The 72,089-nt window shown below is 34.3% G+C and overlaps 4 protein-coding genes and 1 long non-coding RNA gene across 6 annotated transcripts; 2 read left to right on the plus strand and 3 right to left on the minus strand.

Moving 5' to 3' along the window:
* Positions 1 to 5,753: 5,753 nt before the first annotated feature.
* LOC148208539 (uncharacterized) lies at positions 5,754 to 6,546 on the minus strand. The gene has a single exon (XM_088118945.1). The coding sequence runs from the start codon at positions 6,489 to 6,491 to the stop codon at positions 6,018 to 6,020; it is 474 nt and encodes a 157-aa protein (XP_087975071.1). The 5' UTR covers positions 6,492 to 6,546; the 3' UTR covers positions 5,754 to 6,017.
* Positions 6,547 to 13,384: 6,838 nt separating this feature from the next.
* Positions 13,385 to 14,068, plus strand: LOC111019269 (uncharacterized). Its single transcript, XM_022295613.2, has one exon. The coding sequence runs from the start codon at positions 13,441 to 13,443 to the stop codon at positions 13,909 to 13,911; it is 471 nt and encodes a 156-aa protein (XP_022151305.1). The 5' UTR covers positions 13,385 to 13,440; the 3' UTR covers positions 13,912 to 14,068.
* Positions 14,069 to 17,377: 3,309 nt separating this feature from the next.
* LOC111019271 (uncharacterized) lies at positions 17,378 to 20,462 on the minus strand. Of its 2 annotated transcripts, XR_015787692.1 has the most exons (4): positions 19,795 to 20,462; positions 19,590 to 19,633; positions 18,510 to 18,824; positions 17,378 to 17,555 (listed from the first exon to the last, which is right to left on the minus strand). It is a non-coding gene; the product is annotated as an uncharacterized LOC111019271 (long non-coding RNA). The 2 variants fall into 2 exon arrangements; XR_015787693.1 differs by lacking the exon at positions 19,590 to 19,633.
* A 15,237-nt stretch (positions 20,463 to 35,699) lies between these two features.
* On the minus strand, positions 35,700 to 40,548 carry LOC111019253 (aspartic proteinase). Its single transcript, XM_022295597.2, is given in 14 exon segments — positions 35,700 to 35,792; positions 36,593 to 36,712; positions 36,788 to 36,947; positions 37,066 to 37,130; positions 37,221 to 37,334; positions 37,646 to 37,710; positions 37,805 to 37,844; positions 37,950 to 37,997; positions 37,999 to 38,119; positions 38,230 to 38,342; positions 38,425 to 38,519; positions 38,720 to 38,780; positions 38,864 to 39,240; positions 40,389 to 40,548. Coding segments are annotated over 13 exon segments (1,464 nt in total). The 5' UTR covers positions 39,233 to 39,240; positions 40,389 to 40,548.
* Positions 40,549 to 59,630: 19,082 nt separating this feature from the next.
* Positions 59,631 to 60,486, plus strand: LOC111019254 (stigma-specific STIG1-like protein 3). Its single transcript, XM_022295598.2, has one exon. The coding sequence runs from the start codon at positions 59,745 to 59,747 to the stop codon at positions 60,219 to 60,221; it is 477 nt and encodes a 158-aa protein (XP_022151290.1). The 5' UTR covers positions 59,631 to 59,744; the 3' UTR covers positions 60,222 to 60,486.
* The last annotated feature ends 11,603 nt before the right edge of the window (positions 60,487 to 72,089 follow it).

Raw genomic sequence — 72,089 nt, forward strand, 5'->3', positions numbered from 1 at the left:
GTCAGTTTCCACCCCAACAGAGGTGATTATGTTATCTAGTGAGACAGTAAAAGGCTGTCAAGTGTTGGTATCAGATCACTTATTGGATGTGACACTAATAGTCTTGGATATGAGTGATTTTGATATTATCCTTGGTATAGAATGGTTGGCCGCAAACATGCAAACGTTGACTGTTATCATAAAGAAGTCATTTTTAAACAACCGTCGAGGACAAGCTTAAAATTTAAGGGATTTCATTCTAAGTCATTCTTACAATGGTCTAAGCGTTGAAAGCAAAGAAGTTGATCAATTAAGGAGCATGGGGCTTGCTGGCTAGTGTGGTTGACACTAGATGTACTACGGTTACAGTGGCTTTAGTATTCGTGGTTAGGGACTTCGTAGATGTGTTCCCTGAGGATCTTCCAGGATTACCACCAATTCGAAAGGTGGATTTCAGCATCGAACTTGAACTAGGGACAACTCTCATCTCTAAGGCTCCATAGAATGGCACTAATGGAGTTGAAAGAGCTCAAGGCAAAAATATAGGAATTATTGGATAAAGGCTTCATAATTCGTAGTGTTTCTCCGTGGGGTGCACCAATTTTGTTTGTGAAGAAGAAAGATAGGTCAATGCAACTATGTATCGACTATAGAGAACTGAACAAGGTGGCGATAAAGAATAAGTACCCTCTACCTCGGATCGATGATCTCTTTGATCAACTTCAAGGAGCAATTGTGTTTTCCAAGATCGACTTGCGATCAGGATATCACCAGTTGAAAATAAAAAAGGAAGATATCCCAAAAACGGCTTTCAGGTCTAGGTATGGGTATTATGAATTCATTGTAGTGTCTTTTGGACTGACAAATGCACCAGCAGTTTTCATGGATTTAATGAACTGAGTTTTTAAGGAGTTTCTCGATACCTTCGTGATTGTTTTCATTGACGATATTTTAGTTTATTCTAAAACGAACACAGAACATGAGGAACACCTTAGGCGAGTGTTGACAACTCTAAGAGTGAATAAGTTATATGCCAAAATCACTAAATGTGAGTTTTGGTCGCAGCAGGTGTCCTTCTGGACATATGGTGTTAAAAGACAAAGTTGCAGTAGATCGAGCAAAGGTGGGAGTAATGACCAATTGGTGTCGTCTATCTACTGTCAGTGAGGTACGTACTTTTTTGGGACTAGCAGGTTATTACCTTTGATTTGTGCAGGATTTATCAAGCATAGTCACACCTCTAACTCAATTAACTCGGAAGGGCAACTCGTTTGTTCGGAGTGAAGCTTGTGAGTCAAGTTTCCAACAAGTAGAAGCTGGTTTCAGTTCCAGTGCATAATGTGCCAGATGGAATAGAAGATTTCGTTATACAGCAATGCTTCTAAGAAGGGGCTAGGTTGTGTTTTGATGCAACGTGGTAAAGTTATTGCTTATGCCTCTCGTCAATTAAAGAACCATGAACGAAATTATCCTACCCACGATTTGGAGTTAGCAGCAGTGGTCTTTGGTTTGAAAATTTGGAGACTATTGCCTATATAGAAAGAATTTAAATCTTTACAGACCATAAAAGCTTAAAGTACTTTTTCACTAGAAGGAGTTAAATATGAGACAACGAAGGTGGCCTGAGTTAGTGAAAGATTATGACTATGAAATTTTGTACCATCCAAGTAAAGCAAACGTAGTTGTAGATGCCTTAAGTAGGAAGACAGCCCACACATCAGCCTTGATCACCACCCAGACCCATATACTTCATGATTTGGAATGTGCGGAGATAATAGTTGTAGTGGGTGAGGTTACTACACCGTTGGTGCAGTTGTTAGTTAAGCCAACTTTGAGACAAAAAATTATTGACGCTCAAAAGGGAGATCCAAATCTTGTGAATAATTTTCGTCAAGTAGAGTCAGGGCAAATAAATGAGTTCTCAATTTCTTCAGACTTTAAACTTCTATATCAAGGGCATCTGTGTGTGATTAAAGATGTCGACCTCAAGAATGAGTTTTTGATTGAAGCCCAAAGTTATCCATTCTTGATACATCCTGGAAGTACAAATTAAGAAGTATCAAGACTAAGGCAATATTATTGCTGGCATAACATGAAGAAAGATATAGCAGACTTTGTAAGTAAATGTTTGGTTTAGTAGTAGGTGAAGGTGCTAAGACGGAAACCAACAGGTTTGTTCCAACTATTGAGTGTGCCAGAGTGGAAATGAGAATACATATCTATGGATTTCATTACAGGGTTGCCTAGGATAGCTAAGGGCTACATCGTAATATGAGTCATTATTGTCAAACTCACGAAGTGAGCGCATTTCTTTCCTGGAAATTCTACTTACCATGTAGAAAGGTGGGTACAGTTGTATCTAGAGGAGATAGTGAGATTGCATGAGGTGCAAGTTTCGATTGTCTTTGATAGAGATCCTCGTTTCACATCCAACTTTAGGCGAAGTTTACAGAAAGCCTTAGGTACTCGTTTGGAACTCAGTATAGCCTTTCATGCACAAACGGATGATCAAACTGAGAGGTTGAACCAAACCTTAGAAGATATGTTGCGAGCTTCTATGTTGGATTTTGGAGGAAGCTGGGACACTCATTTGCATCTAATAGAGTTTACTTATAACAACAGTTAGCAAACAACTACATGCATGGCACCATATGAAGCTATTTATGGAAAGAAGTGGAGGTCTCCTATTTATTGGGATGAGGTAAGTGAGCACTGGTTGTTAGGACTCGAGTTGGTCCAGATCACAAACGAAGTTATTCAAAAAATTATAGCAAGAATGCAAACAGCGCATAGTAGATAGAAAAGTTATGTTGATACAAGACAAAAAGACCTAGAGTTTTTAGTAGGTGATCATGTATTTCTTAAGGTAGCTCCTGTGAGAAGAGTTTTGAGGTTTGGAAAAAAAGGGAAACTTAGTCCACGCTTTACTGGACCATTTGAAGTTTTGGAGTGGATTGGCCCTATAGCTTATCGATTGACTTTACTGTATTCTCTCTCAACAGTTCAGACTTTCTTTCATGTGTTCATGCTAAGGAAATACATAGGGGATCCATCTCACATAATTGACCACAAGCCATTGTATTTGAGTGAGAACTTCAATTAGGAAGAGAAACGAAGACAAATTTTTGAAATAGCTCTAGTAAAATTCTTTGGCAAAATCACCAGCTTGAGGAAGCAATGTGGGAACGGGAAGATGAAATGAATGCTAGGTATCCCGAACTTTTTCAAGACTAGCAACTTTCGAGGATGAAATTCCTTAAGGTAGGGAGATTGTAACACCTCGTATTCTTATAAGGTATTTTAATAGTTTAAATTGTATGATTAGTGTTGCAGAATTTGATAACCGCAAGTGTACGGATCAAGTTTTAATATAGTTGATAAGCAAATATCGATACCATCCTCAATATTGGGTCTCTAAATCACCTCAAATAACACAAATACTTTTGCCCAATTTTATTTAGAAATTCAAATTGGAATGTTGGAATATGATTAAAGTAAATCAACATAAACTATTAAAGAATGTAAAATCAATGGGAAGAACGATCTTAGAAAATAGATTTCACAGATTGAATTTATGAACTAATTATTTAATTAATCAAGATTGAACAGATTACCAATACTATAGGCCAAAAGCTCTCAAATCTCAAGTGCCTCTTCCGAACGCAAGCCAAGTCTCCTTATTAAATTACTAAACCAATATCCCTATCTAGTTTTGTAATAAGTACAGATTGTAACGAACAAATCTCTTAATGACCTCTAAAGGAATTGTAAATCTCCCGATCTTAAAACCATTTCAATTATGAATCTTAGTTCTCAACTCTCAGCTACCTCTCCCGAGCGTAAGATTTTAAGTCTAAGATCAATTAATCTGTGGCCAGTAGATTAAATGCATGAAGTAAAGAGAAACATAAATAGAATAATCAAATGCATTCAATCAAGAAAATCAATTAATCAATCCATAAATGTCAATGACTACATCAATCCTTAAACAAGTAGATTTAGCTAATCAGGTTCATGATTAATCTAACAAAATAAAGAAAATAGATACTAAGTAAATATGTCGTATTGATTGACTGTCCCCCGCTCAATACTCATATTTACCCCTCCAACCTAGAAATTTTAAATTTTAAAGGTTAGAAAAACTAGTAAATTTTAGAATCTACATTAACAAAATTTTAATATTTCTTTATTTATCTACTTTCAAATTTTGATTTCAAAATATAGAGCATCAATTTTTAAATAGATTTGAGTGTTTAAATTTTATTGTTCAATAAGTTACAATTGATTCTCTATAGTTAAGGTTTATTTTTTCTAATATAATTTTTAAATGAGATTTTAGTGGTTTGAAATCCTTAAAATTAAGTACATATACCTAATTTGTACGGAACGTATATTTGTCTAAAATATTATTCAGCGTTCCAAAAAAATCTTCACTTAGTCATTTATGCAATATGTAATACGTTTGACCATTTTTTAAAAGGTCGTATCTATTTTGGTCATTCCTACTGTTGCCCCTACTTAATATGGCTAACACGTAGTTCAATAATTTTCCTACCACACAAATTAAGGACTCAACTAATGCCCATACAAATCTGTCTCACACATAAAATCTCTCTCATACAAATCAGTCTCACACATAAAATCTCTCTTAGACTCGTATGATCTCTTCGTAGTCACCTAAGTGAAACAAGTGGGAGGATTTGGCACAAAAGTTTCATCTTGCCCTCAATGTGAAATAGTGGAAATTGTTGCTTCCTCTTCCTTGTGTTCCATCCAAAATCGATTATCATTTTAGTTCACCCAATATAATTTATTGTTGTTATTGCATGTTCTCAATTTTATGAATTTAAAATTCTTATCATTATTATTATGTCCATATAATTAATAATATTTTAATGATATATTTTTTATATTTTGTCAATTTTTTAACAGTATAATAAAAATTTCGATTCATCCCTTGTGTTGATGTCAAATCTAGACATATAAAAATATCGATGGAAATATCAATATGTGTCGATGAAAGTTCAGTACCTTAATTTCCCGGCCTAGTACCATGTTGGAAGTTTTAGTTAAACAATCCACAAGAACCAATGTCCTATCCTTGCCTTTTGAGCAAGAAAAACCTTCAATAAGATCACTAAAAGATTTTCAAAGAAATTTGAGAATAGGTAAAGGTTGATGAAGCCCAAAAATACTTATTATTACTCTAACGAAGTGAAGCTGAGTAATACAGGAGGGACAATTGATACGTCGTCTTAGTTTGTCATATTATTTAAAATATATATAAAATAGTTTAGACTTTGTTAGTACCCTCCTAATTTTTAAAATTGGAAAATTATATATATAAGAAAAATAAGGATCTAAAATTTTGGCCTCGTCCTCCGAATTTTTATTGCTCTAGCTTACATATCCAAGTAATTTTGTAAGTCTGATAATTCACAACAAAATTCAACAATAATAATAGTAGTAATAAAAGCAAGAAAAATAATTTAAAAATGTTATTATTGACGCCCCCTTAATAAGCTAACTTTTGCATCTTTTATTTATTGGAAGGATTTTTTTTTTTTTTTAATTCTGGACATAGGAGGGCTCGAAGTTGATTTTTGGATGTCAATCCCCAAATCTCAGAGTGCACGAACACCCTAGGTGCTATTATTTATTGGAGAGATTAAATTTATTATATTAATAAATATGCATGCGAATTTGACCATAGCCGAAAAGATATTAATTGCTATGTGGAGTCCTTAAATTTGAAACTAGGGTTTCATCATTGGTAATCCAATCAGAGTCAAGAGAATGATAAACTTTGAACACAACTGACATTTTGCCCTCTCTTTCTCCATAAATGAACTGTGAGAATCAAAATTCAAATTTTAAAATCTCACTTTTTTCTTCGGATGAAATTAAAATTAGAAATATGAGAAATAGTGGGTGAAAATAGAATACAATACTTAAGCATATGAAATTAACGTTTTTCAAACAACAAACACGATACAACTTAGAGGTCACTGTTTTCCTTTGTAGTAAAATTTTGTTCTTCAAGGAAGTATTCCACCTCCAAATCCACCTCCGGCACCGGCGCCTCCTCCGAACCCACTGCCACCCCCAAGTCCACCTCCGCTGCCGCCACCAAAACCTCCACCTCCTCCAGCTCCACCGCCACCACCAAGTCCTCCTCCTGCACCGGCCCCTCCTCCGAACCCGCCACCAGCTCCGCCACCAATGCCACCACCTCCTCCTAGTCCACCGCCACCTCCTCCTCCGAACCCACCTCCAGCACCACCACCGGCACCACCGCCAGCGCCTCCGCCAAATCCAGATCCTCCACCAAAACCACCGCCTAGCCCTCCACCGCCGCCTCCGCCGAACCCTCCACCGCCTCCACCACCGCCAAATCCGGGACGGTGGAAGAATTTCTGGTCGTGAAAAGAGGTAGTAGTGAGCTTTCGAGCCCAAGAAGTGGTGCAGAGAAAAGCAGAAAGAAGCACAAGAAAGAGAATCTTGGAAGCCATTGAGGAGTGGAGTAGAGGTAGAGTTGGGGTTTGGATGATTGGATGAGAAGTGAGGGACTCGTTTTATAGACAGAAAAAGCAAACGGTTGAGAGAGGGCTTTAAATTGGGTCATTTTCTCATCCATAAACCGTAGCACCCAAAGCCAGTGTCATTAATTAATGGCCACACCCAAATTGTTCAAGAAGAAGCAGTCCAATATTCATGCCAGCTTTGACTTTATTTTCATCAATTAATTAATATATATAGAAAATAGAAATAATAGTCAACCCATTCACACGCTATCTGATCATGAGATCAATATATATTGATTTGTATTTTCTGTCTTAAATTATTAATTTGGATGGACTTATCTCTACTTTTTCATCCCTCCCTCTCGAGACTTGTGGCTTTCATAGTATTGCTTTAACAGCTACCCTTTCAAACCATTCTACATTTTCACTTTTCTAATATAATGTTAAAAACAAATACATGTATGGGTTGCTGTAACCCTCATAAGTTTTTTCTTTTGGTTTTGTCCTCAAAATAGGAATGGAGATAATTTTCTTCACCTATATATAATAGATTGTCCCTTTCCTTAACCAAATATACGACACTTTCCTATTCTCACTGAGCCATAATCACCTGTAGTAAGAGATGAGAACCAACGTCTGTCTGAAGCAACATGCAGTGATGCTGTAGTGTCAACAACCCAATGGTCTACAGATATATTCCTCTGAACACAAGCCAGAAATTCTTCAATTCGTTCTTCTCCTATTTCAACGTTTGTAGAATTATTCCCCTTCTCAAAATCTTCTTTGAACTTTCTACAAAAGTGTTTAACGTGTCCCTTCTTATGGCAGTAATAACACTCCACTTCCTCACTGGAACTCCCACTATCCTATTATATTTTTGCTGCTGCTTCCCATTGTAATTCATCTTTGCCTCCCCTTTGTTCTGCAAACCCTACAACTCTTATACCACTTGTTGGGAAATTAACGGTCCTATATAATTCTCTCTTCCACAAAAAATATCCAAACACAACCACTATATGCAAATAGAAAGAAAAATTATAAAGCACAAGATAAACGACACATCAGATTATATATACTGGTTCAGTACTCGCCCTTGTGTCTTTGTTAATCCCTAGAAAAGGAGGAAAGTGGTGAGTATTAAAAATACCAAGAAAGTTTCCTAACTAACGGGGTCAGATATACATACACATACATAAGGTAACATGAATACGTGGGACCTAAATCTTTATCAGTCAAATTATTTTCCTTTTGACCAATGTGAGCAATTAACCCAACCTTACACAGACGATACCAACTCCATTATGGTACATAGTTGGGTTTACTGAGAGACTCTACCCAACTGATGGTAGTTGGCACCTAGTCAGTAGAGCCAAGTCTCACTCAGCTAAGTCCTCGATTTCAGTCTTGTCTGTGTATTACAGTAGGATAGTTTTCCACAAACTTTTAATATTAAAAAAAAACATTTTCACATTCATGATCATGCATGAGGTCCCATAATTGAACATTATGTAATGCAGCACAATAATTTTCACATAATATTTCATTCACAAACAACATCTATCGTATAGTCATTACAAACATCATATAAAATTTCGAACCTAGCCCTAAGCATTTCGAAAGAAGAACCACTTACTTCAATAGCAAAACCAAAAATGATTATTGGATCAATCTACCAAAGCTTTTTGGCTCAACCTAAATCAATTCATAAAAAAAGAAAATTAAAACAAAATAAATAAAATTTTCGAATCCTGATTTGTAATTTAAGAGGACAAATAGTTGGAGGAGAATATCAAACCAGAAATTTGTTGTAGCTTATTGACGAGGAGCAATTTCAATTACCGACTTCGTGCTTGAGAGGAAAACATAATTGAATTAACCATGCAAGAATAAGAATGAAGATAAGATGGGAGTGTGGCGCACTGGCAAAACAAGAAGAACGCAAAAAAAAAAAAGCTTTTCAATCTTGTAAACAAACCCCCTCAATTTTGACTTTGTCAAAGTTGTATTGGTTTAATTTTTTTTTCTTTAATTCTACATGGCATAACCTTCTTCTTCTTTTTTTATTATTTTATTTTTTTAATATATATATATATGTTCTCTTTAAATTTTATTAATTATTAATATTTTTCCTTTTCTTTTTAGGTAATTTAAAAGAAAACATCTAAGCTTACCACCTTTAAGTAAAGTTTATATAATCTATCAATATTTAAATTTAAACTACTAAAATACATTAAAAAAAACTATGGAGCATTACATTTGACCTCTCTCCTCCTATACGAGCCTTCCTATATCAAAGCTAAGGCTTTGAAATTTTGTAGCTCTTTTATGTAGTCCAAGATCTCCAACTTTGAATCTCTAAGGTTTGACTCTTGAGTTGTGGTATCGTGTACTTTACGTTGTAGGGTCAAAAAGTTTTCCTTTTTTCTTCTAGGAGGTCAAGATTAACAAGCAATGCCATGTTATTTGTTTGTTCACCAAAATTTTCAACTTATGTATAGTTAGACCGATCTCCACAAGTACCATAGGTTCAGAGATTCATTCCAAGTAGCGTCCAATTCATCTCCCAATTCCCTTGAAAGGCACTGATCAACGAACCTGCTTATTTGTTGGGATTATGGAGTCAAAACAGGAAAAACACGTCCTATGAAGAAAATGATTTTTCAACACTATTACAAATTCCTACAGGCAGTAGGATGTTGTTGCCTTATAAGGATTACAATATTGTTTTCCTATAATAATTAGGATATTTGGCCTCTTATAAATAGAGCCCTTACGCTAAGGTTTCATTTGTACATAATCCAAATAAAAGGGACTTGAGTGGTTGTGGGCAGTGTTGAAAAGGATTCTGTATCCAGTGGGTTTAGTGAGTGTTTTTCATTCCTGTACCTAAGTATAGTGTGTTATAATACTTAGAAGCTAGAGGACTTTTGTTGGGACCTCTAGGGGATATTTTTGGGGAGAGTTTTGTATTCTAATCTTTAAACAATTATTAGTGAATTACCCACATGTGAGTGGAAGACTGGACGTAGCCCTTAATGGTGAACCAGTATAATTTGCTATGTCGTTATTCTTGTGCTTTTACAGTTTTCTTCCTATTTTCATATATTTTGGTTGTGTTTGGAAATTTCTGTGGAAGATGAAATTATTCAGGGTCTTCAATTTCCCAACAAGTGGTATCAGAGCTGTAAGGTTGCAGCATCATGGGTGATAGATATCAAGCACACTATTATTATGAAGGGGTCCTGAAGTTCAATGGAGAGAATTTCAGTTTTTGGAAGATCCAGGTAAAGGATCTTCTTACATGCAAGAAGATACACAAGACTTTGGGAGAGAGACCATAGGGATGGTAGACAAGGATTGGAATGAGATGGATGAGCAGGCCGTTGCCAACATTAGAATGGCGTTATCAATGAATGTTTGTAGTTTGGTGGCGAAAGAGACTACAGCGAAAGATTTGTTGAAGGACTTGCAAGACAGGTATGAAAAACCTTCTGCTAACACAAAAATACTTCTATGGACGAAGTATTTTAATATCCACATGGAGGAGGGAACTTCGGTGAATTCTCACATTAATGAACTCACTGATATCTTGAACAAGTTAGAAGGGATGGGTGTCAAGATTGACGAGGAGGTGAAAGCTATGAGCTTGTTGACGTCTTTGCCTAACAATTGGGAGACAATAAAGACCGTGGTGTCGAATTCGCTAGGGGAAAATAGCTTGAAATTTACAGCTATTTGTGATGCCGCCGTATCTGAGGAAGCCCGGAGAAAATTAGGGAAAATGTCTGCATCTACTTCAGGGGCAGAAACCGAGGTTGAATCAGCTTTGGTAGCTCAGAACAAAGGGAAGGCAAAGATGAGTTACAATGGGAAACAGCAGCAGAGATATAGTAGGGGTAGTGGGAGTTCCAGTGGAGAAGTAGAGTGTTATTACTGCCACAAGAAGAGATACATTAAACGCTTTTGCAGGAAGTTTAAAGAAGATCTTGAGAAGGGGAACACTACAGCAAATGTTGTAACAGAAGAAGAACGGATTGAAGAGTTTCTAGCTTGTGTTCAGAGGAACATATCTGTAGATCAGTGGGTGGTTGACACTGCAGCATCCGCGCACGTTGCTTCAGACAGACGTTGGTTCTCATCTCTTACTATAGGTGATTATGGCTCAGTGAAGATGGGGAATGAGAGTATCTCCAAGGTGAGAGGAATTGGAGATGTTTGTTTGAAGACAGGCAAAGGGGACGAGTTGGTGCTACGAGGTGTTAGGTATATTCCTAGCTTCAGATTTAATTTGTTATCCGCAGAGAAGCTAGATGACGATGGCTACAACAATGAGTTTAGTGGGGGTTGCTGGAAGCTTAAGAGGGAATCCAGGGTGGTGGCAACAGGCCACAAGAGATCTAATGTGTCAGAATTTGGGGTTGCCAAGGGTTCACTGAGACAGACGATGCACAGAGTAACTGCAGATGGTTTAGGGCGAGACCTTAGAGGACCAGCAGCATTGATGGCCAGAACAGATCAAAATAATCTGCCATCAGCTCAAGTAAAACAGTTGAGAAGTACAGAAAAGGGAAACAGGAATTTGATAAGTCATCGAGTTCATACCTCAGCTGTCAGACGTTCAAGCGAGCTGGTGAAGTCGCATAGGCGAATTAGTGCATTGAAGGATACGAGTTTTGTTTCTAGTGTGGCGACAGACTTGGGTGGGAACGCCAAGTCATTATGGGAATCTTCCTTCAGAGGTCGTTGGGTTCGATCGAGAAAGGAAGTAATAGGGACTACTTAGATCAAGTAGGAGTACGTGGCTATGTCTCTAAGTCTGGGGGACAAGACCACGTAGATTGCTCAGTCTCGGGGCAATCACAAACAGATGCTTGGGTAGGGCCAAGCAGTATTAATCAGTTCGTTGATATAGGAGTCAGAACTGTGCCTTGACAGAGGGTGTCAAGATGATGGAACACTGTTGATGCAGTGGGAGGCAGAGAATTGTCGCTTTGTCTCCAAGTGGGAGATTGTTGGGATTATGGAGCCAAAACAGGAAAAACACATGTCCTATGAAGAAAATGATTTTTCAACACTATTACAAATTCCTACAGGCAGTAGGATGTTGTTGTCTTATAAGGATTACAATATTGTTTTCTTATAATAATTAGGATATTTGGCCTCTTATAAATAGAGCCCTTATGTTAAGGTTTCATTTGTACATAATCCAAATAAAAGGGACTTGAATGGTTGTCGACAGTGTTGAAAAGGATTATGTATCCCGTGGGTTTAGTGAGTGTTTTTCATTCTTGTACCTAAGTATAGTGTGTTATAATACTTAGAAACTAGAGGACTTTTGTTGGGACCTCTAGCGGATATTTTTGGGGAGAGTTTTGTATTCTAATCCTTAAACAATTATTAGTGAATTACCCACATGTGAGTGGAAGACTGGACGTAGCCCTTAATGGTGAACCAGTATAATTTGTTGTGTCGTTATTCTGTGCTTTTACAGTTTTCTTCCTATTTTCATATATTTTGATTGTGTTTGGAAATTTATGTAGAAGAGAAAATTATTCAGTGTCTTCAATTTTCCAACATTATTCGTGGTGTGCAATTGCCCTTTTTCCTCAGGTTTGAATCATCCCATGTCTTGAAAATTCGAAAAGCACACTCTATGATGCCCATTAATGTCTTGTTCTGTAATATGAAAAATACGATTCCTATACTCCCAAATTTTACAAAATATAATTTGTGCTTTTCCTCATTTGCCCGTGTCCAATGCCAGTCGTAGTAGTCCTTGGAACTCTAGCCGACCCTTTTCAAACAAACAGAATGAACATTAGTGTTGAAATAAATGTTCCATATATCGCCTACAAACATGCAATTCAAAAAAATATGTGCCATTGACTCTGCCTCCTTTTAGTAGAAGGTACATCCTTGATTTATGTTGAGATACTGATAAATGAATTAAATTATCCAACCCATCAGCTTAAGCTTTTCGATTGAGTGATGATTTATTCATTTTAACATGGTATCAGAGGGGAAGGTCCTGTGTTCGAACCCCTATACTTTTGGCCTAACCCTTTTTGAAAAGTTTTATCCCCCATACTATGCTTCTCCAAGCATATAAGGATGGGTTAAATATATTATGGAATAAGGGCCATAACATTTCAACGCTTTCCTACGAATAAAATCATTTACGATACCAAAGATGGCAACTGGTCGAGCAGCATTCTAAATTAAATTTATAATTAAAAACTAATATAAATAAAAAACAATATTATAGTATACATATTATATGAAAAACATTAGCCTCTACAATTTTGGGTCTTAGATGGTTGTTGGTAGGTTACAAGAAAATGTAAAACGTAATATTTGGTTAAGGAAAGGTACAATCTATTATATATAGGTGAAGAAAATTATCTCCATTCCTATTTTGAGGACAAAACCAAAAGAAAAAACTTATGAGGGTTACAGCAACCCATACATGTATTTGTTTTTAACATTATATTAGAAAAGTGAAAATGTAGAATGGTTTGAAAGGGTAGCTGTTAAAGCAATACTATGAAAGCCACAAGTCTCGAGAGGGAGGGATGAAAAAGTAGAGATAAGTCCATCCAAATTAATAATTTAAGACAGAAAATACAAATCAATATATATTGATCTCATGATCAGATAGCGTGTGAATGGGTTGACTATTATTTCTATTTTCTATATATATTAATTAATTGATGAAAATAAAGTCAAAGCTGGCATGAATATTGGACTGCTTCTTCTTGAACAATTTGGGTGTGGCCATTAATTAATGACACTGGCTTTGGGTGCTACGGTTTATGGATGAGAAAATGACCCAATTTAAAGCCCTCTCTCAACCGTTTGCTTTTTCTGTCTATAAAACGAGTCCCTCACTTCTCATCCAATCATCCAAACCCCAACTCTACCTCTACTCCACTCCTCAATGGCTTCCAAGATTCTCTTTCTTGTGCTTCTTTCTGCTTTTCTCTGCACCACTTCTTGGGCTCGAAAGCTCACTACTACCTCTTTTCACGACCAGAAATTCTTCCACCGTCCCGGATTTGGCGGTGGTGGAGGCGGTGGAGGGTTCGGCGGAGGCGGCGGTGGAGGGCTAGGCGGTGGTTTTGGTGGAGGATCTGGATTTGGCGGAGGCGCTGGCGGTGGTGCTGGTGGTGGTGCTGGAGGTGGCTTCGGAGGAGGTGGCGGTGGACTAGGAGGAGGTGGTGGCATTGGTGGCGGAGCTGGTGGCGGGTTCGGAGGAGGGGCCGGTGCAGGAGGAGGACTTGGTGGTGGCGGTGGGGCTGGAGGAGGTGGAGGTTTTGGTGGCGGCAGGGGAGGTGGACTTGGGGGTGGCAGTGGGTTCGGCGGAGGTGCCGGTGCCGGTGGTGGATTTGGAGGTGGAGTACTTCCTTGAAGAATAAAATTTTACTACAAAGGAAAACAGTGACCTCTAAGCTTTTTGTGTTTATTTTCTTCCATGCAAATGTGCTATGTTATGTTGTTGTATTATGTTTGTTGTTTTTGGTTCTAAAATGAAAAGGGCTAATCTCATATCCTCTACTATTGTATTATCTTTTCACCCATAATTTCGTCTCATATATTTCTAATTTTAATTTCATCTGAGAAATAAAAAGGAAAAAAAAAAAGTTCATAATTTCGATCTCAATTCTCGCAGCTAATTTTTATGGAGAGAGAGAGCAAAATGTCAGATGATTCTCTCATGCTGATTGGATGACCAATGATATGAAACCCTAATTTCAAATAATGTAAGGACTCCACATAACAATCAATCTTATTTCGGCGATTCTACAATTCCCCATGAATATTTCTTAATATAATTAACTTCATGCTTCCAATAAATAATAACGTTCTCAAGTTCTTTTTCTTGCTCTTTTTTTTTATTGTTATTTTAAATTTTGGTGTCAATTTTAGTTCCAACTAGAGAGTAGAAAATTAAAATCACCGAGGAAGAGGCAAAAAATTTACATTGTTAACGTTATATTATATATAAATGTAATTTATCAATTTTATATTTAACTGTTTTATCACACTTTTATATAAACTAGTTTGTATCACGTGCAATGCACGTGGTTATAAATATTTTAATATAATATTTCTAACAATTTAACATATAGAATAACAACTCAACACAACTTTTAAATGTACTAATATTTTGCTTTAAATAAAATATATTTAATATAATATTTCAACAAATTTAACATATAGAATAACAACTCAACGGAAGTAACATTTTGTTTCAAATAAAATATATTATTATTTGTTGACATTTTCAATAAAAAAAAGTACAGTCTTCAAACTAAAACAATAAAATAAGAGGTATAAAAAACATTGAATATACTATAAAGTTGAAATAATTAATGTGGTTATCAATTTTTGATAATCAGGTCTATTGTTAATTGATATATAGTAAATTAAATCAAATTATGTAACTAAAAATTCAAACAGTAGTGAAATAATTTGTTAGATTGTGAAAATTATAATTAAATATTAAATGATTGGAACAAATAAAATTACTTATTTTTACTCCTAAGCTACTTTCTAAAATTGGAAAATCAAATATATTTTTTCTATTTTTAAAAGGATAAATATAAATTATACTACACCATTTAAATATAATAATAATTAAAAATTACAATCCATACCTATTGACACAAGTATTAACAACTTTCTTAATCTAAATATGGATACAATTTAAAAAATGGATGGTATAATTAAATATATTAAGGTAATATTATGTAGTTAAAGAAATAATGTTTCGATAATAAAAAACTAAAAATAAAATAGACACAATACAAAAATTGAAGTTTATGACGTAAATATAAATTAAACCAAAATAGTAAATAAGAAAAAAAATATAATCTTAGAAGAAGGATCTGTCTCTTTCATCTTAAATTTAATAATTCGTAGTTTCAATAATTATCTTTTTTAATATTTTTAAAGTGAGAATTTTATATTGTTTTCTCCTGAACTTCTGCCCACAATGATCCATTATGCCCACAATGATCCATTACTATCTATGCAAACATAATTTCAATGCAAAATTGATTCAGGCAATGATTCATTACTATCTATGCAAACATAATTTCAATGCAAAATTGATTTGAACCGGACAATTCTTATTCGTTGTCAAATATTTTTTAAAAAGAATACAACAATAATCTTTTTGTGTGTTTTCTTAAATTATTTATTCATTCTTTTATTTTTGTATATTATGTAACAAGGAAGAATGAACCAGAATTAAAAAATTGATATTTGAGAAAGAAATTGAATACTATGTACTGCCATGAAATCATTGAAATTGAATGGTCACAACATTTTTGGATTTGTTATCTCAACAGACACTTTAACTCGAACAATCGTGTCTCCCCTAGAAATTTAAAGGGCAAAATAGATATGTATTTAAAAGTGGGGGGCAAAATAGGGAGGTAAAGATTCCCGTCCATAGCCCCATTTAGATATAATATAGATATAGATTATAACAAACTATGTACGACTCGTTAGTTGCTCATTCCTTCATTCTTCACTTCAACGCTATGCACTTAAAAAGATTAAATAAATACTATTAGAATTTTGGGTTTTCGTGATGCACGTGAACAGTAAAATACTATTCAAATTAAAAACGTCACGAAAAGAAAAAAACGCATTTTTGGAGGGAAAAACTGAGATTTCCGGAATTTTGACCTTCTCGTCTCGTTTTTTAAACGTCACAAAAGAGTAAGACGCGTTTTTGGTGGGAAATGACGGAATGTTTCAGATTTTTAATTTTAGGAAAATATTATGAAAAATCTATTCCTCTTCATTTTTAGAACATTAGCCATTTTTTGTTTATTTTTAGGAAAACAAAATTAAATCAAAACCCTAGCCTCTCCAATATTCTTCTTCCTCCTCTCTTGGTAGCCGCCTACCCCTCCTTCTTTCGTCTCCAGTGACCCGCCACCAACCGACACGGTCAAATTCCATCCCACGCCCAAATTTCTTTCTTCTTTCTTCCTCTTCTCCCGTCAATTCTTCTCCCTCCTCTTTCTTCTTCTTCTTCAGTCGCATCTTCTTTCTTCTTCTTCTCCTACTGTTTCTTCTTCTTCTTTCTTCGTCTTTTCTACGGCTTCTCATGCTATTGATGGCACTACCAGGTGAGTAAAAAAGCCCTATTCTTTTCTTTTTTAATCCATCGTTTCGTTCTGTTTCGGTTTTTAGGGCTCTATCATTTGAAAAGTACGAAACACGAAATTTGCGATTCAAAATGCGATTTGAATTGTTTTGCCTTTGTTTCATTCTGAATAGTATACGTTTTTAACAACATTGATTTTGTGTACTCTCCCTCCAATATATCCCATCTAATATCTCTATGTTTAGCTTTGATAAGTTCTCTACTAGAAATTCGGTCTACGGTGACGTTTTTGGCTTCACAAAAAGCTTTCGTGACGTTTTTAACGCCATCACATATACACCAATCACGAAAGGTATACGAGACGTTTAAAAAACGTCACAAAAATTAGCAACGGTTTATTAGCGTCATGAAATACATGCACTTCCACGACGTTCATAAACCGTCACGGAAAGACCTGTAAGACCTTGAACAGGGGAGGAGAGGTCATGTGACATCCTTTCATGACGGTGTTTAAACATCACGAAAAGTGTATTTCGTGACGGTGTTTAAACGTCATGAAACATTTATTCCGTGACGTTTGATAATCGTCCTAAAAAATATTTTGGTGACGGTTTAAAAACGTCACTAATGATTTTATTTTGTGACGATAAAAAGAGGGTCACTGAATATGTATTTAATTTTGATTGCAGACGTCGCGTAATATTTAAATCTCATATAATTAAATTGTCAATGGAAATCACAAATACATTAATTTAGATAACAAAATTGAAATATATATAATATTCTAAATATTCTCGGACTTGCTAGTACATTATATTAAACATGTTCAAATTCCTACAAACACAAATCACACACCAACCCCAACAAGGAAGCTCATCCATCAATTAGTTGCATCCCTAATTGTCGACTTCTTTGTGTTCGTGAAAGACCTAATGAAAAAAACAATACCCAAGTTAGATAAATGAATAACCAAAGATAGATAAGGAAAGAAAATCAATTCTAAAAGAACGAGTCTATTTATTAAAAAGTGCAAAGGATCGTGAAGATAACTATATATTTCACATTGTATAAGAAAAAATTCAATTAACATTCTTAAATAAACGCAATAGGAGCCTATCACAATAGTAATCTTTACAAATACAAATCCCAACAGAACAAAATTGATTAGACAAAAACCAATCTTATACACTTCTTCTACACCCTTCAGTAATATATCATAAAATATCATAATTAAACAAGTATCACAATGATTGAAAACGTACATTAATCTTCTATAACACTACAAATAATCAACATTCACAGTCTTCCTTATCAACTTACTCAATAATCTGATAAAACAACCAACATAACGATCAAACAAAGATCCGAACAGAGCAAGCGCGATTAAAATAAACGACATGCCTACACTTTTTCTACATCCTTAAATTACATAGCACAAAATATCAGTACAATCATAAGGTTTGTAAACGTACAATCATCCCATAATGAAAGTATCGATAATCAGTATTTATAAAACTCTTATGTACTTACACAATAATATGATACGATAACCAACAAAATAACTAAACAAAGTTCCAAATAGAACAAAATAGGTTACAATAACAAAAGAACCCAACACTTGTTCTATATCCTTTAGTAGTATAGCACAAAATATACTTCTAATAATATAGCACAAAGCTAGTATATCAGAAGGATTGGAAACGTCCATTCCTCTTCTAACGACAGTATCTATAATCAATATTCAGTTTTCCTTGTGAACGTACTCAATAATTTGATAAAGGTGCTAAATTAGCTATAGTTACAACATATAACAATGCTGATTCAGAAAAATTTAAGATTTAAATGTTATAGTACGAATGATGACGAAAAGCAAGTTAACTTACCTTTGTTATAATGGAACTTTGATGGAAATGACCACAACATGCTTAAGCTCACCTGGACGCGGTCCGACAAAATAAAAAATCCTTACAACTTCTTGTTCCAATACGAAGCTTGTTCCTGTCATATAAACTAATAATAGACAAGTTAGGAAAATAGGCTTTCTCAAAAAATTTGACATAAACAATAACATTTAAACAAAATTTTAAATTTTGTGGACGAAATTCTTCAATGGTGTTAAGAAAAAAATTTATAGGTGCACAAGTTATATAATGATTGGAACCTTCACTGTAATTCTGCTATAAAACTTGATTCCCAACCTAAAACAAAGAAAACAAGGAAAAAGAAAGGAAATAAAGATATGCATTCGAAACTACATATTTCTAAAGAACAATTGACAGGTAACAACTTAAATACTTTAAATCTCCTTTATTAAGTATAACCAAAATCAGTTCACACAATAATTCAACCCACTTAAAATCAACACCCAAGAAAATTCAAAACCACAATAGTTAGCATCACCTTAGTTGTGACAATGGGTAGAAACAAAAGAGTAATCATATGCAAGATACTTTCCAGAGAAAGATAAAAGAGACCTATGGGAATAAGTGGCTTTCTTCGGCATAGATAATGAAATCTATTGTGCTAGACACTGATGCCTTTCTTCATCATAGATACAATGAAACACAAAAACTCCACAGAAGTAGGAAAATTCTCATACTGTTTAAAAGTAGGAAAATTCTCATACCATTCAAAAGTAGGAAAAGCAGCATAGAAAAATGAAAGCTAAGGAGCGAAAGAATTAATAATCGAGAGTGAGAAGTTATTACCATTAAACAAACACAAAATCAATAATTAAATAACATAAGCAAGAAAGGAGATGAAATAATGTAGTAGTTATAAGATTAAGATAAAATAGGCCGTTTGTAAGCATATTACAGCTAAAAGTGAAGTGATATTTCTTATCAAAAGAAAAAAAAAAAGTAAAGTGATACATGATACTAATATTAAAAATGATTTGTAGACACAAACTTGGCATTAGGTATACAACATTCTTGAGAAAATATGAGTAAAATTTAGCTTACTTAAAAGCTTCCAAGTCATTGTTGAACTTGCTTGAAAGCATTCTCTAGAATCACGGTGGAAAAATGAAATTTAAAATTAAACCAATAGCAAATTTTGACAAAATCAAGGCAAACTCGAACACATTTTTTTACGGTACGTGTAAATACATCAGACAAGATCAGTGAACTCAAATCAAATATATGTAATAAAACACAACAAACTCACAAGTTCCATCTATTTTTCACATAAATGAAGCTTGTTTTACAGAGAACCCATTAAAGGCACTAGCACGTCATCAAGGATTTTGGAATTTGTCAACAAAGAACATATTGAAAAAGGTAGAGGTACAAAGATAAAATAAAATACTGTGTAAACAATAATAAACACAAAATGTCAAAATCTAATTAATATTATACCAGTGATAACTGATACTATGAGATGCCAAAAATGGGTCTAAAATTAATGTAGATAAATCTAGTTCAATACGCATTTGTTAAATGGAATGGGCCGATCCCATAAAAACACACCGATTAGAAGTATTTGGAACATTCAAATCTCTAGACATAACACAAATGCAAAAGCAAGCAAATGTTACAATATGCTTAAATAATTATGGAGCTCTATACAATTAAATCTAAAAAGTATTGAAGCATATGTACTTCAGATTCTAAGAGAAATTTTTCTTTGATGTAAGAATCACAAGTTTACTTATTACTCAGAGTCAAAACTTTCTACTTAAAAATTTAGTGAAATCAAAGTATTTGGGTGTCGCACATTTGTCTTTCACAGTTGAACAAATTCAGTTTCAAAATTTTTTTTAGAACAACTCAGAAAAATTCAGTTTCAAAATTTAAGGGTTCAATCAGAGGGATTCTTTGGTTGTTGCATTGAATTTTGAATTTATATATATATATATATATATATTAAAATAATTAATGAGAACCATCAGATTACCTCGCATAGCTAACAGAAAGATATATGATTTGAATGATTCTAACCTTAAATGATCATAAAAATATTTCTTGTCACTTATCGAGAATGTGAGATTAATGAACAGAAAGAGAGCGATACCTGGTAACGCCAACGATAGTGGCTACATCATCGATCACTGATACTTCCAAATTGAAACCAAAGAAAATAACTCAAAATATCCTAAACTTTTTAACATAATAAATTCAAACCAAAGAAGGTTCAGGAGAACTAGCACCGAGGGTCAATTTATTTGGTTGACTTCCAACATCAATAGCCTCTGCCTCCCCACACTAACCATCATTGATTGAAACTCTCCATGCTTGTAAGTTTGAAAGAGATAAAAAAGAACAATAGGTATTAAACAAGTTGCATTACATAAACCACATAATCACTTTCTTTTATGAATATGTTCCATGTACCACAAACGTTGCAAAATATAATGGAGAGTTCACATACAGCCACAATTTTAATTTTGGTAAAACCACAAAGTTTGATAAGTATAGGCCTTCATTCAATGAGAAATAAATCAAAAGACAAAAGGTACAATGTCTCTCGTAACAGTGTCTTTGTTTCTACAAATTCTAACATAGTAACAAGGGAAAGTATGAAGAGGGAATATTGAGAAAAGAAACTAATTTATTGCTCAACTTGTAAAGGCAACTACATTATTGTCAAAACAAGACCTAACAAGTTCATCATCAAGAGCAAAACAGTTGATTTGGGAATTTTATCTTCTTTGCAACTTGCCACTGTACCCAATAACTTGAATCCATTTAATAATCAACTTATTGTAGCTAGTAGATAATATAACTTTAGCAGATTTAGGAACGACTAATGAAGTAACATTCTTCATATGTCCGGATTATATAAAGGGATTTGTCAAGATCACTAGTTGAAAAAGACTAAAAGATCTATCAAGATCATAAACTATGACAAGATGTTTCTCTAACTTCCGATATCATTAGATATCTCCCAAACTTTTGCCCGTTTTGTCAACGGACATAGTCAACACTTAAAATTTATGATCATATTAGTAAACTGTACAGATAATTCAAGTAACTAAAATGTAAAGTAAGGCAAAAGGAAGCATTGAAGGGATGAGAATCCCGGAGCGGAAGCAGATCTTCGTCGCTGATTTTCGGGATACAAAACCAAAATTGAAAGAAGGAAAAAACAGAGGAAACTTTACCTTTGAAGAACGTTTCTTCAACGAGTTTCCCTCGAACACCACCACTATGTCTTCCTCGCTATCCTTTTGGGTCTCGGGATCGTGCTGGTGGGAGCAATCTTTTAGAACGAGAGGGAGAGATTGAGAGAGTTCTTCTTGATTGAGAGAAAACGGTTGGGTGTACTTCTTCTGTGTTGTGTATTTTGCAGAACTGCAAAAACAAAACAGAAGCAGTGACGTGGGGCAACTCCTCACGTCACACTAACCTCCTACTCCCCTGCAATTTTGCAGGGGAGTTTAATATTATTAATATTAATAATATTAATAATATATATATATATAATTAATATATATATAATAATTAAAATATAAAAATTAATTTATTAATTAATCATATTAATTAATAAATAATTATTAATTATTAATCCAATTAATAATTAATATATATATATAAATCAAATAAATAATTAACACTTAATTATTTATCACAAAAATAGAATCATATTCTATAACATTTCTCTCGTATAACCTATAGTTCTAATGTACATCTTATGCACATTATTTTTAACCTATAGTTTTAATATGAATCTCATTCATATTAATTTTATTTGAATCTCATTCAAATAATTTCTCTCATAATATATAGTTTTAATTTATAATTAACTATATATTATAATGTATCAATATACATATAATCACTTAAGTAATTTGAACAATTCAAATTCTTCCAAAAACTTGATCCTCGTTTTACCCGTTATGAGCTAGCAAGGGGACCTAATGGACATACAGATCCGAAGCTCCAACGATGCAAGATTAATCGGTCAAACTCATTGACCGAGTTAATCTAGATTCGTTAACTACGAGTCATTCCACTAAAGACCCGCAATTGTACTCTTCTCACTGCAGAATGTTTTCGTGTCCATGGATATACGACCATTAATGACGAGTCAATCCTTCACGAGTGTTTGTAACTCAAGTTGGGTTAAATTACCGTTTTACCCCTAAGTTACATCTTGCTCCTTAAACACCACTGCTCTTATAATGAACAATCCGGTTATGGTCCAACCAATAACCGGAAGTCCCTCTCGGCCAATGAGAGGGTGGGGCCCCTTGTTCAAGTCCCGGAGTCAGCATTTAAGGGAACACTCATCTACTCCCCTAAAGTCGGGGAAGAGTGAATTCTATCTTGTGAAGTTATGTTCCCAGCTCCCCACTCGATCTCGTCCCCAAAATGGTAGGAATGTTGAGTCGGCGACTCGGGCCACTCTCACCCATACAGATCAAAGGACGAGTCCTCACGGGTAGGAGTCCATAACTCACTCAGGATTGAGAATGAGTTGTCTGGTCATCCTAAGAAATAGCAATCTATTAGTTAACGGTGTTACATCTAAAGATTGCCTATGTCGTGGTCCGGTCTTATACAAACTCATTGTATAGGATACCCCAACTCGCATGTCTCCACACGAACGACCTGGATCGAGTCGTCTGTAACCTTTACAGGATAAGGTACCCAGCCTTATCCATATACTATAGACCATTTAGGTTATTCACGGGATATTATCCATTCATATATCAGGGGTATATCAAATATATACCTCGTATATCAACTATATACCCAGTATATATATTGTCCCGATTACATCAAAAATAACCTTGGATTTTGGACAATGCAAAGCTATGATTCAACAACAAAATAAAACTTTATTAAATAGACATTTGTTTTTACAAAATACAAACTACGAGTTTAGGGCAACACACCCAACAAGCATAACATAAAAAGTCCTGTTTAGAAAGTGTTTAGCATAGCAAAAGTTTGTCAATGGCAAGATCAACTCAATAATGAAATTTTCAAACATAAATGTAAAAACATATATAACCCGTAGAAATGATGTATTAAAGTTTGGTTTCTGTTTTTACATCAAGAAAAAAGAAAAGGAAGAAAGAGGCGAGAACATGAAGATGATCAGCTACCATCATGTTCTTGAATTGGAATAGTAAGAACACCTATAAGTCTTAACGTCACATCACCAAAAATAAATTCATCAAAAAATAAAATAAAATTCTCTCTCACCCGATTTCTCTTTCTTTCCCTATTCCTATTCCCTTCTAGATCAAGCAAATCCACCTTCTTTTTTTTTTCTATAAATACCCCTCTCCTCCTCTCCACTCCCACCAACAAATTCCCACATACAAATCATCCAAATCACCAGCCACTTCGTGAATTAATCTATATACTATTCATACTTTTGTGAATAAATTTTAAGTTTCTTGGTTGCAATAAATTTGCCTATAATGTCGCGTATCGTCGCTTGTCGTAGGTGCAGCCGCTGTGCCTCAACAAGTTCATCGGATCTGAAGCAAAACTATTCGACTGTTCTCTCAACTCACCGGAGAACAAGTCGTTGTCGTAGAAAACGATCACCGCACACTAGAAATCAAAGGAAACATTTCTGGTTCTTACGTTGCACTACCCCCGATCGCCACTGGAATGATACGCCGCCTCTGCTCATGTCGCTCGTGTTTCGTGTCCTGCCGCTGGAGGTCTGAGATCGCCAGAGAGTGGCTGAGGTTGGACGAAAAATGGAAGGGGAGGAGTGGTTATGGAGAAGAAGAGAATATGGGGGTTGCAGCATACGTGAACAAAGAGGAAAAAAATAACGGTTAAGGTTTGGTTTTTGTTTTGTTTTTTTTAACATTATTTACTAAAATTAAATTTGTATTAATATATTTCGAAAGTCAGTGTTAGTCATAAAAAGCTTTGTTGGTCGATTCACTTCAAGTTATAGTTTTAATGTCTAGGTCGTGGATTCAATCCGTGATTTACGCATATTTGTTTTGTTAATTTGTAATTTTCCTACTTTTCGTGACAATTCTTAAACGTCACAACATCTAAGTTTTTGTGACGCTTTTTTAACGTCATGAAAAAGCCAGAAACCCGAAGCATTCCATCTTTTCCCGTAAAAAACGCACGTGTCCTTTTCGTGATGCTTATTAAATGTCACGAAAAACATACTTAATTTCTACTTTTTGGTGACGGTTAGAAGAAATGTCACGAAAGGTAAAAAATTTGAAACATTCCGTCATTTCCCGCAAAAAACGCACCTCACTTTTTGTGACGTTTTTTAAACGTCACGAAAAATGCTTGTTTGTCCAAACCTTTTGTAACGTTTAAAAAACGTCACAAAATGTCAAAATTTCGGAAACCTCCGTTTTTTCCCTCCAAAAATCCAGTTTTTTCCTTTCGTGACGTTTTTTTTTTTTAATGTCAGGAAAAGCCAAGTAGTGGTTTCTTCTTCATGAGCACCAATTTATCACTACTGGTTACTTATGCCTACTCACTGGTCTTTATCAATCACTTTTCTGATATATGACTTCAACTACAATGGCTTGAATAAGATGAATGGAGCGCTGATATGTGTAGTTGCAAAAAATGGCTAGGGGACTATGAAATTATACTTACGTGGTATAGATATTGTAAATCTAATATCTACGTGGGGTTGGCATCTGGGGTTGTGGGTGCTTTGGATCTTTGTGTTGTGATTGGTTTTATGTAGTGTTTATATTCATGTCATGCATATAGTTTAAAGTCTAGTTGGATAATTGTGTGGCTATCTTGTAGCAAAGATAGCCAATTAAGACTTAGTGTTTATATTTTCATAAATGAGTCAAATCTCATTATTTGCTTGGTCATTCAGGGTTGTGCAATATAATCTCGATTGCTACTGTTAGATTCTGCTCATATTGTGATGCTATTAGATTAGATTTTGTATTTAAGTCTCTAGATTTAAGTTGTGTAGCTTACTTTTAGGATTTTTAGTAATTGAAGAGGTAAACAGCGTACTGTTCAATTCTCGAAATTTGAGTTCAATTATGATATCTTGTGTTGTCTGTGTTGCAATAATTTAGTCTATTTATTATGATTTTAGTGCGAAAAAAATCTAATCTAGATTTTATCTTATAATTTGTAGAGAATGTTTAATTAGTTATTGTGGTAGTTTTTCTAAATTGCATTTTTTTTGAAAGATTTGTTGTAGATCAATCACTTGGTTACTCATGAACTTTTTGTCTTGAAGAGGTAAACAATAGCATTTTGTATTTAAGTCTCTAGATTTAGGTTACGTAGCTTTTAGGTTTTAGGTTTTTAGTAATTAAAGTTGTTCTTGAGTTTTGATGAGGACTAAATTTTCTCGTTTCCTCGTAGGTGATCACTTTTTGAAGATGAGGATGAGGTTACTGAATAAAAAAAATTAAAGCTTTCTTAGATGAAAAGGTTTGAATTTTCAATTTGAGTCTTTGAGATAAGTGACTATTTTGTCTTTCTAACCAACATTGTCGGCCCTTTTATTAAATACACTTGTCGGTTCTTAGTTGGGCATGAAATTGGAGTGGTTCTATTCAGTTCTAATTTGTAATGCATTTTTTCGATGTCTTTTTTATAACTGCCACGTGTATGTTATAGTTAATGATGTAAATATGTTCCCCTCTAGGTTTTCTTGATCATGCTTTGATTTTGCCTTTCATATTTGTTTATGCAGGAGTTTGCACAACGGTTCTTCACGAATCGAGCTCGAACTCGGTCTCCGGTTTCGACCTGAACACTAGAGTGGACCTGCACAAGAGAGTAAGCACTCCGACGCTCAAGTCAGTATAGATCGGACTCCGTATTTTTGTTCGAGGTGAGATTCCATACCTGAGCGTGAAATGAAGTCCTCTATTTATAGGTGATGGATCCGACAGTACACACGACCGGCGGTTATGTGTCTTTTCTCATATCGGACCTGTCGGGTTCTGAGCAGGTCGGACCCTAGTCAGGTCGAACCTTGGTGCCCATACTTAGTCTTTTATAACGGGAGAACCCGGACTCCTCGGCGGGGCCGAGGTGGACCTAAGCAATCCTTTTTATTTGGTTTCTTCAAACACTAATAAGGGTCATCCACGTGTCTCGGGTACGTTTACCCCCAAACATTGGCCCCCTCTCTGTCAGGTTCGATCTCGACCTGACAGAAAAGTTCATTCGAATCTATTTTGGACACGTGGCGACTTTTAATTTGTAGAGAGAATATGACCGTTGCGGAAGACGTTTCGACCTGCCAGGTTGTCGGAGCACTCAAGTGTTTCGCCGTTGCGTATCTCGAGAAGATCCTAGCCGCTCGTTGATTACACGTGTACGACGCAGAGGTTTTTCCGATCAGCTATAAATAGTCCCGAAACTTCAGGTCAAACCCTACATTTCCTGAATTTCTGGAGTTCGATCTGAAACCAGCTCGAACCTTCTGTAGGTCAGTCATTTTCACTTTTACTTTCTTTTCGAATATGGTGGTGTTCCTGTCTTCCCCCTCCAGTAGTGATAGCCTGGGTAGCGTAGGTCGAACCATAAGTAGCTGACCCCCCAAACCAAGTGATTCTGGGGAGGTCTTAGCTCGTAGGTTAGAGTCCAAGTTGGAAGAAATAGAGAACTTTAGGTTCTCAGATGATGGAGAGGATAGTGATACCTCCACCTCGGGCCAGGGTCTGGAGTACCCTTCTAGGATGCCCGAGCACTATCTCGGACCCCTTCGTAGGGGGTTTAAAATTCCAAACAACATCCTACTTAGGATCCCAGAGGAAGGGGAAAGAGCTGACAATCCTCCAGAGGGATGGGTCACTCTTTATTTGAAGATGTTTGAGTACGGCCTCAGACTTCCCCTTCATCCCTTTACTCAGGAGTTATTAAACTGAACTGGACTGGCTCCTGCTCAAGTGGCCCCCAATGGGTGGGGTGTCATTTTTGCTTTAGCCATTCTTTTTTGGTTGCGAGCTCGGGACGAGGATGAGGCCGAGCTGCTAAGCGTTGACCAACTTCTTGGGTGTTTTGAGGCCAAGAGGATAGCCAAAAAACCAGGTCGGTACTATATGTGCGCGAGGAAGGGCGCGGGTGGTATAGTCAAGGGGCCGACCTCCATCAAAGGATGGTAAGTAAGTGGTTCTTTGTCTCTGGAGAGTGGCTGGCAAAGGACGAGTTTGGTCGCGCCTTCTTTGATTTTCCCACTAGGTTTGGGAACTTAGGTATGGAGTCTTTCTTTTTTTTTTTTTAATTTCCTGACTTTCATATCTAACTCGAACTTTCGTTTGCTTTGTGCAGTATCAATTAAGCCGATTCCCGAGCTCGCTCAAGCCACCTTCGACACCCTCAAATACTACAAGGACAACTTCCCAAGGGGCCGGAAGATCGGGACCTTGGTCACAGACAAGCTGCTGCTAGAATCAGGGCTACTTGACTACAACCCTCTGGTTCGACCAATTGAAGCTTCGAGGCCAAACTCTGAGCTCGGTAAGCCGCATTCAATCTCGACTTCAATTTTTTCTTTCCACTGATCTCTAATTTTATGCGTATTTATTTTGCAGCAATGATGTGCGGATTCACTGGAAGGGTGAAGCGCAAGTCCAAGGGTCGTGCTCACGCCCTCAAAACTGTGGTGGGAACTGAACCGGTGACACCTACGGTGCCACGAACTGAGGCTCAGGGCAACTCCGGGTCGTCTTCTGCAGTCCCCACCCCCGTGATCGAACTAGACTTGTCTGGGGGTCGATCTGAAGAGAAGCGCCCAAGGGAGGAGTCCGAGGCGCTTGACGTATCTCCCTTGAATGAAGTGAGGGGAGAGTCTCCTTTGAGGAGAAGAAGAAAGAAGAAGAAGACTTCCTCCTCCTCGGAGGCTGGGGCTCGTGGGACTCTGCCTACGAGCCATGCTGAATTGGTAGATGACCCCGCAGCTCGGATGGGGGGAACATCCGATGTGCGAATGCGGTTTAGGATGGAACCGTCAAGTTCCGGGGTGAAAGACCAGGTGTCCCGCATCTCGGCCACGTGCTTGGACCGCTGTCTGAGGAGAGCATCCAAGTTCGTGAGTGATCTTGGGTCCGTACTGCAGAGGACCATTGACAATGCTGCCAAGGTAAGACCTGCTCTTGTGTCACGTTTTTACTCTCAATTCCCAATCTTGATCTAACCATCATGTTCTCTGACTTTTTGCAAGCGTTTATCGCTTCCATTCACTCAGCAGTTATGGTTAAGGCCGAACTGGATGGAAGAGAGGCTTTGGCAGCAAAGGAGATGGAGAACTCCTCTGCTGCTTTAGAGGCTGCCACCACACTGAAGGGTGAACTGCTAAAGGCCCAAGGCGAGGTGGATGGTTTAAGGGCCGAGGTGGATGCCAAGGCCGAGCTTTTGAATAAGGAGGGTGAGAAACACAAGACCCACCTCCGAGCAGCCCATGCTATCACCAAGGGGCTGGAGAAGGAGAAATTTCAGCTTTTGAAGGAGAATGACGACCTTGCTCAGGTCCTTGAGGAGAGGGACGCCTCAATTGGGCGCCTTACGACCGAGCTCAAAGATCTGAAAGAGCGCCTCACCAAGATCACACCAATTACATGCAACTTTATGCAGCAAAAAAGACCGAAGTTGTTGATGTAGAAATTTGGCCTTCTGGGATTCCGCCAAATTCGCACCACTCTTCTAGAATAAAGGGATCGATGAGACCTGCAAAACAGAATAGCACTAAAGGCTAGACCTACAAAACAGAATAGCACTAAAGGCTGGACCTACAAAACAGAATAGCACTAAAGACCGCCAAATTGCCACACAGGCTCCGATGCTTAAGTCAAAATCGAAGTAGTTGAGTATAAAGTGTAGGGTGTTGTGAGCATCGCAAAAAGTAGAGATTTGTAGCATACCTCTACGATTTGGCTTACTTCCCTATTTATAGGAGTTGAATCCTGATCCTTCTAGGGATTGTGGAATTTGAATCGTGATACATTTAGTAAATCTGATTATCTGAATCTAGGGAGATCTTCTCCTTTTAAATATGAGATATCTTTTCCTGAATCCCCTAAAAAGAATTGAGATTTTCTCATCCATAACAATAGACCTCACTCTTAAAGTTGAAGATTATCAAAGTTCTGCTTTGAGAGTATTTTGTTGTTCATGGCTTGACTATTTTTGTGGAATAGCCTCTTTATGGTCACCATTGATTGTCGTCTTAATTATGCTGACTTTCCTAAACCTCATTCTCTTTTGTTGTAGTTGACTACCATCAAGTCTGTTAACATTGAGAGTACTTGTCGTTGTTAGTTGTCGTTTTTTATGGGTAAACTGTCATAGCCCCATTTTCTTTTGTTGTAGTTGGCTGCAACCGAGTCCCTTAGTGTTGAGAGTATTTGTCGTTATCAGTTGTCGTTTTTATGGACTGGCCTGTTATAGCCCTCGTACCCTTTTGTCATAGTTGGTTGTAGTCAAGTCTCTTGGTTTACTCTTGGGTTTCCAACCTACTTGGCTTTTGCCAATGTTTTTATACCCTGAGTCCAGTCTATACCCTTTTGTCGTAGTTGGCTGTACTCAAGTCTCTTGGTTTACTCTTGGGTTTCCAACCTACTTGGCTTTTACCAATGGTTTTATACCCTAAGTCTAGTTGATACCCTTTTGTCGTAGTTGGCTGTAGTCAAGTCTCTTAGTTTACTCTTGGGTTTTCAACCTACTTGGCTTTTGCCAATGGTTTTATACCCTGAGCCCAGTCGATACCCTTTAGTCGGTTGTCGTTTTATGGGCTACCTGTCATAGCTCCCATTCTCTTTTGTTGTAGTTGGTTGCAATCAAGTCTCTTAGGCACTGCTATACGGTTAGTTTTAATCGTTAGATTTTGGCCTTGGGATCTAACTTTCAACAGGGCAAGTGGTGCTTGCTTTGGGTTCCTAACCTCTTTGGCTTTTGCCCATGTTTTATACCTCAGGGTTTACTCTCGAGTTTCTAACTCATTTGGCTTTTGCCAATGGCTTTTATACCCTGAGTTTAGTCGGCACTCTTGAGTTTCTAACATATTTGGTTTCTGCTTGTTTTTTACCCCAAGTTAAATCAACACCCTTGGGTTTCTAACCTATCTTGGCTTTTGCCACATGGTTTTTTACCCATGGGTTTCATTGATTGGTTAGGCTTGCCTGCTTTCTGTTTTAACCATGATGTGTACGCATGCCTTTTTCAGCACCTCGGGATTCTCTTCCCTAGTTTCACTGACTAACTTTTAGCTTATCGGCCTGCTTCTAGATCTATCCATGTTCGAGTTCCTTGACCAGCTGTTGATTTACTTACCCATGCCCCAATTTGAGGGATTTTCATTTAGGGTAAAAGATAAACTCTCAAGTAGTAAAGATGCAATTATATATTAGATGTCAAAAGTCTTATTCATAATATATAAAGAGGTAATTGCTCAAGTAATAAGTAATTAATTAAATTTCAGATGCTAAGAACTTTTTAAAATCACAAATGAGTAAGTATCTTTGGAAACATAATATCAACATGTAGTTACCAAAAAATCAGTCCTAAATTATGTGATCTACTAAATATGCGGTTACCATAAATTTAAATCTAAACTCTCGTAATCATAAACAATCAGAATTACATAGCAAACTTACCATCGTCTGAAGTAGAAACTCTGTATGTTAATCAGTTGCTTTTTCTTTTCTGGAATTTGTTGACTCGTTTATCCCAGAGTCTGTTTTGGAATCCGTCGATTTATTTTAGCCAGGATCTGTCCTGGGATTTGTTGATTTGTTCGTTTTGGGTCCTGTCTCAGAACTTATTGATTTGTTTTTTTTTTCTCGGCTACCTCAGGTAAGGGAAGCCCCCGAGTCGTATGGCATTTGTCTTTTGAAAGTTGTGGTCTTCCTCCAGAATACATGTCGATTCGTTTCTCCCGAGATCTCCTTGGATATAAGTATTTCTCGGTCAATTCGTCGTCAATCGTCTTGACTTTTTGTAACAACCGAAAAAATATATAAATATATATATATTTAAATTATTATTTTTTAGTTGTTTTCTCAAAGATAAACCTTTTTGTTTTAAAAATTATTTTAAAGATAATTTATTTTTAGAATTACAAATATATATATATATATAAAAGAAAGAATTTTATTAAATCTTTATCTTTTTATGTTATCCTTTTTAAAAGAGGATTCATTAGGCTTTGTTATAAAAGCCGTTAAATCCTAGGTTTTATTTTTCTTAAACTGCTAGACCTAGTTTTCTCTCCAAGAGAAAAAAAAAAAAGTTTTGGTGTTTTCTCTCAAAGATCGGTAAGCTTTTTTCTTCCTCGTTGTTTTGGTTTTATTTTTCTTGATCTATAGTTCTTTAATTCAGTTTATTGAGAAAATTTTTGAGGTCTTTGTTTCTTAGAATAAAAGATTTTAAGGACTTTTTGCCCTAAAAATTTTCCAGAATTTTTAGTTTGAATCTTTTTTGTTTATGAGACTGTTTTTGGGCTATTTTGAGACTTTTTTTTTGCATAAAAGTTTACTTATTTGTATCCTATAAATTATAGTTGGTTGTTATAATTTTTACATAAAAAATTATATGTTTTTACCAAGTTTTAAAGGTTTTCTATAAAGTTTTCAGATCTGATTTTTCTATAAAAATCAGTAAATTGTTAATTGTTTTATGGAAAATTCTTGGAAGTTTTATTTTATAAAACAGAAAATTTTCCAGATTTAAAATCCCCAAATTTTCAATTGATTATAAGGCTTTTAAACTTGTTTTGTTGACAAACTTTTTGTAAATTTAGTCTGTATTAATTTATACCGATTCTTGTAATTTTAAAGTTTGTTATTGTTGATTTTAGAAGCTTTTTAACCAAGTTTTCAGATCTGATTTTGTAGCCCTAAATCCATATTTTACGAATTGTTTTGCATAAAAAAAAAGTGTTTTGAATGGAAAAATTGTGTAGATAAGATTTGCTTAATAATTGGTTGAATTTTAAATCCTTAGGATTTAAAGATTGATTTTGGATATTGGTTGTTTTTAGGCCTGTAAGTTGACAACTATCAAGGAAGAAGTTAAGTTAGATTTGTCATATCTCTTCGAAAAAGTATTGTAAGTAATTTATCATATCTCTTCGAAAAGTATTGTAAGTGATTTACCGTATCCCTTCGAAAAGTGTCGTAAGTGATTTACTAAGTAATTTGCCATATCCGTTCTAAAACTAAAATGTACTTTGGATTTGATATGAGGATTTGAAATTGATATGTTGCATTTGAAATTGAAGTTTTAATTATGGATTTGAAAACTATTTTGGCAATTGATATTATGTTTTTGTGCAAAGTATTTGAAGTATTCTTATATGATTTGATAAAGTTTTTTTTAGATTTATTTAAAGGTTTGAAATTGATATTTTGTTTATTTGTAAAATATTTGAAATTTTGTTTGGTTTGATTTAATAAAGTTTGTTTGAAATTAGTTAAATGTTTTGAATTAATATTCAAAGTAAGTATTTGTTTTGCTTGAAACATATTTTGATTGATTTGATAGGGCTATCCGGATACGCCATGATTTTATTTTGAGGAACGTTTTGCTTATTTGGGGTAATAGCCTAATTTGGAATTGATATGGAAATTGCTTATTGAGTATTTTTGTACTCATTTTTCTGTTTTCTAAATGTTTTTCAGATGAAGGATTAAATGATCCAGTGAAGTTTAGCGTACTGGCATAAGTTTGAAAGTCATTTTCTTATTTAGTTAAGTTAGTTTAGAAAAATTCTGTAAAGAAATTGTTTCCACTGAATAATTTTAGTTCTTAAAATTTCTTGAAAGTTACGTTTCCGCATTTTTTCAGAATGACCGTATTAGAAAATACGGGTTGTTACACGTTTAGATCTTAGTCGTCCCCACAGACGATGCCAATTGTTGATGCAGAAATTTGGCCTTCTGAGATTCCACCAAATTCGCACCAATCTTCTAGAATAAAGGGATCGACAAGAGCTGCAAAATATCCTGTAGTGAAATTGAGACTGCTTGAGACGGCGTCGTGGTCATCGTCGGAGGGAGAGAGGGAATAGGGAGAGGGGGAGAGCTTTCCCTCTCTCCCCTATTCCAAAGCTGGAACAAATGAGAGAGGGAAAGCTCATCATTCTCTCCTCACAAAAAGTATAGATTTGTAGCATACTTTAAGGTTTGACTTACTCCCCTATTTATAGGAGTTGAATCCTGATCCCTCTAAAGATTGAATCTAGGAGATCTTCTCGTTTTAAATATAGGATATATTTTCTTGAATCCCGTCAAAGGGAATTGATATTTTCTCCTACATAAAAGCTACATTGATTTCTTATGTTGAAAATTGGTACATCTATCATGTGCAATCCAAAGAAATCCTTTCCCAATTATTGTGTGGAAAGAGCCCTCCTCCAAACATGGCACTAGGAACAAGGTATTAAATTTTTGTTATTATGGATATAATATTATAAAATAAAATCCACGATATATTATGAAAAAAAAATAATCAATATAGTCATAATATTAATAATAAGAAATTTAATATATTTTTTTAACGGTGAAATGCTTATTTGTTCCTATTAATATTTTGTTTTTATAATTTTCAAAAATATCCATCAACATGGATATTTTATTGCTATTTCCATAAAATTTAGAAGTGGACATTTTCATTGATATCAACATTTGATTATGAATACGAAACTAGCACTAGCAATAATAAAAGTTATATTGGATGAACTAACATGATAATAGATGGAATGGAGCACAAGGAAGAGGAAGCAACAATTTCCATCATTTTTCACCCTTTTGTGCCAAATCCTCCCATTTGTTTCACTTAATGTGAGTATGGAGAGATAGGAGTCTAAGAGAGAGAGATTTCGTTTATGTTGGAGAAATGATTTGTAGATGCCAACAAGAGGGAGGAAGAAGAAAGAAGTGCGAGAGAGAGAAACAAAATAATTAAAGTTTGCCAGTCAATGCCCATCTTTTATTTTCTACTAGTAAATTCTTGATAAATAGGAGGTAGTGTCCAAAACTATATATTTTTTCTATTTTCATAAAAATAAATAGCAATCAAATTTTTAATGAGGAAAAATAAATGCTAACGTGGATGAGGACTCAAATATTGAATTGATAATAGACTGACGTCCTTTTACCACTTCAAAATATTTCCAAATAAAATCCCTAATCATTTCCAGATGAGATATTAAAAGAATATCGCGTTTTCCACTCACAAATATTGTATTTAGATTAACTTCGTTAATAATTTAGTAGTATATCTAGATTAATTTATAATTTATAATACAAATACTGTATTCAAGAAAAAACTTGAAAGGCCGAAAATGTTAGTTTTAGATCTAAACTGTTAGATAACAAGAAAAATAACGCATTTCAAATAACCAAATTAATTTATAATTATTTTTTGAATAAATACTTTAAAATTGATTATCCAAGAGTGTTCTTAGAATGATTTATCGAAAATCACTTTATAGTAATTCAAAATTTGTATAATTTTTTCTATATATTGCAACCAAATAACCTAGTGATTAAAATTTAAGAATATGTAACCAAACACTTTTGTATTTTAACTAAAAAAAATTTCATAAAAAATGTTTGAAGAAAAAATACTTGTTTAAAAAGTGAATAAATTAGGAAGTTCGCCAAATTCACACCAAGTCTGTCCAGCAACAACCTAGAAGAGCAAAGCACGGAGAGATCCAAGTCACTAATCAACAACCAAACACATGTAACATCATCAATAACAACAGACAAATTCAGCTTTGTCCCAATTTGTGCCTTTTCATATAATTAACAGTCTAAATATCCATTAAAAATGGTCTTTTTTTTTCCCTTTCCCAGTAAATATACAATCCATTTCAACAGAAAAGGTTACACAAACACATATTTACATACAAAGCTTATAATCTATGAGCTTATTATCATACTAGAGTCGTGGAAACTGGGAAACAGAAATAGAACAAGTTGAAATTTGAGCATTTAAGCAGCTTCTGCAAATCCAACTCTCAAGTTTCCATAATCAAACACGGTATGGTAAGGACCCATGAAAACATCTCCCAAGATCCTGTTTGACGAACGAGCGAGAGCGAGAGCGAGAGCGAGAAGACAATGTTAGCGAAAGCTGGAAGTGAAGAAGAATCGCCCAACTCTACTAGAATCAATGTGCTTTAAGAGAAATTAAGACTTACCAGAGGGGTCCACGCGGAGGCGGCACGTCGAGAGCTGCGAATCCACTGATGCATTGGGTTATAGGTCCCTGGGTGACTTTGATGACGTACTGGTTGCAATAAAGAACAAAAACGTATAGATTCAGAATAGTATGACGATAAAATATACTACAGCATTTCAGAAGAACATGTCCCAAATTCGCAACAAACTCATTAAAGTTTGAAAAGCTATTGTTAATTTGACAAGACTAAAACTGATGATCGTTACCAGAGCTAAAAGAAATATCCAAACGAAAATGGAAGAAGTTTTCTTTCGGGAGAGGGAGCAGAGATGGAAGAAGATTAGTGACTCTTTGATAACATTCTCGTTCCTTGTATTCCATTTTCAATTTTTGAGAAGCCACTCCGTAATTGTTCTTGCTTCTCATTTTTCGTCTTAAATACGAAAAGTTTACAAAATTGTATAGAAATTTTGGAAACAACAAAATCAAATTTCTTGTTTCTATCTTCAATTTTTTTTTCTAAAATATAGTTAACACATAATAAATATCAAAAAAATAAATATAACATAAAAATTTTGAATATTTACTTTGAAAATTTAATTTTCATATAAAAATTTTTATTTTTTTTTAATTTAAAATTTAAGAGAACAAACAAGAAATAGCAACCAACATACTTCGGTTTCTCTTTCCCAGTAAAAAAGGAAGAACAAGGAATAAGAAATAATTACCAAATACAATTTTGTTTTTATTTGTTTAAAGAAAATATAAAGGAAAATAAAAAACGAAAACGAAAAATAAGAAACAAGAATGTTACCAAACGGTCCCATATAAACTAAAGTACTACACAGATACCGAAGAATGAGTCATGATGCAGTCAAACAAAGAAAGACAACCCATCCATATATTACCTCCTCAGGCTTTAAGTCAAAGACCTTTCCACCGATTGTAAATGAAATGTTAGGCAAAGTAGACAAGGAATCACAATCAATTACTGATTCTCCCATAGGACTAGGCAACTTCTCGCACAGCTGCAATCACAAAAGACAATGAGCATGTGAAGCTTAGTTCTGGAGGAAAATCCAGAGGGCAAAGAGTTATTTTACCCGATTTATGTAATCGAGTATCCGGTCTTGTGTTTGCTCATCTGCTAGTTGGCTTTGTATCCACACAACTACCATCTCGCAGGCAGTGCACATCAGTGAATCGTGCAAACCATTGGAGGTTGTCTGGGTGGTGTTATCCAGGACACTTGCAATGCCCGTACTGAGACGAATTTCACCACAATAGGAAAATGAATGTAAATATTACCCACCCTAAAAAAGGAACTTAAGAAATGATGTGACAGCCTACAATTTAAACTAAGGAAAAAAAAAAGCCAAACCTTACACCTCGAGTCCCATCAAAAGTACACAAACCAAGTGTAGAGCAGATTTTCTTTGGTTCTTCCTGTTGAAGTAGAATATGAATAGTTAGAGAATTAAACAAAAGAAATTCTTATGATGAAGTTTTGAGAATGTACAAAGAGATATCATATACCTTTTCTAATAGCAATTTAATTATGGTTTCTCCATATTCTGAGACTAAAGTCTTGCATTCCTCACTTACAATGCCTGAGGCCCCAATGGCGTGATTAACTTGGGTAATAATACTCTGAAATTAGGGGGGAAGAACTCAACCACATATAAACCACTAAAAATTTGTTTGATGTTCGAACAGTAAATGAAACAAAATATCCATGGCTACAAAATTTGCACACTCAATGACTAAATCAAATGAGCAGTGCGGGGCCAATTGCACAGGCAACCATTCCAAAAATGACTGAAATAGCAAATGAAGGGAACACTGAAAGGTTTCATATGAATGGAGCTAAATGAAGAACATCCCACAACAAAGGGAAAATCATATATCACAGAAAATAAACATGTTCAACTTCATTATTGCATATGAAGGATAACACACACCGTTGGACCGGCCAGCAAAGAAGTTCCTGAATCAGCAATTGCTGAGCAACCATTTGAACAAAATCCTGAAATGGTATTGTTTAGGACAAGATTAATAAAGCGTATATGAAAACCACATTTGATTGATATTGATCATAATGTCGACGATTTTTATCGTACCAGTTGTTTTGCCATTGATCCGAACATCACCCATATCGAACTGCCAACATAGAAAATGATACATAATTATACCTAATAATAAACTAGTAACAAGTCAATGATAATTGCATGTAAACTAGTTTTCCAAACAGCACACATAACAGACCTGCCAATATCCTTTCTTAGTAACTGGAACATATGTGTGCTCCCCCCTTGTAGTGATTAGGGTCAACACCGCCAAAGACAATTTCACCACCTTCTTCCTCATCCCCATTGCGATTAAACCAAAACGAGAAAACAGGTTCCTTAACAAGACCTTGGTCAACCATGTTATACCTGTATACTACTAAACATTTAGCAATCTATACAATCAACATCAACTCTTATTTAGATCACACCCAAGTAGCAGGTCCGCCATTTCAATAACATATTGTCTAACTACATACCATACAGGCACCGCGTCTCCAACTGAGATCTCTTTAAAGCCAAGTCCAAGTATGCCATCAAAGTGGGCCAATAAGAATGTGAGGCTGGGTTCCCTAGTTGCCTCGATAAAATCCTGGTAGGAAAAATATCTTTTTAAGTGAAGTACAACCAAGAATAAATACATGGAAAGGACAGAAATGAACATAAACAAATACCTGGTTCTTAACTACTAGGTCACCAACTTTAACATGGTCTCGACTAAAATAGCCCGAAATAGCACCAGTCCCGTATTTAATCGAAGCACGTTTACCTGCAGTAGAAAGTTAAAAAGGGGAAAAAAAGTAATCAAATAAAAAATCCACAATTCCAAAGGGATATGTAGAGGGTACATAAAATTGGTTCTCATAGCCAAAAGCAACTCAAATTAACATTAGTGATATCAGAAAAAATGCATGAAGTGACTGACTCAAATGCATTAGTAAAATAAGAATCTAAAGGAAGAGTAATAACCATTCTTCTTGTAAGTACTTGAACGCCTTGACTTGTACTTGGAATGTAAAAGACAAGCAACCTGCAGACAACTCAAAATCATTGCATGCTCTTATATATAAAGGACAAATAAATCTTTTGACAATAAAGATGATGGGAACTTACAGATAAGCACTTGGATGAAGGAACCCACAAATTAGAACTACCAGTGTCAAATATAACAGTAAACTTCTGAGGGGGAGTACCAATACCAATTTCACCAAAATACTGAGCATTCATGTAATTCTTTAATGCTACAATATCAGTATCAGCAGAGTCTCCCAAATTCTCACTAGGTTGATATTTCTCAACAGAATCTCTCAATGAAACTCCTTCCTTGGTTGCAATCTTGCTAGCAACCCGGTTGTGCTGATCAAAATTCCTCCTTTTAAGTCCAATTCTGACCTTATCATCATTGGAAGCAGAAATAACCATTGGTAACATAAGGAAGCAAATGAAGAGCACGGCTGTCAAAAGCTTGAGTCTGGTACCCATGTTGATAACTGAGAATTGAAAACATGCTTAGTTAAAATAAGTCAAAGATATTCTCAAGGGCAACAATACGATGTAATAGATGCGCACACTATTTAATAACTACAAACCAAAGTTCACATTTCCAACAAGAAATGACTAAAGCTAACAAGTTCATAATTCTTTTATCATCATACGTCAAAGCAAACTGCGCTTAAGTGCAATAATCCTCTGAGGTAAGCTGATGGCAAAAGCCATAAATAATGTGCAAGCTTTGTTTGGTAAGACACACGATATATAAATAAAGTTAGAACTTTATATATGAAAAATATAGTATCATGAAGCACGAGATAACGAAAAATTAAAGAAATTTGAGCTTTGCTTAAGAGATTGTTTAAAGATATAAGCATCCAAGCAAACTTCTTCCATTTGTTTTATTTACTTTTTCATTTAACAGATTGTTTATTTCTAAGAACAGTACCAAGGCGCAAAACACATTCAATCCCTAGTTCCACACTTCCCTTCAGCAGCCCCATGCCAAATCACAGAATGTTCAAATGCAAACCGACTCCCACACAGACATAAAAATTACATATACACTCAAATGCAGCCAGAGACCTGGTTCCCACTTCTCAGGATTTCCACAAGTCAAACTAGTGAATTCCAGAAGCTAAACATGCTATCTAAAAAGTTGATTATGATTATGAAATACATCAAAATTATACAGAAGGAAATCCACACCAGAGGTCAAGTTCTGGAAAAGAAAAATTCTTCGTTGGTCATACAAAGCAACAATTAGCTACAATTAATGCTTCTCTACAGGCGAAAACACGGAAGATGGAAGGGGAAAAAACAGTAGATTAACTTTAGAATTTAGTGATCTAGCGACACTCCACGATTAAGAGGTTCCGGATTTCTCCAGTCCCAAATTATTCGTATCCAAAATCAAATACTTCAAAGATCTAACTTCCCAGCAACTTACCAGAAATCAAACAGAAAAAGGAAAAAAAAACAAATCAAAGAACATTACAAAAGAAGCAATTTCCTAAACCCGAACCTCAGTACAAAAGTCAACAGCAGATGCAAAAAAACAGTACCAAATCAGAACCCAATCGTTCTCCAAATAGATTCAAATAAGCAGACGATTGAATAAAATCAAATAGATGAAAGAAATCTTCACCTTCAAGACGGGAACCAAGGCGAGAGATTCAGAAAATTTTCAACGGGAGATGCCCAAACGAGCTGCAGTTTTTCTTCTATCGTCTACTAAGAAGTCGAAAGGTTCGAACTTGTGCTTTGAACATCTGCCGTACACGTGTATTGAAGATGCCCACGACGTGCGGCGAAGATCGAATATTCTTTTCTTCTTTCCAAATAACACAGCCCCAGTATTATTTGATTGGATAAGGACTAAATATCTGGGAAATCGGCCCTTTTCTAAATTTAAGTTTTTCTGATTTTTTTGAAAACGATATTATGTAATTGTAATTCCCCGTAAGTTTTGGTAATTTTTATAGTTGGATAATTATAAATTTTAACATTTTTGAATTAGCTATAAAATCTTTTATTAATTAAACTAGTTTTTGTTCATGTGCCTTGCATGTGATTTTCCCTTTTAAAAAGTAAATTTAATGTAGATTTCTATGGTAATTCTTGAATTTTGTAAGGGTTTAATTTGTCTATATTTGTATTAATTTACTAGATAAAGTTACGAAATAATAAAAGGCAACTTTAATTGAAAATAAAAGTAAAAATACTTTTGTCAAAGTACACATAGTTCAACAGAATTCGATCCCATCCTACTCCACATGTTGTGAAAAAAAAAGTAAAAATACTTTTATTCTTCTAATAATTTTCTTATTAAAAAAAAATATATATATATAGTTAGATAATTAACCTACTACGAAAATTGGGAGATTAATGGAAAAGCATTATAACTAAGAGTTTTGGTAGAATATGCAATTTTCTTAATTTATTACTCATTTTCTTGAATATTGATCAGAACTGGCTGGTATGTTTAATACTCATTCAAATTTGTTCCTTCCATATATAGTGAAAAAGAAAGCAATACTGAGAGAAAGAGAAAACCTAAAAAAAAAACTCTCCATTCCAATTTGATAAAATCAAGAGGAATAAAAATTTATTTTTTGGATATAATTTTGTAAAAAAAAATTTGGGTATTGCACATGCATATGCATATAATGTAGAAGCATCATTTTCAAAAATAGATATAAAAAATGGTTAAAATACATCTTTAGTCCTTAACCTTCCAACAAAATAATAATGATTTAGTCATTGTTCTTTAAAATTTGCTACAACTTAGTCTCTACCGTTCAAAATAAAGGTTGATTTAACATAAGTAAATCTATGTGTACAATAAAATGGTCAGCTGTACAAATCAGTTCAATATCGGGTCGATTCAAAATTAAACCGGTTTAGGATTGAAAAAAAGAACCTCCCACACCATGCATATGCAATGGCGGCGATGATCGAGGGCTCCGCCTGCTGCAGCAGCCACCGGATGGTTTCGCCTTCGGATTTCGTGGGTCAATTGGAATATCCTGGCGGCGAAAAGCGCCGACATCTGAATTTTTGGGTCGTGGCGGTTCTGGGTGGAGTTGATCTGGGCACTACTTCTTGGATTTTCTTTGTTGATGGCTCTACTTTAGGATCCATGAACTAGAGACGCAGGGTAAAAAAGTTAAAATTTGAAAAAATAAATAAAGAAATGAAGAGGGGTTTTAAAGGAGAGGTGAAAAGGGCCGGGCTTTCATGAGTTTTCACTGTTTTTGGAATCACCATCTCGCGATTCCTTCTCTATTTCAATTTTCTTTGGTTTAACAATGTTGGGACAAAATTGGAGCCAAAACAAATATTAATAGTGGGAAAGTGATTTGGGACAAGTAACACAACTAAAGCCCAATACCTAAACCCTACTTCGCCTCCAAGTTTAGTCATCACTATATATGAGTCTTTTTTTAGGTTGCCGTGAGAGTTGAAGAATAAAAGGGGAGTGGTGGCTAGCGTTGTTGCAAGCATCAAGGACGATCGTGAACAGTCGTTGGTGCTCTATTTCAGAGGTGTGGTAACAGTATTTAGCAGAGTTTCAAAGGCGAGATTTCGAGGTTGTAGTGCATCGTCGACAACCTATTGATCTCCTGACCTATTCTCCTGGGTATTTGGTGAGGCTTTTCGTTCCTTGTTTCCTAAGAGTATATTGTTGTAGTTTCTAGAAGCTAGTAGACTTTTATCAAGTTCATGGAAGATTGGATGTAACCCATAGTTTGGTGAACCAATACAAATTTGCTTGTGTCGTTTATGTGTTTTCCCTATTTTTCTCTTATCATTGTGGTTCATTGTCTTTTCACTAATGAAGTGGGAGGGGAAAATATTCTTGATAAGCAATTTCCCCAACAAATAATTAACCTTGCTTGATTTATATATACATAGTATGGCGCCATCAGATGGGTCGGTGGACCGCGAGGTTTTAGTCGAAGATGGAGGTAGTGCCAGAGACGACAAGACGACGCAACCGCGACGATGGTGGGAGGGTTTGAGAAAGTCGAGAGGTGGGGGAGGTATTTGTTTAAAATCCTAAACCGGTTTAAGTTCTAAACCGACCCGAATCCAATATTGAACCAACTCATCCAATTGGCTATTTTATTGTACACATAGATTTTTCAGTAACATTTCTCTTAATCTAACCTAGCTTTTAATGGTAAGGATTAAATTGTTACTAATTTTAAAGTTTATGGACTAAATTGTTACTCTACTGAAAGTCTATGAACCAAATTTCTATTTTTACAAAAAATAGAACTTAGAAGCATCCAATCTATCCACCATTGTCTAAAACTCAGAAAGCTCTCCAATTTCTCCGAATTTGAACAATGATAAATTCTGAGAAAGCCAACCATTACCATCAACTTCCCATTAGTCCTAAGGTTTTCGTCTTCCTTATAAGTTGTTGTATATTTAAAATTACAATTATTAACATTACATTGAAAGAAAAATTAAATCAAACAATCTAACTTAAATATAAGAAAACACGAGATATTGGCTAAAGGAGAAAAACATACCTAAAGAGAAAAATATCAAGCCACAAGTTTTGGTGGCGAAAAAGTTGGAAGAGAGAGTGAGAAATAACTCTTTATATAGTCTTAGGAGATAAAGAGTTCAAATCTTTTTTATATTTCTGGATATGATCCATAAAAGACTTAAAAGAATTGATTTTTGATTTTACTATCTATACTAACAAGGTGGGATGCGAGGGCTAAATACGGATCCTAAATCTTGGTCCGAATCGTGAGCCTAGGGCATTACACATTATTAATTACAATTAAAAATATGGTAAAATACACTTATTAATTATAATTAAAAATATGATAAAATATACTTTTTAGTCTTAAAAAATTGACACTTTAGTCCTAACATTTAGAAAATTGTTCTAAATGGTCCCTAAATCCATTTTACAATTTGTTGACTAATAGAATTATGACGTGGTGGTTTAAATGGGTGATTTCACCTCGTTGATTTAAAAAAAAATTAATTTAATATATTTTTTTAGTGATGAGATGATGTGGCATACCCCTTCATTTCTTCCCTACTTCCCCTCCTCCCAGCTTGTTGCGGTTGTGCCTTATGACTATGTTGCCTTTTAAGCTCCATTATCAACAATGGAGTCGCATCCATTATTAGCCCCGATCTACAACATTCGAGCATTGACCACGAAATCAAAATCGGCTCTGAAGAACAACGCCACCGCCCTAAATCTGACCGTAATAACCCCTTCGATGGAGCCTCACGACATGGTCCAATCGATAAAGAGAGCATGAATTGTCAGCCTTGCCCTCGAACGGTACTACACGAGACAAAATTCTGGAATCTTCCACAATCTGATTCTCCAATTCTGCGAGATATGGGCGGGGAAGATGAGGAATTTACAGATGAAATTGAAAGCAACAAATCGAATTGATATAAATTACAATATATGGTCTGCATGTTTATCACCATGGAACCCCTACAAAAACCAGAGAAGCCATAGCTATAGCCGAAAAATGGTGATTTCTGTGCCCAAGCCCAATGTCAGAACATTAACGAGGAATTAAAGGGAAATCGATAAGAGATGGAGATAGGGAGAAGTCTGTTGGCAATAGAGTTGACAACGCACAGTGGGAACGAGGAAAGAGGAGAACAAGGTCGTCAAAATTCGCCAAAGAAGGAGAAGGGAAGAAAGAGAGGAGAAAAGAGAGGGATATGCCACCTCATCATCTAATCACTAAAAAATATATTAAATTAATATTTTTTTTGCCAAGTCGATAGAGTGAAATCACCAACTTAAACCACCACTTGTAACTCTGTTAGTCAACAAACGGTCAAATGGATTTAGGGACTATTTAGAACAATTTTTTAAAGATTAAAGACTAAAGTGTCAATTTTTGAAATTTAGGGACTAAATAGAAACTTACCTTCAAACTCAGGATTAAGATTATTTTACACTTAAAAATAATTCCTAACTTTTTTAATTGATTTATAAAAATAAATAAACAAAACTTTACATATTTTGACTTTTGGCATTATTAAATAATAAAAATAATCAACCCTTCATTGTTAATAATTAACCCATTCTTTTGACGATTCTAAAAAAATTATAAAAATTTAATTTTTTCATTACATACATGGGTGTTAGAAATGTGATAAAAAATGAAAAATAAATTAAAGGGTAATTGGGACATTATATAAAAAAATCAAGGGTAATGTTGTTAAAAAAAATTTTCGACATCCTGACTTTTATATATACTAGTTTGTAACACGTGATTTTTTCAATTTATTCGATCATACATTAAAATTAATGATGAATTTATCAATTTATACTAAATAATTAAAATCAATTTATTCGATCATACATTAAAATTAAAATTAATGATGAATTTATCAATTTATACTAAATAATTAAAATTTTTGTATGTATTGGATTAAATAATTCAAATCATACATAATTATATATATTTCAATCATAAAGTGGCTTTAAAATATTTACACCAAGGATTATTACATATATTTGAAACTTTAGGAAATAAAAAAAGAGAATTGAGGGAGAATTTCATTAAATAGAATACACAAATTTTTTATAGAAGAAAAGTAGAAGATATAGAGTTTTGTATACTTGAGGAGTGGAAGAAGGTTGTAAAAATATTAAAATTTAAACAACATTTGGAAAATTAAAATTCCAAAATTTTTAAATTCTATTATTAATTATAATTAAAGTAATAGATTTCATAATGAATTTTTAAAAATAAATTAACAAAATTTATTATATTTAATATTTAATATTTTAATTTTTAACATTCTCGTGTCATTTATCATGTTTATGAACTTATTTAAATTATTAATTTTAAATATTTTATATTTTTGTTTTTAAAAGATTAACTATTTAAATCCTTGTATCATTTTTCTCCCAAATTACTTCTGTTAACGAACGCAAAAAAACAATCAAAGCAAGAAAAACAACTCCTTAACAAAATAGATTAACAAAGTAATAAGGTCTATGAGATTTTGAATAAAGAAAAAACGAAATTATTGAGAGACACCGAGCCATTTCGAGAAGTTCTCGAACTCGGTGTAATCTCTTCCTTCAGAGGTTGTTGGGTTCGCTTGAGAAAGGAAGCGACCGGGAACACGTAGATTGAGTGGAAGCACGTGGCTGTGTCTCTAGCGTCGGGGAGACAAGATCACGAAGGATTGCTCAGTCTCGGGGCAATCATAGACAGAGCTTGGGTAGGGTCGAGCAGTGTGAATCAGTTCATTGATAGAGCAGTCAAAATTGTGCCTTGACAGAGGGTGTCAAGATGATAGGACATTGTTGATGTAGTGGGAGGCAGATAATTGTCGCTTTGTCTCCAAGTGGGAGATTGATGAGATTGGTGGAGTTAAAACGACGTCAGATCAAGCTAGGGATGAGTCGGATCAAGCCGAGACACGTCGAGGTCGAAGTAGGTGTAGACCCCTAAATTTGTCCAGTATTCAATTTCATCATACCTTTTTATTTGATTTGGAGTAGTTTTCTTGTAAAACTTTTGTTTTTATTTTATGGTCAATATTTTCCTTTGTGTGTTTTATTACAAAAAAGTAAATAATATAACAAAAATATTTGATTTCAATATCGATTTCCCTTTCAAAATCAAATCATTTAAATAAAATAAAAAAAGTAATAAAATCAAAAAGATTTTTTGATTAAATATGAATTTTCATATTTTCTCAAAATAAAATCTTTCAATAAAAATAAAATAAAATCTTACTCACGTGGAAAAGTTTTAATTCTGATTTAGCATTTGGGTAAAAATCAAAATTTGAAATAAAATCATAGATTTGATTGATTTTATAATGAATGAAAATATATTTGGGAGAAACACATCAAAGAAAGACTACTACTCTCATTTTTTGCTCTCTCTTAAGGTTTGCTTTCTTTTTGTTTTTTTTTTCTTCTTGGTTCATTACTTTATCGTTCTTCCACAAGCTCTCTCTCACCACTTCCCATTCGTTCCTCACAATCCACCAGACGGTCTCTCTCTCGTTTTCTATTTTTATTTATTTATTTTCTCTCTTCCACTCACCATAACTTTTTCATCTTTTTCATTTCTTTTTTTTTTTGTTACTACTTTTGTTTTATTTTTTCCCTTCTCCTTATTCACTTTCTCTCAATTTTTACTCTATCACTATTTTCTCCACAATTTTCTTCTTCATTGTTTGACTCGCACCGCATTTGAAGGATGAGGTAAGAATTGGAGTTTGCTTGCAAAACGGTAAGTTTCCATGTTTTTTCCAAATAAAGTAGGTTGATGTACTTCGTCATATATTTTTTGTGCCTACCTATGTTCCAAGTACAACTTTAATTCTTTCGACATTATTTTCGGGATATATTTCTTATCTTGTTTTATTTCGTCTTGTTTTTCCTTTTCCCCATTGCAAATTTCATATTATGGTTGCTTGAACTATTTGTAAGATGAGATTTTATTGATTATATTTCTAACATGTTCATTTAGATTATGTGTATGATATTTGGCAAATGTATATATCATGTAATATTATACAATAAATGTTGTTTTTCTTGATTTTATTAAATATCTTCAACTTAAATTTTACAAAAGGGAACCTCCCAACAATGGAACCTTGAAATGTTCGGGAGGCCGATGTTCTTGGATTCTTGAGGGTAAAGATCAATATTTCGGGAGGTCAAGATTTGATTTTTAATATGTTTCGTAATAGAATGATGTATTTTTAGTCGTTTTCTCATTTACCCCTTGTTTGGTTTTAAAAAGTAATTGAAATACTAATACAAAATTGTTTGCATTTATTTTTCCTAAAAAAAAAATCATATTTTGAAACAAATAAAATACCTTTTCTTTAAAAAATAAAAATATATTTCATTTTTTTAAAATCTTCTTTTAATAAGAAAATTTTTGCTAAAAAAATATTTAAATGATAAAAAAACATCTTTAGGCATTTCCTCCTAAAAAGTTGACATTTTTTGGAGCACTCATGATATTTCTAAAAGTAAAAAATAAAATCTTTTCTAAATCTTATTTTAATATTTTCATAAATAATTTCCTATGATGGAGATTAGAGAATTCAAGAGCTCGATTCCCTAATATTCTTAAGGCGATGAATTTATTTTGGGAGGCCAATTTAAATTCAAATAAACAAAATTTTCTTAATGGCTTTAGGCCACTCATAATTATTGTTCATTATTTACCTTACGAATAATTATCAATAAAACGTGGGACATTTAAAAATAAAAATAAAATTCTTTTTTTAAAGGTCATTTTCTTGAAAATAATATGAAAAAATTAATTATCGTTCATTGAACGAGTGTTGTGGGGTGCTAATACCTTCCCCATACACAAAAGACCCCCGAACCTAAATTCTTTTGTGCAGATCAACTTATCTATGCATTTGGGTGGCCAGTCACACCCTATAAATAAAGACCGGTGGCGACTCCATTTTTCTCCTCTTGGGAAGAAAGTCGACCGCTCCACGTCGCAAACCCGTAACGACAGCAGGAATGAAAAACAGGGAAGCGGGATGCTGCAGGCCACATGGGCCGAGAAGGCAGTGCCACAACGTTGTTCTGATGGGCGCGCGGGTGCGTTTTTGCGTCCGTAGTGTCATGGCGCTATTTCGAGTCTAATATTCGCAGTTTCTTGGGTTTTAGGGTTTCTAAGTCGAACAACGGGTTTTAGCAACAGATTTTCAGAGGGTTTTGACAGCAAATCAGTGGCAGTGGCTCGAGTATTGGTAGATACATTGGGGTTGATCAAGATCGACATTATCGAGGTAATTGTATCTTGATTCTTGTGAGTTTTTCATTCCTATACCTAAGTATTAATTGTGTAAAATACTTAGAAGCTAAGGAATTTTTGTTGAGACCTCTAAAGGATATTTTTTAGGAGAGTTTTGTATCCAATCCTTAACATTACTAGTGAATTACCTACATCTAAGTGGAAGATTGGACGGAGCCTTTAGTGGTGAACAAGTATAATTTGCTATGTCATTTTATTGTTCTTTACAGTTTTCTTCCTTATTTGGATATTGTGGTTGTGTGTCAATATTTTTTGTGGAAGAGGAAATTATACGAGACCATTAATTTCCCAACAAAAGTAAAGAAAAATTCATCAAAATTTTTTACCATTGCCCAATAATTCAATCAACTTTATCAAGTAAAATAAAAATCAATAACAGAAAAACTAAACTCTAGGTACACATTCGTTCGTCTTCCTCTCACTCTCACTTTTAAGTTCTTCACCTTCTTTTTCACGTCGACTGGCGGCTGCCTTCCTCTTATGATACAATCTTTCATTTCTCTAATTTTGTTATTCTCTATATCCCGTTGATTCTTAAAACAAAGACGAAGCAAGAAGATACATTAAACACCGGAGAATGACTTTAAATGTCTTTTAATCAAGGTTCGAAATATCGATGTAGATGGAAATGTTGAGGTCTCGACTTTACGGATATATTGACCCCGATTTTATGGACACATCGATGTTGATTTTACGGACATGTCGTCGATGAATATTTCGAAAAAAATTATAGAAATTGTAGATATTTACACAAATTAGTAAATAAGACTTTGATGATAGCTTAATTAGTCTATAATTGATCACTTTTAACCATCATATCTAAATATATAAGTAATATACTTATGAAAATGTCGTCGCAGTGAAAATGTCAAAACAAAATGATGAAAATTAATGGAAATTATTTGAATTAGTAAATTAAAGTTCAATATTTTTTATTGATAATTTCTAATCTAATATAATCAGTTACGTAATTGAACATGATACGTGAAATATTGATATATATATATAAAGGATGAAATAATCGTAGAAATTTTGAAAAATAAAATTTTATTATATACAAGTGGCGGTGATACATGGAGTAGAACAAGTAACTTCATTAATACTAAAAAAAATGATCTTGAAGGATCTAGTGTATTATTCTTAGAAAAATTGAAAATTCAAATGTATAAAGAAAAAAAAATAAGAGAGAACGATTTTAATGTCATTCTAATTATTATATTAAAGATTTTTTTTTTTAAATTCGAATCTAATTTGAATGGTTGGATGGAATTACAATCCAAACTAAATAAATTATATGCAATTGCAATCTAAATTATGTCATTGCAATAAATTATACAGTAGAATGGGTAGTAGACTGAGAGAGCAAAATCAAATCAAAATTTAAAAAACTAAAATCACGTTACAGCCAACAATACACACAACAAAATCAGGGAAGAAAAGAATCCAAGCGACATTTTGGTCGAGGACAAGGGGTAAAATTGTTTTCCCCCCTTTGTCAATTTTTTTACTATATGTGCCACTATAAATGTTTTGCTCAGGTCTTGATACATAAATATTTTAATGATTGCGATTTTTTTGACGTAGTTTGCTTCGTTTATTTGGTGAAGTCTCCTATGGGGTCGTGATATTCCTCTTATCCAAATATGATACATAGTCAGAATCGACATGTCCTATTAGAAATTCAACAGTCTCATGATACAGTTTATAGACTAATCCTCTATTTAAAGTACCTTTATGTGTCTTAATATCCATTTTGATGCTTCCCAATGAGTCTTTTTAGGATTACTCATGAATCGACTCACCACATTCACTGAATGAGCAATGTCTGGTCTTCAACAAATCATCTTGTACATCAAGCTTCGCACCAAGCTCGCATATGGTGTTGATTTCATTTATGAATCTCATCTTGAGTTATAGGAGATTGTTTTGTAGACAGTTTGAAGTGTTATGCCAATGGATTTTTCACTATTTTAACAGTTTAAATATGAAACTTCTTCAAAATTGTTGTCAAATAATAATGTTGAGATATGCACAACAAACTTTCAGATATGAATTTCTAATAAGATTCATTCTAAGGATTCTCTTGGCTCCAAATATTTCATTTCAAACTCACAACATAATTGGTGTTTCAACCTTTCAATTTCAGTAGTATATATTCTCTAAGTCTATCAGAATATGATCTACATATATAACACTAACAAAATATATATATCCTTGCTGACATCTTTTTTGTATACACCACAATCATTTTGAGTTTTTTTATAAAGCATGTTTGATCAGAAAAATGACCAGCTCTGCGAACCTCGGCTCGGGAATTATGATGACTAGGCAGATGAACTGGAGAAGACTTGACAGGTGACCTGCAAAACAAAGAACACTCCGATGCCAAAGTCAGAAACAATCCGAGTCGCTTTTCAGAGAGAAAAGGGATGTTCGCGTACCTTTAAACGGAGTAAAATGAGTTATATTTATAGGTGAAATCCCTGACCATGTTCCGGACAAGGCATCAACGGCTCTTTAAGGTTGCCGTGAGATGTGGCGTATTGTCGTGGAGTCTCTCAGAGATGACGCTGAGCCAAAGTGAAGCAATTGGTTCAACCAATGATTTGGGAACAGGATTTTTCTACAGCTTAGTCGGCTCACCTACCCTAGAGATCGACTCAACTGATTTAGTGAACATTTTTGGGCAGTGCGTGCCATTTTTGCTAGTGCCTACCACATGTCCTTTATGATCCAATCATCTCATCCCACGTGGGAGCTTGGAAATCGACCTCCAACAAAACCAATGTAGGCTATAAAGGTATCAAATCTCTTATTCCATTGCTTAGAAGATTGTTTCCAATCCACGGATCGAACGTTGAAGTCTACAGACCAAGTTCTCATAACCCTTATGAATAAAGCCAAGGGGCTGATTCATATATATATCTTCTTCTAGATTTTCATATAAGAATAACATTGTGGTGACATCCATTTGTTCCAACGCTCTATTCAAACTACAGTAGAGAGCGAAATTCTCATGGATGTATGTCTTACCACTGAAGAGAAGATTTTTGTGTAATCTATTCCTTCCTCTTGAGTGAATCTTTTATCTAGAAGCCTCACTTTATATCTCGGTTTCTCAAAGCCTTTCAACCCTAGTTTAATATTAAAAAGTAACCATCAATTCATGATTTTCTTATTTGTTGGCCTCTCAACCAATCTCCAATTACTGTTTTTATGTAATGAGTTTAGTTCCTACTGGATTGCTTCATATCAGAGGTGTGATTATGAGGAAGCAACAACTTCTTCGTAAATATTAGGTTCAAAAAATAAATCTTCCCTCTAGGCAATTCAATACATATCCAACAAAATCAGCTTGCTTGTATCTCAAAGGAGGTCGAATGGTTCTTCGAGGCCTATCTCTAGTAAGCGAATAGTTGGTTAAGGATTCATCATCAACTTGTTGTATAGGTTCAAGAAGCAAATCTCTTACAATTGGATTTTCTTCAAGTTCCTACTGGACTGGTCATTGAAATATTTTTAGTAGGCCGTTTTGAAGTTTGAAGCTCAATCTCAAAAGTCTCAAGCCAGTCACTTGAGTTATGCTTGTTTGCGTCAGTCCATGGCATAACCTCTTCACTAAAGGATGGCATAACCTCTTCACTAAAGGATACATCACGGCTAATTATGCATTTATCTTCCTTCTTAATGCTCCAAAGTTTGCAACCTTTAACACTAGGAGGAAAACCTAAGAAGATGCATTTGTCGGAAATGAAATAGTCTCTCACAACACAATTCAAAAGACAAGAGAAGAAGGTTGTTCTCTTACTCACACTAAATTGAAGAAACAAGAATTTATATTTTGAAAATGACTTTGCTTTCCTTGGGATTGATTACAAATAACAAATATCCTACACATATTTATACTAGTAGGAAAATAAACCAAAAGACACAAATAGTAAATATCAATACATGTGACCCTTCACTAATACATGGACATTCATCAATGTATCTAGTGATTCATGTATCCTATAATTCATGTATGTAATTTATTGATAATTCATGTATTTGCAATATGTCTAGATTAATTTTAACATCATTCCTTAATCTAGACTCGAGCAACTCCAAGCTTTTCTCTGAAGTTAACAAATAAGTCAAACTTCAGTGCATTGGTAAAAATATCCACCACTTGATCTTGAGTCTTGCAATGCTTCACCATCACTTCTCCATCTTTAACCAAGTCTCTGATGAAATGATACTTGATTCTAATATGCTTGCTTTTTCCATGAAATACTGGATTTTTTGATAATGCAATGGTAGAACCATTATCACAAAATAAGACAGTCTCAAATCTTTTAGTACACTTTAATTTTTTCAACATCCATCTTAGCCACAAAGCTTGACATCCAACTGCAGATAAAGAGATGTATTCTGCTTCGGTGGTAGAAAGAGCAACAACGGGTTGTTTCTTCGAAGTCCATGAAAAACTCCCGAGCCAATGCTAAAAACATAACCGGATGTATTTTTATGATCATCAACATTACCACCCCAGTCACTATCACAAAAGCCAACTAACACTGATTCTGGAAATTTCTTGTAATGAATTCCAAGATTTCTGGTGCCAAGAATGTAACGAAGAACTCTCTTACCCGCTTCCCAATGACTTCTTTTTGGACTTGTCATGAATCTGCTTAACATACTTACAACAAATAAAATATCAGGTCTCGTTGCTGTCAAGTTCATCAAGCTTCCAACTAAGCTTCGATATAAACTTGGATCAACTGCTTCTCCAATATTATCTTTGCTCAATTTTAAATTTGCGTCCATGAGCTTGTTACAAGGAAAAGCGTTTTCCATCTTGAACTTTTTCAACAAATCACCAACATATTTTTGCTATGAGATAACAATCTCTCCATCCTTTTGATTGACTTCAATCCCAAGAAAGTAATGAATGAAGCCCATATCACTCATTTCAAATTCTTTTTTCATGGAATACTTAAAGTCATCACACATCAATTTATCATTTCCAGTGAAAAGCAAATCATCGACATATAGTGAAATAATAAGAAACTTGTCATTCTTATCTTCCTTGACATAAAGTGCATGCTCATATGGACACCTTCGAAATCCTGTCTTCAAAAAGAAATTGTTAATGCGACTATACCAAGCTCGTGGAGCTTGCTTTAATCCGTACAAGGCCTTTTTCAGCTTGTACACCTTATCTTCTTCTCTCCTTTTCACATAACCCAGAGGTTGTTCAACAAATATCTATTCCTTCAAGTATCCATTCAAAAAAGCGGACTTTATATCTATTTGATAAACTTTCCACCCATTTTGAGTAGCCAAAGACAAAATCAATCGAATGGTCTCAATTCTGGTCACAGGAGCAAATATTTCTTCATAATCAACTTCATACTCTTGCCTGTAACCTTTTACAACAAGTCTTGCCTTGTATTTTACAACTTCACCATTTGACTTCAGCTTTGTTCTATACACCCATTACACTCCCAGAGCTTGTTTATTTATAGGAAGCTCCAATAACTCCTATGTTTCATTTCTTTTTATGGCATCAATTTCTTGATCCATTGCAATTTTCCATTTTTCATCTTTAATCGCCTCATCAAAATTTATAGGATCAACACCGACAAATAATGCAAAATTAGCAAAATCATCAATTCTGCTAGTAGCATTATAAATATCTTGAATATCTCTCATTCTCCTTGGTGAGGTTTCTTGATCACTAGCGGAAGATTGTGATGAAGATGAAGATGATGCAACTAGCTGAATCCCTACTTGCTCCAAGTCTTAAACACGTCCACATTCATCCGTGTTAACATGAAATGGACTTTTAGATTCACAAGCATCATCCCAATTCCAACATTCTTCTTCAGTAAAAATCACATCTCGACTAATAATAATATTTCTCGACATAGGATTATATAATCGATAAGCTTTAGAATTTTCACTATAACTCACCATAATACTTTTTTCAGATTTATCATCTAACTTTCCTTTTAGCTTATTTGGAATATGATAATAAGCTATACTCCAAAAAACTCTCAAATGACTAACACATGGTTTCTCACCATACCATGTTTCATAGGAGTCATACCTGGAACACTCTTTGTTGGAGCTCAATTCAAGATGTAAGTAGTACATGCAACAACATCTCCTCAAAATTCATCTGGCATCTTTTTGGCTTTCAACATACTCCTAGCCATCTCTATGATTGTTCTGTTCTTTCTTTCTGCAACTCCATTCTGTTGTGGAGTCATCCAAATAGTCTTTTGATGATGAATACCATGATCCTTGAAAAAGTTATCAAAAACTATATATTCTCCACCGTGGTTAGATCTCAATGTTTTTATTTTATGACCACTTTGATTCTCAACAGAAGCTTTAAAAGTTTTAAAACATTCAAATGCTTCACTATACTCTTTCAGAAAATAAATCCACAATTTTCTGCTAAAATCATCAATGAAGGTTATGAAATAACGATTACCTCCGTTTGATATTGTGCGCATGGGACCACACAAATAAGTATGAATAAGTTCAAGAGGTTTGGAGGCTCTCCAAGCTTTACCAATTGGAAACAAATCCCGATGGTGTTTTGCAAGAATACACACCTCACATATCTGTCTCATGGTTGATATTTTGAATGCCTCTCACCATATGATTTTTGCACATATATGATAATGACCCAAAATTTAAGTGACCGTATCGAAAATGCCAAAGCCAAGATGCATCTTTTAATATGCTAGTAAAGCAAGCAATTTGATCATATGAAAATTTCATAGGAAACATTTTATTACCCGTCATTTTCACATTGGCAATAAGAATGCCACTTTGATCTTTGATTGCACAAACACCATCTTTAAATGAAACTTTGAGTCCTCGTTGGAGCAATTGACCAACACTCAGAAGATTATGCTTCAGACTCAAAACATAGAACACATCCACAATTCGTTTGGTGCCTTTTTTCGTCATAACGAGAATATCACCTCGACCTTTGACTTGCAATCTGGTATCATTACCAATTTTCACGTCACTTTGAAAAGATTCATCCAAAGTAACGAATATACTTCTATTTCCTGTCACGTGGCTACTACAACCACTATTAAGATACCATGTAGGCTTTTCAACATTTTCTTGAGCACTACATGCAAGAAATAGAACTCCTTCATCATTTTTCTCCTCCTTATGCATCATGGTAGAATTATAATTTCCATCTTCATTTCTCGGAGCCCAACAATCTGCTTGAAAGTGACCATACTTTTTGCAATTAAAACATTTGATGTGAGAGAAATTGCCACGACCACTTCCTTGGTTTCTACCAAAACCTCCTCTTCTTCTACCTCATCTTCCTCGAAATGAAGAAGGGTTTTCTTGCTTGTTTTCATAACTCGCACAATTTCTATTGTCATAGTTTCTTCCACCTCCTCGACCACCACGACTGCCACGTATTCCGCAATAACTGCCTCTGAAGGAGGTTTGCATCTGAAAAGCTTCCTTAGGAGAAGTAACATCATGTTGTTTTATTCTAAGCTCATGGGATTGAAGAGAACCCATCAAGCTATTTAACGAAAATGTAGATAAGTCTTTTAACTCTTCAATTGCAACAACAACATGCTGAAACTTTGTTGGCATACTTCTAAGAATCTTTTCAACAACACTTTGATCGGTCTTTTCTTCTCCATTTGATCTTAAATTGTTGACAATCGCAAGGACACGATTAAATAATCCTTCAACACTTTCAGTCTCTTTTATCTTTATGGAATCAAATTTGGATCTGAGGACTTGTAATCTTACCATCTTTACCCTATCCTCTCCTTGATAGGTTGATTGCAAAATATCCCAAGCCTCCTTTGCAGTAGTAGCTGTTGAAATTCTTTCAAAGATTCCTTCATCAACAGCTTGATAAATAAAGAATAATGCCTTCTTGTGTTTCTTACGATTCTCTCTCAACTCAGAAAGTTGTTGGTTCGTGAGCCCGTCTTGATTCTCAACTTCAACGAATCCCCTTTCGAAAATATCCCACAAATCTTGTGAGCCGTATAACACTTTCATTTGAATACTCCATTGACTAAAATTCTTCCCATTGAATTTAGGAAGTTGGGGCTGCAACATGTTACCATTTGACGACATTTCTGGAACTAACTCTGATACCACTTGTTAGAAACGAAGTAGTCCCTCACAACACAATTCAAGAGACAAGAAAAAAAAGGTTGTTCTTTTACTCACACTAAATTGAAGAAACACGAACTTGTATTTTGAAAGTGACTTTGCTTTCGTTGAGATTGATTACAAATGACAAATCCTACACATATTTATACTAGTAGGAAAATAAACAAAAAGACACTAATAGTAAATATCAATACATGTGACCCTTCACTAATACATGGACATTAATCAATGTATCTAATGATTCATGTATCCTATAATTCATGTATGTAATTTATTGATAATTCATGTATTTGCAATATGTCTAGATTAAATTCAATAGCATTTCTTTGCTCAGTGATCCAACTTCCCCTGTTTTATATGTGCAAAGGCAACATTTCCAAAAACTTTAAGGTGATTCAAGCTTGGAGGCTTGCCTGTCCAAAACTCTTGATGGAGTTTTAAAATTCAACGCTTTGAAGGGCTATGCTTAATCAAGTAGGCAGCTGCACTAACTGCTTCTCCCCAAAATATTTTTGGCAATCTTGCATGAGAGTATGCACGTAACTTTTTCAAGAATAGTTCTGTTATACCGTTCAGTCAAACCATTTTGTTGAGGGATTCGAGGAACTGTTAGATATCTATTAAACTATTAAACTTTTCATTTAGATATTCCAACCCGTTGTCTGTTCTGAGCATTTTTATCTTGCCCGTCTGGTTTTCAACTAATGTTTTCCAATGAACAAATTTTTCAAAAGTTTCATCTTTTGTCTTAAGCATGTAGACCCATATGCCACAATTGAGTTTGCTTAGAATTTAAATCAGAAACTACATTCATTTCACCAACAAGAGTTCTTCCTTCCTTGTAACACGTATAGAACATTTCTTATGATGCCCTTTAGTTTTATAGAGGCACCTTTACGAACCAGAAGAGTTCCATTTTATGATGTGTAGTCAAAACCAACTTTGTCTAACCAAGTGAGATTAAATTCCTCTTAAGACCAAGTACAAATCTGACTCAGGATAAAACTTTAAAACCCATCATCATCCAGCTTCAAATTAGTTGACGAAGCAATTCTCTTAATAATCCCACCACTTTGCCACCCTCAATCTCATTCAAATAAAAAAACAACGTAACCTTTCCAGAATCAAGTCAAAGTTATTCTGACTACTTAAGTGGCCAAATTCAAGTAACAAAGAAGAATTAAATGAGTGAGAATTAAACCTTGAAGTGGCCAGCGCAATAGTCTACTAAAACTTGTATTTTACAGAAAAACGATTGGAAGAAAAAAAAAAGAAGAAGAATTTAGCTCAAGATTAAAGTGACAAAACTTGAAAATGAAATCAGTGAAAAGATTGCCATTCAACGAAAAATGTCAACAAAATACAAAGCCAAGCAGGAAATTGAAAGCACAGATAAATGAGAAATACAAAGGTTGTCCCCTACTAGCTAGTTTCACCCGACTCTCTCGAGTTGAAGAAGATCAATACCATACTCGGTAGAGATTTTCATTTGATAACTTTGTCTAACTCTTTCGTATAGGCTGGACTACTCCCTCTCCTCCTCTTCAAGTTTGTGTGAATTTATAGTGCTGGATTGAAGACTTTGAACCATTGGAAATTTGCAAGTTGATATCAGATTATATGTGTGAATTAATTTTTGCATGTGTTAAATGCTCCAAATAAAGCCTAAAACATTGACCATCTCATATTAGGTTTCTTTCAAATCCTCTAGTCCTATAAAATCTCCAAATATTCTAAATACTTAAGCTCGAATATTGTATATAAATAGCCTAGAGTGTGCTATCAATAGCCCATGAACAAATAAAGGCACAGTTATGCTAACTACCAAAATTCACTTGCAAATTTTTAAATAATAATAACAATTCCAAGCTCACTCTTATTAAAATAATGATGTCCTTAGTCCAAAATTTAATATACATATATATTAATTTGCCATATATACACTTTATATTCCCAAATGATTTTTTTTCAATTTTCCTCATAATCTTTTAAAAATTACGATTCCATCCTTCATACATTTAAGTTCCTAATTAAGTTGCTAGAATCACTAAATATTAAATAAAAAGTGATATGAAAATTTAAACGACCTCTTGGTGTTCCACAATTGTGTGATATTATCTATTTTAAGTTTATGCTCTTTGATTTACCTAAAAAATTTCGTACACTAATAAAAATAATTATCCTTATTTATATACGTGTGATATTTTTCTTATCTAACAAACCTACAATTTTTCTCAGACTCTCACCACATATAAAATAAAAAGATTTATTGGAAAAGTAGTCTCTTAGCCCATCGACTTTGAAAAAGGAAAATGGTATGCGTATGGTTCCCACATGCAATACGTGTCTCAATATATAACTAAGTGATTCTTGAGAGTTAGTCAACTTGAAAATTCATTAAAACTTTGCATTCATAACTCTCATTTTCTCGTGCTATCTTTGCTTGCCTCTGTGTGAAATTTGTTGCTTATTTTATGCTCTCTTTTAATACATTTAAATTAAATTAAATTAAATGTTTTGGTTCTAAGAAAACACACAACACACACCACAAGTCACAACTATTATTAATTTAAATTAAAAGGCCATCTCTTTTGCTTCAAATTTGTGTCTTTATTTTCCCATTTTTGCATTGCAAATCCACTTCCTTTGCTTAGCCTAGCAGCATGCCTTAATTTCCTCTGGTCAGCTCTTTCATGGAGACGCTAAATTTCTTAAAATCCCAGATTTACCCCTTTGACTTTTTGAACTGTGACATTGATTAATATTATGTAGAAAACAAGTTTTGTGAACTGTCCCAAAGCAATGAAACTTTTTAATCCTTATTTTTAATTAAACTTTAGGGCTATTGCCCTATAATTCAACCACACTCTTTGCCCTCCCTTTTGCCCATCTATATACATCAAAGTCTTCCTCCCTCAACTTCCTACCCCTCCCCCTCTCTCTCCAAGAATCCGATATCAAGAACCGAACCGATCTACCATTCTTCCTTCCTCATCGAAACTTCCATCGGCGAAGCCATGGAAGTCATCAAAATAATGATCATAATAACCATAACCGTGACTTTGTCCATCACCATCACCATGAGAAGCTTCGAAAAGTCGACAACGACGACACAGACACAGACAATAGCGTCATCGACAACACCCATTGTCGAGAAAGGACCTGCTACGACGATGTCGTTGCTGTCGAGGAGCGTGAGCCGATTCTTGGCGCAGGATGTGAAAAACCCTAGATCGGCCAGCCATTGCCATAAGAACAAGAAGATGTGCGAGAAAATGCATGGAAAAGGGTGGGAGTGTTGCAACAACAAGTGTGTGAACTTGATGAATGACAAACACAATTGCGGCGGATGCAAGAACAAGTGCAAGTACACGGCGGAGTGCTGCAGGGGACAATGTGTGGACGTCGCCTATGACAAGCGCCACTGCGGGCAGTGCAACCACCACTGCGACCGCGGTAAATTTTGTGTATACGGGATGTGTGAGTATGCATAATATTGAATTATTATCGTTACAAAGTATATTATATAGTCCATTAGTTCGATGGATTATTGATCTTGAATTTTCTGCATGAAGAAAAAAAAAAGACAGAAATTTGGAGAAAAAAATTCAAATACAATAAAAGAGCCACAATTTTGGGTGGTTCTCTCAAAATTAAACTTCAAAATATATTTAAAATAAGGATTGTTATGAAACACATTACTTAAGAAGTATATTTTTTGTGCCAATTTTTTTTTTCTTTTTCATTTTTCCTTTTTGGTGAGGGAGGATTCATTTGTAATTTAATCACACATGATGGATGCTTCATTATTAAGTATACAATTTTTACCTATTTTCATTTTGTTAATCTTCCTATTTGACTTGGATGTGATACATTTTGTCATATACCTATTAGCTGAGATTTGGTAATAATTTAAAAACTATTCAAATTTTCAATGCGTTTAATTGAGCGTCAACGTCTATTTTTACTATTATTTTTTTAGTACAATATGTGAGGTGAATGATTGAACTCACAATCTATTGATTTGAGATATATGCAAATTATCATTGAGCTATGCTCGTTTTGGCAGAGCGACAACGCCTATCATCTATACATAGATAGATAAGTATATATATAGTATACGTTAGTGTACATATTATATTGTAGGTATAACATGTGTATCTCTGTATGTAAGTATCCTTCCAAAAATATCATAGACAATTATGATGAGATATAGAATTTATATATATAAATGACAACGAGAGAATAAGAAATAAAATCTTCAATCATATTTTTTCAGAAGACCAACGATTTAGGGTTTGATAATTTTTTTTATTAAAAAAATAAGACTATAAATGCTTACCAATAGTTTTTATTTTCTGTGTATATTATATTTTAAAAACGTTTCAGAAATCCTACCCAAAATTAAAAAAAAAAGTTTCATGTTCTAAAAATTGGGCTAGGGCTTTAAAGTTAAAGTTTTTTTTACAAGGTGAAAAAGTAAACAAAGAAAAGTTAGGGGAAAGATCAAGTTATCCTAAATTTTGCTAGGTCTATCAATTTTTACCATAAACTTTGGATGAAATTTCATCAAATTACCTTTTTACTATAAACTTTTAATTTCATCAAATTGCATATTAAACATGGATATGTATTGCTATTTTCTCCTTAAAATTTAAAAATATTGCCATTTTTACCATATTGATCTAGATTTTTGTTTGAATAATCGTTGAAACAATGTGTGTTCTATGGGTCATAAAACATAGGATATGAAAAATTGATAGGATTTAGATAAAAATTGCATTAGATTGGATAAAATTTGTAAGTTTTGACGAATTTATTCAACGGTCGATTCAGTACATTAATAAAACTTAATTTGTTTTAAAAACTCATTTTTATTTTAAATTAGTGAGTTGTTTAAAGTTTTCTACATTATTTTGTGTTAAAATCTGTAGGTGAATTAACTGAATAGAGTAAAAATTGCAACACTTAATTATGGTTATGGTCAAATATAATGAAATGTACATGTTACCATAACTATTAATACAACTTTCTAAGTTTATGGATAAATTTTGACTTTTTTCCTAAAAAAAAGAAAAATCATTATTATTATTAAATGCTTAATTATAAAAAACAATTATCAAATGTATAATATTAAATTTTGAAATCTAGTTTTTTTTTGTTTTAGTTTTCTTTTGATTCATAGAATACGAAAGAGGTTCTGCTCAAAAAAAAAAAAAAACCGAAAGAGGCCTACAAAAGTTTTGGTGATCCTTTTTTTAACATTGAGTAACGTTTCGTATGTATATTTAATTAATTAATAATTATGATAAATCACCATGGTCATATAGTATTTACCATATTTTTTCCAATATTTGAGAAACTTTAATTCTTGCTGACAATCTTCAAATATATATATATAAATATTGCTGACAATCATCACATTTTGGAATGTTAAAGAGAGAAATGTAGAAATGAGATATATTTTTTTCTATTTTTCAAAAGAATAATGAATTGTTGTTATAAATATGAAGATAACCAACACTTAAATAACTATATATATATATATATATGTTTTTTCCTTAATACCACAGGAAAGTAAAAGAATAATGAAAAAGTTATCATTCAAATAAACAATTATGCTGGTAAGATGACAATTTTTTTTTTCAGTTTTCTAATTATTAAAATTAAATCTATTTACTAACATTTTTTTTAGGTTTGTGTTTTTTCAAAAACAAAACAAAATCACTTTAAAAATAAAAATTTTCCCAATTTTTAGGATTTTGCTAAAATTTTAAAAAATATGTTTGAAAAGGTATACTACAAATCAAAGACACTTATTATATAAATAAACACAATTTTTGAAAATAAAAATAAAATCATTTTCAATCAGAGTCTTCTTTAAATTTTCAAAGATGTTATTAAAACACCCGAACAAAATATATCAAGGAACCAACCAATTAATAATACTTTTTATTTATGAGAATTTTTTTTACACGTAATTTATGAGAAAGAAAAACCCTAATTTACAATTATTTCTCCCCCATGCTAAAGAAATACGCCAAAATTATACAAATAACTATTCAATTTTCTAACATGACAATGTGAACCTAGTTAAGTGGTCTATACCAATATATATTTATTTATTTTTAATATAATTTTCTTAAAAGAAAATTTAAAAAGGCATTTTAAAATGCAAGTTTTTTGGTCAAATTTACCAATCTAAATTTGTGCCCACTAGGCCAAGCTAGCTAATTATAGGCTACTTATTTAATATGTGAGGAAGAACAATTAAAAGGTTGCTTGGGAGTGTGTTATTTTTAGTAAGCCTAATTTCGATCACAATCCAAAGCCAATGGCCAAACTACTTTCTTAGTAAAAGGCACCAAATTCTCCAAATAAACAGTTGTTCGAAATGTTTGCTTTAAGAAAAATAAATGTTGAATCTTACAATATAAGCAAAGTATAATATATAGATATATATATATATATATATATATCTAAAGTTCTCTCCCCTTGAAATTTGCATGAAATCACATGCATTTTCCCTCAAAAGATGCTCCTTCTCACATGTTTTTTTTTTAACCTTAATATAATTAAGGGTAAGCAAAAGCAAAGGCCCTTAAGTTGTAATTTTAAGTCCCAATGCTTCCTTATTCTAATAGGCATAAATTATTGGTAGGTTAATAAAAGATCAATTTGATAATAATAATAATAATAATAATAATAATTAGTATCTTTAAAATAAGTGCTTTTGTTCAACCTTTATTTATTATATTATATTATATATAGATTAGCTAAATTTGAGTACGGAAACATAGATTAATGAAAAATGATTCTTTTCGAGTTTATGGAAATCTAGCTGTGATTTGGAAAAACGTTTTGAAACCAAAAGTTAGGATATGTTATAATCCATTTTCAACTGCATATATAATTCATTAGTTAAATAGAAATAGTTCATCATGATTATTTAGAGCCCGTTTGGTAACGTTTTTATTTCTTGTTTTTTATTTTTCGTTTTTAATTTTCAAGAAACATAAATGTTTTGGCAACCATTCATGTTTCTCTTTTATTATTTTTTAAGAAACATTTATAAAATTATATAGAAATTTTGGAAACAACAAAATTGAGTTACCTGTTTCTTGATTTGTCTGGTTTCGTTTCCAATTTGTTTTCAAAATATAAATAAACATTATTATTTTTATCATCTTAACTTATAAATTGCATAATAAATATAAAAAAATTAATAAAACATAAAAATTTTGAATATTTAATTTAAAAAATAATTTGACATACAAAACTTTTACCTTTTTAATTTAAAATTGTAGAGAACATTTATCAAATAAATAAATAAATAAAATTGTAGAGGACGAGAAACAAGAAATGGTTATTGAATAATTTTTGTTTCTTTTTTAAATAAGAAACAATTACCATGAGCATTTATGTTTATCTTTTATTTAAAAAGAAGAAACTAGAAACAAAAAATAGGAAACGGAAAACAATAATATCTGTACCACACATAAAAGTAGGGGTGAGCAATCGCCGTTGAAAGACCGAACTGACGTCGGTCGGTTGGTTTTCATCCATTGTCGGTTGGAGGTCAATTCTGAAATTTCAGAATCGACGGGTCGGTCGGTCGGAAGCTACAAGATTCTCAATAACCGACCGACCGAATATTATCAGTGTAGCATAATTTTTTTAATACTTCTCATTTTTAAATATTATAATGTTATATAATTTAGGAACCCTAAAATTAAAACATCTTCTTGCGCCTACCCCTCTACTTCTTCTCTGCCGCCGAGCCCACCTCCCTTCATCTTCTTCTTCTTTGCGCCGCCCAGCCCACTCCTTTCTACGCCGCCCAACTCCCCCCCCCCCATTTTCCTCTTATCAGCGCCGGGCCGCCCACCCTCCCTTCATCTCCGTCTTCTCAGCACACCTCCTTCATCTTCGTCTTATTCCAAAAAGAAAAAATTAATAATTAAACCGATAAAACCGACTGACCAAACCGACCGTTCGATTGGTCGGCCACAAAAATTTGAGTCGGTTTGTCGGTTTTCTGCAAGCAAAAACCAACCTGGTCAGTTCGACGAGGGTTTCTGCAAAAAACCTACCCCGCCCCGACCGGTGCTCACCCCTATACAGAAAGGGCTACAGAGAGAAACTTTTTCTCACTATTTCACCCTTTTAATTTAAATATTTTGATTGTTATTTGGGGGGCAATTTTGTCATCCAAACATAATTTTTTCTCTCTCAGTATTTCCTCTTCTTTCTCCCACGCCACTTCCACCCATTTATCTTTTTTTTCTTTTTCATTTTCTTTCAAAATACTTTATCTTTCGTCTTTACAAATTCTACTTTTTTTCAAATTAATTTTCTCTCTTAAATGTCAAATGTTAGAATATAACTGTTGTACTAAAAAAAATGTTAGAATATAACAAGTTAGAATATATATAGTTTTGTCTATTTGTTTCTATGAATCAATTTAAAATTTATAACTTACTTTTAATTATAATTAATAAGGAATTTAAAAAGTTTTGTAACTCTTTATCTTTTACAGTTATATAAAGTTATTTCTCTTACTCTTTCTCCCAACTTCCATCGGTCTTTGCCCTGAGGTCGAGCAATCTACGTGGTCTTATCTTCCAGACGCAAAAGGCACAACCACGTGCTCTCAGTTAAACTAAGTGGCGATATCTGAAGCTTCCTTCTTGGTTTTCAAACACTTATTCTAGAAGAAAAAACTTCCCACTAATGACTTGACAACGCCGTTCAAGCCTGCTGCCAGAAACTCTGCTCTTTACCTCAGCACCTACTGGGTTCATCTCCTCTAATGCAACTATTTGTTAACGCGATTTCATTCAACCGTTCTTTGATTTCCCAATTGTTGTTCCTGAATAGATGACAGATTCTCCCGATATGTTATGGTTGTCTTTCTTGCTGTCGCAGTCCTACCATTTTGGACACCATCTGCAACTTGCATCTGTTGTTTCAATGATTCTCTAGCAACACTCAATTGTAATGTGTAAACTGTAGATCTTCTATAGCCAACTACCACCAACTTGGATCCTTTGGTTAGCTTCCAATGGTTTCCACCAAACTCACTCTGATAACCATCATCGTCCAACTTACATGTAGAGATAAGATTTATTCTGATATTGGGTACATACTTGATATCTCGAAGTAATAACTCAGTCTCACTATTGGTCTTCAATTGTATGTTTCCAATCCCTTTACTCTAGGAAAGCTTTGCATTTCCTATCCTCACGTGGCCACGATTGTCTTTTCTAAAAGATGTGAATAATCTCCTATTTGAAGATATGTGTACTGAAGCTGCGCTGTCTATTACCACTCCGATGACTGGTTTCCTGCTTTTGTGTTGCTCTCAATACAGACAAGGGCATCATCTATAACTATATTTGACTCCGCCATATGCCTTTTCAAATCCTCTTTTAATAGTTTATAGTTTTTCTTGATGTGACCTTTTTTGTGGTAGTGAAAACGTGTAACATCTCTCTTCCAATTCTTCCTGTTATGCTTTTACTGCCTGTCATCAGATGCAACTTTCTCTTTACCTTTTTGGATAGGCAATGCTGAGTCTTGTCTGAAAGTAGACTCTTTTCCATTCTCCTTCCTACAAATTTCTTAAGCAATTATCGCATCACAAATTTCTGAAAATTTCAAAGATTTGTCCCATAACGAATTGGACATTACTGTCTGTTGGGTTTAGTGCTCTAAGCTTGTGAGTTTGTAATTTGTAAATATTTTATTTATTATTAATGAAAGTTATTTTATTATTTCTTTGCATTACTCGTATTTCAATAAACTAAGATCCAATGTTATTTAATGTAACTAGAACAGTATATATTTGATATACAATATATAGGCAATATATAGTGTATATATTTGATATACAATATATATTTAATATATAGTGTATAAATTTGATATACAATATATATACAGTATATATTCGATATACAAGCGGATTATGTTCCAGTAATAACCTATATGGTCTGTAGTACATGGATAAGGTTGGGTACCTTATCTTAGTAACACTATGGATACGACCCACTTTGTAATAGTTACAAACGACTTTATCCAGGTCGTTCATGTATACGGTTAGATAATTCTATTTAAACCTTAAAATCCCTCGAAATGAGCTCACCAATCCAACATGCATGAGAACTCACTAATTTGATTTAGTTGAGATCATTCTTGTAAATCCTTTTGAATTGAGCTATCCGAGCTTGATGATCCTTGTATCTATCCATAATTTCCTTCAAACGCGAGCTCACTAAATTAATTATTCTTGAACTTATAAAAAAAACCCTCCAATTGAGCTCAGCATTATGACATTTGATATCATTATTGTATGAGTCCTCAAAATCTCTTTCAAATGAGCTCATGAACTAGATATGAGTGTGAAATTATACTTGCACATATCTCAAGACCTCTAAAGAATTAACATCACATGAATGCATTTGAAAAAAAGGAGAAAAAAGAGGAAAAAAAGGAGAAAAAGAGAAAAAAGTGCTCGTCTTTTACTACAAGGATAAACTTTTGTTTGTATTGACTTTCTTGATAGATCTTGATTAACAAAAAAAAAAAAATGAAAGTAAACAAGATGGTCATCATGTTACATTCTCCACAAAATTTTATGAAAAGATAAAAAATTGTTGGTTGATCATACAAAAATTGGTTACTCATTTTTGTGCAAGCAATTTTGCATTAACCACGAATAAATTTTTACTCTAATAACTTTTTCGTGCATAATACTGTTTACACATTTTATGTAAAATTGCATTGAATTTCATAAAAATAAAAATAATTTTGCAAAAACAACATTATGGTTTTAGAAGTTTTAGTCAAAATCACTTTAAAATTGAAGTGTTTAACATACATCATGAGATACATTTATAAATCATATTTACCATTTGTGCATAGTAGACTAGCTATGTCCTATCATACATATGCACTATCATTAGTCTCATGCATGAATCATATTTACCGTATTTGCATCAGTAAACTAGTTTTGTCCTAACATACATATGCATTATTGTTGATGCTAGTAGCGAAGCAGTTAGCTCAAATTCATTTAATCATCATGAGTCTCATGCATAAATTACATTTACCATTTGTGCATTCATAGACTAGCCTGATCTTTAACATACATATACACTATCATTAAGACAAATAGAAGCAGTTGGTTCAAATTCGTTGGTTTAGTCATATCAAATTTATGGTGCATGAATTATCATGAATCACAAGCATTTCCTTTTTTGCATTAATCATGAATAAATTTTGCTCAAAATATCTTTCGTGCATGATATTGAGGCAAATTAAAATACAAAAGAAATCATTGTTCTACATACATCATTTAAATCTTTTTTTTTATAAGAATAAAGTGTCGACGTGATATTTACTTGCAAACAAAATGTTTTTCAGCATAACTTTTCTTAATAGCAATTCTCATGCTTACGATCAGTCCTTTAACTTGCATATATCATCTACTTTAAGAAGTTTAAAAGGACGTTGCATGATTTATCATCACTTCAAGCCATAAAATTCATAATGACAACATTTCTTCACTAGCAGGAAGGGGCTTAATATTCCAAATTGGGTGGACATATTCATCTATAATTCCTTATTCACAAACCATGCATTTACATCACTTGCATCACTATTTTCATGAAAATGATTACAAACATATTCCAAAAAAATTATTTTCATATTTTTGGATATGTGGAGTCAAAACCACAATTGGATAAAAAGAATATTAAAAAGAAAAAGGGATGAAAAGAGTTTAGGCCATAAAACATAAAGCCCATTTAAGATTTAGGTTTTGTTTTAAAAACAAACCTTTTATTCTCAGTAGCCGTGAAGAACACAAAAAATTGGGGCAGCCGTTTGTTGGTGCATAAAATCGACAGAAACAATTTTGTGAGGTGGCGGCAGTAGACTTTGGTAGAGAAGAAAATAACGAGTTCATTGGGTTGTAATGCATCATCGGCAATCCATTCTTGTGATTCTTGTAAGGTTTCTTTTTCATCCTTGTACCTAAGTATTATTGGGGTTAAATACTTAGAAGTTAGGGGATTTTTTGTTGGGATATCTAGAGAGTGAATATCTTTTGGGAGATATATTTGTGAGTGCTTGTATCCAATCTATATTATATTGGAACCCGCATCTGAGCGGAAGTCTGGACATAGCCCATAAATTGTTGGGTAGAACTAGTATAAATTTGTGTGTCGTTTATTACTTTCCCTATATTTCTCTTTGTTTTGATTGGCTTAGATAACTGGATAGAATTGTGGAAGGGGAAATTGTTTTGGAGTATCTAATTTCCCAACAAGTGGAATCAGAGCCAGGTTCCAGTATCATGGGATCCAGTCAGAAGTCACATCACTACTCCGAGGGAGTGTTGAGATTTGATGGGGACAATTTCGGGTTTTGGAAGATGCAAGTGATAGATCTTCTTACTTACAAGAAGATACACAAGACCCTAAAAGAACGACCAGCCACTGGGATGTCAGATAAAGAATGTACTGAGATGAATGAGCAAGCGGTAGCAATAATCAAGCTGTGCTTATCGATGAGTGCGGCGAGTCTCGTGGCGAGCCAGAAAATAGCAATGGGACTGATGAAGGCTTTGACTGACAAGTATGAAAAACCTTCTGCCAACAACAAGGTGTATCTCATCACGAGATACTTCAACATCCACATGGAGGAGAGGACCTCATTGAACTCCCATATAAATGAAGTCACCGATCTGATGAACAAGTTGGACTCTATGGAGATCACTTTTTTAGAGGAGGTGAAGGCCATTAAGCTGCTGTTTTCTTTGCCTGACAGTTGGGAGACCATGAAGACGGCTATGTCAAATTTAGTGGGCAGTGGGAGTTTGAAATTCGCAGATATTTGTGATGCTGCAATATCTGAAGAGATTTGCAGGAAAGAAAGTGGAAAGAATTTTGCTTTTACTTCTAGGTTGGAGAATCATTTGGAATCGGCCTTGGTCATTCATAGCAAAGGAAAAAGGAAAATGGAACATGGGAAAAGACAGCAAAGGCGCAATCAGGACAGTGGGAGTAGCAGTGGAGATGTGGAGTGTTTCTATTGCCCTAAGAAGGGACACATCAAGAGATTTTGCAAGAAGCTCAAGGAGGATCAAGAAAAGGAAGATTCTGCAAATTATTTGACAGCTGAGGTATTGCTAACTAATGCTGAGATTAGCATAACATCTATAGAGCAGACATCAGAGTGGGCAGTGGACAGTGCAGCCTCAGTGCACATCACTTTAGATAGACAGTTGTTTACATCCTTCACTACAGGAAGCTTTGGCGTGGTGAGAATGGGAAACAACAGACTCTCCAAGATCAAGGGCATTGGAGATGTAAATCTAAAGACTGATAGTGGAATTGAGCTATTTTTTAGGGATGTTGCGTATGTGCCCGGTTTTAGGAAGAATCTGATATCTGCTGGGAAGTTAGATCAATATGGTTATAGCAGTGAGTTTGCAGATGGTAGCTGGAAGCTAGTGAGGGGATCCGAGGTATTGGCAGTTGGCCACAAAGAAGCTTCAGTATATGTGTCTAGATTTGAAGTGGCCAATGGATCATAGAGGCGGAGGATGCACATGACTGCAAATGGTTCAGGGCGAGACTTGAAAGAATCAGCAGCATTGACAACCAGAATAGATAAGAAGAATCTGCCATCAGTTCAAGTACAACAGCTGGAAAGTAAAGAGAGGGGAAAGGGGAACAACTTAGTGAGGTGTTCAACAGGTTGTCAGACGGTTTGGCAAGCTGATGAAGTTACATAGGCGAAAGAGTGCATCAAGGGAGAAGATTATAGTTGGTGCTGAGGTCGAGGGTAATGTCTCTAGAGTGGCAACAGACTTGGGTGGGAGTGCCAAGTTATTAGAGGGAAAGTCCTTCTTTAGAGGTCGTTGGGTTCGATCGAGGAAGGAAGCATCGGGGACCATTTAGATCGAGTGGGAGCACGTGGCTGTGTCTCTAGTGTCTGGGAGACAAGACCACATAGGATTGATCAGTCTATGATCAATCATAGACGGAGCTTGGATAGGGCCAAACAAATGAGAGTTAGTTACTGTTGGTGCAGTTAGAGCTGGCCCTTGGTGGGGTTGCCAAGATGATGGGTCACTATTGTTGCAGTGGAAGACGAGATTGTTTTTTTGTCTCCAAGTGGGAGATTGTTGAATATGTGGAGTCAAAACCACAATTGGATAAAAAGAAAATTAAAAAGAAAAAGGGATGAAAAGAGTTTGGGCCATAAAACATAAAGCCCATTTAAGATTTAGGTTTTGTTTTAAAAACAAACCTTTTATTCTCAGTAGTCGTGAAAAACACAAAAAATTGGGGCAGCCGTGTGTTGGTGTATAAAATCGACAGAAACAATTTTGTGGGGTGCGGCAATAGACTTTGGTAGAGAAGAAACTAACGAGTTCCTTGGGTTGTAGTGCATCGTCGGCAATCGGTTCTCGTGATTCTTGTAAAGTTTCTTTTTCATTATTGTACCTAAGTATTATTGTGGTTAAATACTTAGAAGCTCTCGGATTTTTTGTTGGGACATCTAGAGAGTGAATATCTGTTAGGAGATATATTTGTGAGTGCTTGTATCCAATCTCTATTATATTGGAACCTGTATCAGAGCCTAAAACTGGACGTAACCCATAAATTGTTGGGGTGAATCAGTATAAATTTGTGTGTTGTTTAAACTTTCCCTATATTTCTCTTTGTTTGGTGATTAGCTTAGATAACTCCATAGAATTGTGGAAGGGGAAATTGTTTTGGAGTATCTAATTTTCCAACACATATCATAGTTAAATTGTGCATGCATGTTGCATTCATCTAGTTTTAATATGCATATGCATTGTTACATGCAAAATCTAATCCATTATTTGAGTCAAAGTAAAATTAGATACATTGTTAATGCTTTATTACTTTTCAATATAAAAACTATTTTACTCATTACTTATCATTGCAAACATTGGGGCAATGCACATTTGCAAATGCATGCATCTAATTTACACGTTATTCACATGATATGTTGCACTTGCATGAACACTAGGGTGTTACTCAATGCTACTTTGTCAAGTCTATATTCGATGCAGTTTGAAAATTTCTATTAGAGAGATTTCTAAACCCTACAGTTAGGCAAAAACCTTCCTGATAATCCACATTGCCTCGATTGTATTTCATCATTTGGGTTAAATCCAACCCAATCTAAGATTGAGGTTGAAGCCTGCTCCAAACCCAGTTTCTTTAAATCAAACCCAATCCAATATTTAGGTTGAGGTATGTGCCAACTCAGGTTCATTAGTAAAACCCGATTCAAGATCGAGGTTGAAACCTTACCAA

Source organism: Momordica charantia, assembly GCF_013281855.1.
Source record: "Momordica charantia cultivar OHB3-1 chromosome 10 unlocalized genomic scaffold, Mcharantia_2.0 BLBB01000010.1, whole genome shotgun sequence".
Classification (NCBI taxonomy): domain Eukaryota; kingdom Viridiplantae; phylum Streptophyta; class Magnoliopsida; order Cucurbitales; family Cucurbitaceae; genus Momordica; species Momordica charantia.

Excerpts from the sequence above, each read along its gene's own strand:
- LOC148208539 (XM_088118945.1), bottom strand. The coding sequence starts at position 6,491 with ATGGCTTCCAAGATTCTCTTTCTTGTGCTTCTTTCTGCTTTTCTCTGC.
- LOC111019269 (XM_022295613.2), top strand. The coding sequence starts at position 13,441 with ATGGCTTCCAAGATTCTCTTTCTTGTGCTTCTTTCTGCTTTTCTCTGC.
- LOC111019254 (XM_022295598.2), top strand. The coding sequence starts at position 59,745 with ATGGAAGTCATCAAAATAATGATCATAATAACCATAACCGTGACTTTG.